Raw genomic sequence first — 72,089 nt, forward strand, 5'->3', positions numbered from 1 at the left:
TACAGGGTAAAATTGGATTTATAAATGTATAAAAGCAAGTACTGTATCATAAGTGTAAGAACATTAGAAGAATTACGCACCTTCTATTTAAATTACTAAAGGCCTGGCAAACTGGACAAATGTTACAGATTTCTAGAATGTTCAATAAACAAGTTAAATAGCACCAAATTTACTCTGGTGATATCTATAAAATCAATATATTGATATTTTGAATACTTTTGATTAGAAACAGAATACAACTGAAGTCCTCTATCTTCATAACACCAAAATCTATTACAGGTGAATTCCAAACCTAATTTTATATTATTTCATCTGAAAATTTATATACTTACATTAACAGGATAAAATGCCACATTAAGAAAAAAATAGATTAAAAAAAACAAGCCACCATTATTTATTCATGGTTAGTTAAAATATATATGACCAAATTAGATAAGGATAACTATGAAAAGCTATATGAAATGTATCACATGGAAACATTGAATTGAAGATTATCTTCCTTGATATTATTATATTTTTTCTTAATAAACTAACAAGCAAATGAAATATGTCATGTTTGAAAAACATATTAACATAATTTGTATACTTATATATGTGTTTATATGAAGAAAATATATTCATGATAAATATTTAATATTGAGAAGTCTCTAAAACATAGGATTAATATGTAAACACATACTTTGTTAGGGAACAACAAACAATATAAAAATAAAATAGAATGTGCACATTAGTATAAAAAATATCTGATGTTTAAAAATAAATATACTAAAATAATTTTAAAAGTATATAAAATTAACAGAAAAGATTCTGTAAAGAATGAAGAAATCACTAACATTCTAACTAGAGGAATATTTTATTGATAGGTAGAATATTTAATTTTAATTCACCTCAAGTTTAATTGTAAAAATACTGGAGTCATTTCATCACAAATACAACTAAATGTTTCTGTGTGCTTGTCTGTAGTACATATGACACAAATATATAAATTTATATAAGACAAGTATACAGTTTATGTTGACTTTCAAATTGCCAAGAATATGAAATACCAGCTTTATTAACAAAGATTTGGCTTACTATACAAGTTATTCAGAATGACTAAAATGTATACTAGTTAGGAGCTTATAAATGATAAAAGTAGAGATACAGACAAATTACCAGAAGACATGAATGAAGCTTGCAATAGATTCTGTTCCAGAGCCTAAAGAAGAATCCAACTCAACTATCATTTTCATTTTTATTTATTTTTTGATGTCTAACTTCTGGAACTCTGAGGGAAATACATCCATGTGGTTTCAGTCATCAATTTTATTTATTTATTTATTTTTGTCTTATTTTCTTTTTTGAGACAGGGTTTTTCTGTGTAACCTTGGATGTACTGAAACCGTGCTTTGTCTGTATACCAGAATGGCCTCAAGCTCACAAAAACCCGCCTGTCTCTGTCTCTCAAGTGCTAAAATTAAAGATGTGTTCCACCACTGCCTGGCTAGTCACCAAATGTTTGTTAATTTTTTTATGTAGGCAGAGGGAACTAATTTATAGGAAATAAATTAACACTATGAAATAAATAAACACTATGAGCTGAACAATTTATAGGAAATAAATAAACACTATGAGCTTAAGATCTACTGATCTACAACCTTGCCCTAATGGGATTACAGTTGGCTTGATAAACTCTTTTCTGTAGTCTGTAGAGGACTGGTTTGTGAGTCAACATTTAGGATCATCTTCTGAAATGATCTCCTGACCCCTGCATTTAAAGGGACTCAAGGTGCCCCCCCCATTATCTTTATGAAGTCCATATTCCTCTCCACTGTCCAGTTGAGTTTTCTTGTCTCAATATCATAGTGGCAAGCAGGACCCAGACCCCACTGTCTGGCTCCTGTCACCTCAGTCTATGCTAGTACAATCTGCAGGAGTTCCAAGATCCTCTGTCCCTACATTCCCCACACCAATACATAAGCTTCTTCTGTGTATATTTCATTTTGTTTTTATGGTTTTGGGAACAATTTAAACTCTCAGTTTATTATCACAAAAGAAAATAAAATTACAGTTGAAGTATCAACAACAAAAACAAAACAAAAGAAAAGCTTTTAGGATCCTGTTGACTATTAGCAGTTTTCAATACTTCTAACCACATTGCTCTGAAGTTGAAACCTCTAACCAAAGTTTTCAACTTCTTGGACTTTGAGAGAGAAAATGAAGTGGGAGGACCTTTAAACACCATCCCTGGTATATGGTATGCAATAGCAACACCTCCGTGGATGCTTTAAGAACTATCTCTTGTCATATGGCACTTGGTCCCAACAGTTCTGTAGGGGCTTTGCTGTCTGGGCCTAGTTTTGGATCTTCAGTCTGCACTACATGACTTCACCTTGGGCCCATGTAATTTCCCATGCCTTTGTTGAGCAGTGACTGCATATTTGCTGGTTATCATTTTTATTTATTTTATTGAAATTAGATTCATTTTAATTCAATATTTCATGATTACAGTTTTTTCTCTGTACTCGTTCCAATTCTTTCCCACCTCCCCTCCCCTTCCCTCTAGATCCACTCACTTTTTGTCTATCATTAGAAAAGTGCGGGTCTCTAAGAAACAGCAACCAAACATATCAAAATAAAATATAGTAAGATGAAACAAAAACAATCATATCAAAGTTTTACAGGACATCCCAACAGAAGAATAAGAGTCCCCAGAGAAGGCATAAGAGTCAGAGACCCACTTGATCTCATACTCAGGAGTCCCAAAAAACCACTAAGCTAACAGCTAGAATAATATATATGCAGAGGACCTAGTACAGGCCCATGTAGGCCATGTGTTGGCTGCTTTAGTCTCATATGCACTTTGCTTAATTCTTTCGGGGGGGGGGGCTTATTCTTCTAGTGTCCTCCATCCCTTGTGGTCTTTACATACTTCTGTTCTTCTTTCCTGGTATTCCCTGAGCTCTGAGGGAAGGTATTTAATGGGTACCTTCCATTTAGATTCTTGCTGCATAATGTACAGTTAGGAGATGACTTTCTGAACTGCAGGCACTAAGATCAGCAATTAATAAACACTATTCATAAAACTGCAAAGCTTCTGTAAGGCAAAGGACATCATCCAGGCAAAGTGGCAGTCTACAGATTGGGGAAAGACTTTTTACTAACTCCATACCTACTAAACATCTATTATCCAAAGTATATTTAAAAAAATAAAACCTCAGAAAATTACATAGCAAAACACTAAATAATCCAGTTAAAAATTGGGTATAGAAGTATACAGAGAATTTACCATAGAGGAATCTCAAGTGGCTGAGAAACATTTAAAGAAATGTTCAACATCCTTAGCCATTAGGGAAATGCCAATCAAAACTACTTTGAGATTTCATCTTAAACACATTTCAGAATGGCAAAAATCAATAAGAAGTGACAGCTCACAGTGGTGAGGATGTGGATCAAAGGGAACATTTCTCCATTGCTAGTGGGATCACATACGTGTATAACTACTATGGAAATGAATGTAGTGGTTCCTCAGAATGTTGTTAATTGATCTACCTCAAGCCACAGCTATAGTAGTCTTGGGCATAAACCAAATGCATCCAACCACAGGGAGTCTTGCTCAACTATGTTCACTGTGGGTTCATTCATAATACTCAGAAACTGGAAAGAACCCAGATGTCCCAAAACATAAGAATGAATAAAGGAAAATTACATAATACTTTATTGTGTAAATTAACTCCATAGGAGCAGATGCAGAGTCCCACAGCCAAGTACTAAGTGGAGCTCAGGGAGTCATATGGAGAAGGGAGAGGAGGGATTAGAGAAGCCAGACAGGTCAAGAGCACCACAAAAACACGATGCACCCAATCAACTGACTGAGACAAAAGCAAGCTCACTGAGATCAGAGAACCTGTATGGGTCTGATCAAAGCTGTCTGCATATATTGTTATTGTTGTGCAGGTTGGTGTTCTTAGGAGATTTATAACAGTAGGAGAAAGGGGCTGTCTCTGACTCTTTTGCTTGCCTTCAGAATGCCTTTCCTCCTACATGGTTGGCTTGTTCAGCTTTGATACTGGAATATGTGCCTGGTCTTACTGCAGCTTGTTATGCTGTATTTAGTTGATGCTCCTGGAGTTCTGCTTGCCTTTTGTGGGAAATTTGGAGGGGACATGGATCAGGGAGAATTAGAGGAAGGAGGGAGAGACTGGGGAGAGGGGAGGGAGGGGATATTGTAGTCTGGATGTAATATAGGAGAGAATAAAAAAGGGAAAAAGAAAGCAAAATAAAGCAAACAAAAATGTGGTTAAATTTATACAATGAAGCATTTATTACTTAGCAGTTAAAAAATGACATCAGGTAACCAAGTGAGTGAGGTAACTAAGATCCAGAAAGATAAATATGGTATGTATCCACATATAAGTGTATATTAGCAGTTAAGCAAATAATAACCAACCTACAGTGGGTAGAACCAGGTAAGGAGAAAGGGTCTGGGGGAGACACATGGATCTCCCTGGGAGGGGGAAATAAAATAGATTTTACTTGCAGACTTGGGGTAGGTAGGGATAGGAATGGGAGGATCATGTGGGGAGGGATTGGGAAGATAGGGTAGTAGAAGAGAATTTGGATGAAGAACTGGAATTAAGGAACATTTGAAAGATGATATGAGAAGCTACTGCAATGAAAAACTTTTCAAAATTTATGAAGATGATTTTAATGGGGTCTTTTAATAATGGAGGCTACAAAGTCACAGGCCATCTCTTGTCACCAAATGAGGCTTCCACTAATAGGACTGTGTTAAATTCAATTGATTTGTTCAGTACAGGATCCTGTGGATATCCCCAGACAACCAGGCTGTTGCTCAGACAAAGAGTTGCTCTCTGAAACCTGACAATGGGGCCCCATTTTGGAGGACAATGCCCACACAACTCATAAAACATGGAGAAGTTGACCTGGTATGTACATGGAGCCTTCACCCTTACATTCTAGTCTCTTTAGTGTAGGAAGGTACTTTGCAGGCTACCAAAAGAGAAACATAAACATCAACCCAGCACAAAGCCTTTGATTTATAATTTGTATTACCTGCAAAATATGCTAGGATAGAACTTGTGAGAGTAGCCAAAACATCTAGTTTGACATAAGGCCCACTCTTCAAGAAGGAACCCATTCTAGACACTACTTGGGTAGCCAAGAACCAGAGACTAGATAGCCAAGGAACCTAGGGTAAAAGCAAACAAACACTACTGATCTAAAAAAGTAATGATAGAATTATTCCTCGGGCAGTAGTGGCGCACGCCTTTAATCCCAGCACTTGGGAGGCAGAGGCAGGCGGATTTCTGAGTTCGAGGCCAGCCTGGTCTACAGAGTGAGTTCCAGGACAGCCCGGGCTACACAGAGAATTATTCCTAATGATATTCTACTATACTCATAGATCAGTGCCAGTTATCCTCAGAGTAGCTTTCCTTGGCAACAGATGAGAACAGATGCTGGTCACCTTTTAAGATATGATACAAAGAAACAAAAAGGCTTCTCAAACACTTTACTAGAGTCACACTTTGTTGTCACTACTCAAAACTGGGACATTCATTGCCTTTCACTCAAAGTTTCTGCTTGACACTGTTTTTTTTCTCCTTCTCTTGGCCAGTGGCCTAACCCCTCATATTGAGTAAGGCCCATACCTCTCTGACAAAGCCTTGTATCTTTTGGGACAAAGTGATATATTTGTCTCATCTGGTGCTATTTCTCCCTGGTTTCCAATACTCATAAGGGTAAATCTGTCAAATTACCATATCTTTTCTTCTGTTCTAAGATAGAAAAAAAATGTAAGGAGCTTAAGGTCTTACCTGTTTGATGACCGACTGTAAGGGAAATTATCTTTCTCCACCAACCTCAAGGAATTTAGTTCAGCAAACAATCTAGAAGAGTTGGAAAGCAAATTCTTATTCATATGATTCACTATGATGTGCAACAGTCCTGCTACCACCATTTAAATATGCAGAGATTCCTGTACAACACCTGACTTCTGTATACTGCAAAATAATAACATATTTAAGTTTCTAATATTTATGATGATTTTTATAGCACCAACAAAATGGAAATATGCTATTTCAATGAAAAAATGCTTAGTTATATTAACACCAGACAATCTACATAGCCAGATGTGTGTCAATAAATATAAATAAAGAAGTATGTGATGATGAAATGATTACTTCATAAAGTATATAATGACAATCTTTTAGTTGTGCATGTTGGTACATACCTGGGATTGTAACACATAAAGACAAAAGAATGATGATCCCAAATTCGATTACAGCCTGCACTACATGGTGAAATTCAAGCCTGATTTCATTGACTTTCTTCTACTTATCTAATACTTTATTCTTCTTGCCCCATTTGTCCACTCCCACCCTCACAGCAGTCTCTCTCCAGTTCTCATGTACATGTATTCAATTTTATTCCCCCTTCTCCTTCAATATTTCTTCTCACCACACTCACATTCATCCCTTTAACATTCCCACAGATATATACATAGATAAATAGACAGACAGGCAGATGGTTTTGATACACATTGAAATCTAGGGTCTGCCAGAGAGAGATAGAGGAATGGTGGAAGAAGGGTTGGAGGGGGAGGGAGAAAGTGAACATGAAGAGAGATAATGGAAACTAAACAGACACAAACATGAATATAAAAAAATAAGACACCATAGATATGCCTCTATAAAATATGGATAAGAATATTTGAGAAACATATTACAGGATAGGAGGAAAGCTGTAAAATGTTATTTTGACATGACCTGCCTTTTGCACACACACACCTTCTCACAGAAGCTTTGATTACTTTCACAAGACTTACAAAATATTAACCCATAAAGATTCCAGCATGGACACATGGATAGTGGAAGGCCTCCTGTCACTCCACCCTAGCTAGGAAGCTTGAAATTGATGGATTCAAAGGAAGGAAAGTCTCCTTTTTTTCAGACATGGCCATTGATAGATTCCCCATACGCCAGTATATGACCTCACACCCATATAAACAATACTACTTGGAGTCAGTGGGATGAAAAGTAGATATTTTTTAAAAGGAGGGAATGCAGTTGGAAGGGAGATATTATGGGGGTTTCCTGGTAGAAGTTGAAGATGGAGAATGGAAGGTGGGAATGGTCAATAGTTATGTTCATGTATGAAATTTTCAAAGAATAAATAAAGGAAAATTATAATAAAGTACTAACAAAATCATTAAAAAAGTAAGAAATCAAAGCATTATCAGTTGAGAGAGGTGGATTTTTACAACAAATCAGTACTGAAATTCATTAGAGGAAAAAAACTGAATTGTAACTTAACCCTCACTTCTTTTATATAATTAAATTCAAACAGAGTAGATTTCCATGTAAAATATCAAATTACAAAGCTTTTCCAACAAAATGTAGGACAATACTTGGAGGATTTTTGATTTGACAAAGAGTTATTAGACATATACCATAAACATAACTCATACAATTGTTTAAAAAGACTTTGTTAAAATTAGAAACAAATTTTTACTTAGTCTTGTCAACAGAAAATAAAATCAACTGGTTGTGAAAAAATGTTTCTAAACCATGTTTAGAAAAATCCTTAAAATGGAAGAGGTAAACCAGCAAATTATAGTGGAAGTGTAGCTCACTGGCTGAGTGAGTGCTTAGCAAAAGTTATTGTATACATTCTAGGCCAAGCTTCACTACCACTTCCACCTCATGGCAAAATAGGCAAAAGCTAACAGTGACATTTCACTGAAGAAGCTATATAGCCAACAAATAAATAGACACATAGAAAGAAATTCAACTTCATTAAATACCAGGCAATTGATAATTAAAAACAATTATGAAATGCCACAGAATAACATTAAATATAAAATAAATAATAAAGTTATAATGCCAAATAGTCAATAACTGTACGAAGAAATTAGATTACTGATAAATGTTGTCAGAAATATAAAATAGTTCAGTAACTACCAAATAGTTGGAAATTTTAAAATGACTAAACAAAATTCAAACTTCAACTCACCAAGGAGCATAGCAGATGCAGTTCTGTATACTTAGCCCAGAAAATGAGACCTTATATCAACAACAACAACAAAAAATCCTCTACGTAACTGTTCATGGAAACTGTTTGTAGAAGTCCCAATGTAGAAACTAGCAAGATATTTCAACAATGGGCAAATGTTTTAGCAAACTGTACGACATTCATGCCATGAGATAATAAGAGACAAAATTTTGGTACATGCAGACAAATGTTTCAGTAAAATCTGGAATGTTCATACCACGGGATAAGAAGAAACAAACTCTTGATTCACAACCAACTTCTATGGAGCTCAAGGCCATCCTTTTGAGTACAAACAAACTTGTTTTCAAAAGTTCCTACACTCTTATGATTCCATGTTTTACAACAGTCTCAAGAGGATAGAATGATAGAACTATAGAACATAATTGATCTTTGTTATATAATAAGCATTGGTGGAAAGAAGAGAGGAAGTATCTCTGTTAGAGGGGTAGTATTTGGGACTTGTTGAAAAATTTTAATGTAATGGTGGTCATATAGATAAACACATGAGAAAAATCCCTTGATCTCAGCAAACACATTTTAGTAATGCTATTTATTTTGTTATTTTAATTGCTTGAGACAGGGTCTCTGGCATCAAACTAGTAGCAGTCTCTTTCAGCTACCCACACCTCACAGGCATGAGTTACTATGGCCACCAGTTTCCAGGGTTTGATTTTATATTCTAGTTAGGAATTATGCTCTAGTCAGGCTTAGTTGGCAACCTAACATCTTGTGGGACCTGAAAAAACCTCAACACTCTCATGCTGTAATTTAGACTTACAGATCTGTGAAATAATGCATGAGATTTGTCATAAGTCATTAAGTATATGCTATTTTGTTATAAGAAATTGAAAATTATACACAAAGAAAAATTACTTCGTGTTCTGATATCATTGAACATGAAACATAAAAATTAATTAAATAAAAAATTATTTCTGCTTAATGTAAATTCCTGCTAGGAAATTTGATGATCCAAAAATTATATTAACTGGGAAAACATGGTCAGAATATTTTATACATTTGTATGAAAAAATTTTACAAGCCCAGTAAAATGCAAAGTGAATATATACCAAGAATAATCATAATAATTGACCACTTGTTTATTAACTAATAATTACTAGATAAAATTAAATATGTGATTCATAACATTATCATCATCATCATTATAGAATGAAAAATACTATTTTGGCAATGATTGCAGAAGGTGAAAAGGAAAGACAAAGGTAATATTAGTAAACTTTTTATGGTCGAGTTTACTCCAGCTACTATTCTCCATCTTCCACATGCTTGTGGGTACATCTACCCTTACTCAGAAAACATTAGTTAGAACACTAGAGCTGCTTAAAGTTTAATGTGACTGGTAATTTATGATTTCATAGATAGGCCCATAGTCAGTGCCTATATAGTGTGATATTATGCAATTATTGCTCACTTGCCTAGAAAAACAAAACAAAACAACAAACAAACAAACAAACCCATCTTTATGGTATAATTTAACTTCCAGTGAATCCTATAAAATCAGGTTTAGACCAAGAAATTGACTGAAATGTCACCTTTATTTCTTGTAACTGGTTGGTACATTGCTTACCCCAATACACCCCCACCCACATTTTATAAATTTATGAGTCTTTTAAAAGATAAAATTTATAAATCAAAATTCTCATTTTTATGTTATAGTAGGGACAATGCTTAATTGTTACTTATGACAGCTAGCAAATGATTTTGCCAATATCAAGTGGTTGTTAAAAGAACAAAGAAAACTAAAAATTCAAGTAATATTTTATTTTATATATTGAAATATAATTAAAATAGCCAAATATTTTTAACAAAAATTACAACTCGGTTATTGGAGATAGCATTTGATTTCATATGTTCCTCAGAATAAAAAAATAAACAATGCATACAAACTTTACTTGATCACATTCTTCTATAGAGCACAAAACCAAGGGTAGCATATTTAAGAGTTAAGGTGACTTGTTTTTCTCAAATAGAGGACACAAAAGGGTCAAAAGCCACAATGCCAATACTGTTAAAATGATGATGGAGCCTTTTTTCATATATGACAAATGATAAAGTCCCCTGGTATTTAATTGTCTTAGATTGAGAAGAAGCTGAATCTTCAAGCTTTTTGTTGTTACTGTTGCTTTTTGTGTGTTTGTTTGATTTTTTCTACAAAGGAGCATTTTGACCATCAGGAAACATAGCTATCAAGATACAACTGAATTGTTCCTGGTCACATAACATCTTATTCTCTGCATCTATGGTATCAAAATATGGAGGACTGTGTGATAGGGACTCTAAAAATTGTAATGGCTCTGGATTAACCATTGCACTATCTCATTTTATTAAATCAAGTTCAATCTTTCTAAAACAAAGCTATGGTTTTAGTTATTGTGTGAGAATTATTCACTTACGGTTTTGTTGTAGTACTCTGACATTTTGGAGAGCAGTTTCGAACTATATAGTCAATAACTAATATTAGATTTCTCATGCACTGTAATATTTTGAGTTTATTGTTATTATATAAATAATAAGGAGCTAATTAAAGAATGATAGTTCAGAACTTATTGAAGATAACTTATATGAGTTAATGAATCAAAATTAAGACAAATAATTAGCAGGTCAAATGCAAAGATGGAAATTTATTCACCTATTTTATTTATAAAATTTTAAATTATTTATTTAAAACATTTTCCCATATCACTTTTAAATTTTACCCAAATCTGTTGTTTGGACTTTTCTTTGGGAGATATAAAGGAAGTCTACTCACCCCAGGTGCAACACTCACAACAGACCAAAGAAAGTGCTGATTTTAAACCCAAATTGGTTACGGTGAATGAATCAGGTTAAGTGTTACTGGAGCTTATGAGACCCCGGAGCAGGCACCATGAAAATGTTCCACCCTAGCAGGGGCAGCAACTTTCTCACACTGCAGAGAGTCCTGGTTCAGTAATCCTTCCACACTTTATGTACTCAGCTAGCATCTCTTGAAATCACATGCAGCTGAGGCAGAATTACATACAGCTGTCATGGTGATGCAGCAATTGGGTAGCAGAAATCTCAGGTGAAGAGCTAATGACTCTCTCCACCCATTCTTTATAAGATGGAATGTCAACAGATCCAATCCTGAGGGCTTCTTATAAGATCTTGCAAGTAGTCACTAATGAAGATAATAATGTTTGTTATGCTTTAAGGACAATATTTGCAAGAGCAGCTTTAGAGAACATTTTATTTAAATGATTCTGTGAGTATGATTGTAGATACATATTTTAATTATCTCATTTTAAAACATCTCTCACTATTTTTGATCACATAAATATTAAGTTTTCGCTAAAAATAAGGTCCTACATTTTGGAAATACTTATTTTAATGCACAAAAACATAAGTGAAAGTTTCCCAATAATGGTATAACTCTTACTTTTTTATTTTTAATTTTTATTATTTTACTTATTATTTTATTTTTATTGTTTTATTTATTTATATTTCAAATGTTGACTCCCTTCCCAGTCTCCCCTCCATGAAACCCCCACCCCATTCCCCTTCTCCTTTGCCTCTAAGAGGGTGCTCCCCCACCCACTTCATCCTTCTAACATCCCCCTTCTCTGGGGCATCAAGCCTACACAGGACCAAGCACATCCCCTCCCACTGATGCCAGATAAGGCAGTCCTCTACTACATATGTATCAGGAGCCACAAACCAGCTCCTGTATGCTCTTTGGTTGGTGGATTAATCTCTGGGAGCTTTGAGGGGTCTAGTTAGTTGATACTGTTGTTCTTCCTATGGGTTTGCAGTCCCTTTCAGCTCCTTTAGTCCTTCCCCTAACTCTTCCATTGTGGTCCCTGGGCGCAGTCCAAGGGTGGGTTGTGAGTATCTGCATTTATCTTGGTCAGGTGCTAGGAGAGCCTATCAGAATTATGAATTGGGTTATTTGGTTTTCTGGAGTCTAACTCCTTGAGTTCTTTTTATATTTTGGATACTAGCCCTCTATCAAATGTAGGGTTAGTAAAGATCTTATTCCAATCTGTAGGTTGATATTTCCTCCTATTGACAGTATCCTTTGCCTTAAAATAGCTTTTGAGTTTCATGAGGTCCCATTTGTCATTTATTGATCTTAGAGCCTGAGTCATTGATGATATGCACAGGAGATTTTCCCCTGTGCCAATGTGTTCCAAGCTATGTCCCACTTTCTCTATTAGATTTAGTGTATCTTTGTTTATGTTGGATCTTTGATCCACTTGGACTTGAACTTTGTACAATGAGATAAAAATGGATGATTTGATATTTTTCTACATGCATACTTCCAGTTAGACCAGCACCATTTGTTGAAAATGCTTTATTTTATCCACCTTTTTGGCTTCTTTATCAAAGATCAAGTTAACATAGGTGGGTAGGTTTATTTCTGGGTATTCAATTATATTCCATTCACATATCTGTCTGTCTCTGTATCAATACCATGCAGTTATTATCACTATTGCTCTGTAGGACAGCTTTTAGTCAGGGATGGTAATTTCCCCAGAAGTTCTTTTATTGTTGAGAATTGTTTTTGCTATCCTGGGATTTTTTTTTTTTTTTTTTTTGTCATTCCATATGAAGTTGAGAATTGCTCTTTCTATCTCTGTTAAGAATTGAGTTGGAATTTTGATGGGGATTGCATTGAATCTGTAGAATGCTTGTGGTAAGATGGCCATTTTTACTATGTTAATCCTACTCACCTGTGAACATGGGCGATCTTTCCATCTTCTGAGTTCTCCTTTGATTTCTTTCTTTAAAGATTTGAAGTTCTTGTCATACAGATATTCCATCTGCTTGGTTAGATTCACATCAAGGTATTTTATATTATTTGTAAATACTCTGAAGGACATTGTTTCCCTAATTTCTTTCTCAGCCCGTTTATCCTTTGTGTAGAGGAAGGCTACTGATTTGTTTGGGTTAATTTTATATGTAGCCACTTTGCTGAAGTCGTTTATCAGGTGTAGCAGTTCTCTGGTAGAATTTTTGTGGTCGCTTATATATATTATCATATCATCCCCAAATAGTGATGACTTGACTTCTTCCTTTCTAATTTGTATCCCTTTGACCTCCTATTGTTGTCTAATTGCTCTAGCTAGAACTTTAAGTCTTACATTGAATAGATACAGAGAGAGTGGATGCCTTACTTTGTCCCTGATTTTAGTGAGCTTGCTCCAAGTTTCTCTCCATTTAATTTGATGATGGTTGTTGGTTTGATGTATATTGCTTTTATTATGTTTAGGTATATGCTTTGGATTCCTTATCTTTTTTCAAGAATTTTAACATAAACAGGTGTTGTATTTTTCAAAGGATTTTCAGTGTTTAATGAGATAAACATGTTATTTTTTTCCTTTGAGTCTGTTTATATAGTGGATTATGTTGATGGATTTATGTATATTGAACCATCCCCAAATCTGTAGGATGAAGCCTACTTTATTGTGGTGGATAATCATTTTGATGTGTTCTTAGAGTCAGTTTGTGATAATTTTATTGAGTATTTTTGCATTGATATTCATAAATCAGATTCATCTGAAGTTCTCTTTCTTTGTTCATTGTTTATATGGTTTAGGTATCAGACTGTCGCTTCATAGAATGAATTAGGCATTGTTACTTCCGTTCTTATTGTATGGAATAGTTTGAGTAGTATTGGTAAAAGATCTTCTTTAAAGTTACGATAGAATTCTGCACTAAATCCATCTGGCCCTGGGCTTTTTTTTGGTTGGGAGACTTTTAATGACTGCTTGCATTTCCTTAGGGGTTATGGGACTGTATAGATAGTTTATCTGGTCCTGATTTAACATTGGTACCTGGTATCTGTCTAGAAAATCATTGATTTCATCTAGATTTTGCAGTTTTGTTGAGTATATGTTTTTGTAATAGGATCTGATGATTTCTTTTATCTTTAAAAATGGTTCTCAACCTTTGGGTAACAACCTTGTGAGTAGTAGTAAGATCAGTGGAGGGTTGATATTCTTTATGTCTTTATACACAAAAAGCAGTCTTCTAATAGTTAACCTAAACAGGCAAATACCTTTAACTGTCATTTTAAGGATGCCAGTGCATGGTCTCATAATTATTACAATGAAAGCAGACTGTAAATACTGTGGAATTCTGAATAACTTCAGTCAAGTAGTATATCAAACAACTACAACAGCAACAACCACCAGAGGCCAAAAATACACTTATGCATTGCCTCTAGTAAATGGTTTGAGGTTAAAACATTTTTGGTTTTTCAAAAATGTAAATCTATGGCTTTCCAGCTTGAGGTGTTATCAATTAACATTGATAATTGAGCACATTGATTTTGTTGGTTTATGCAAGATGGAGTGAAAGATCACTTATAATCCATAAAACATGCATACCACTTCAAGTTCAATGTAGAGTTTTGAACGTCCTTTTACATTTCAGCAGAGGGAGAATGGATAAATTGTAGAAGCTTCTTTAGTAAAGTTTTCTAGTAGTAGAAAGAAAGCATCATAATGCTTAGCAAGGTACTGGAAAAGGATAGATTTGAATGTTTATAAAATCCAGCTGGAGACAGAGTCTCACAGTTGCTGGAGGTATGTTATTGAGATTATTGCTGCTAGACTTGGAATTTGGACAATGAGCCCTTAAATATGATAAGCCATTAAATAAAAATAAATGTTGATCATGAGATTGAGTAGATGTAGCGGGTAAAGATGTGATAGAGAATATGAAATAATAATTTTCACGGTTATCTCAATAAATTTGTATGATTATGTAACTTCAGGAACCACTTCGGTAGTTATATTTGGAAAAGTGGGACTTATGGTATCTTATTACAAACAAGATAAAAGAAATAGCACATTAACCATAACATCAACATAAAAACTCCATATTATTTGGAATCACAGAGTAAAGATAGAACTTATCTTTCATTGTGAAGGGCTAAAGTATTTCTTTAAAGAGACTAAAACCTTTCGATTGTGTTGAGCAAGCTACAGAGGGTGATTTATGAATGAACAGGACCCTATTTACCTGCATCGATTATGATTTTCTGTTGCTTCTACATTCAAAACATTATAGGTGTTCCACATTACCATTACTCACCACGTTCCATTATTATTTTCCATAAAAAACTCTTTATCAATTCCTTTTTATTTCTAATTGCTGCAGTTATTGTCTTGTGCCTGTGCTAGCTGATAGTGTGTTTCCTGATCTTTTATAGCAATTTATTCTTTCATAGTAATTTTGCCTAGCCTGGTCTATCTGGAAGTTTTTTAGAAGTGAAGATATACAACGCAGAGAAGATGAAAGGTATTTGGAAGTTGTGTACATAGAATCAGAGGAGGGAAGGCAAATGGAGACAGTTTGAAGTTCTCATTCAAAAAGTATCTAAATAATGAGAAAACATTGCTTTACAGGCCTCCATAAGGTACATCAAAAAGGAGCTTTTCAATCCTGAGTGGTTATTATGGTTGGTCTTAATCCCTAGATCCTGGAACAGAGACACATGGCCAAAGGGTGTTAAGGCTGCAGGTGGAATACGGTTGCTAATTAGGAACCCTTAATCACATGAGATCTTAGTTCAGGCAGAAGAAGAGAGTCAGAAGGAACCTAAGGACCCACACTTGTTGCCCGAGAAGATGGAAGTAATGGGTTGTCCAAACAAATAACAAACAAATAAACCAAAACCAACCTATCCAAAAAGCCCACGGGTGCAGATTCTAGAATCACAGAACTGCAAGATATATGTGATTCCTTATACAGGCCCCAGAAAGGATCACAGCTTTGCAATACAAGCTTTAATCTCAGCACAGTAAGCCCTAGAACTCCACAGAGTTGAGATGAAACAGTCTGTTGTCTAGAGATATGGCATCTATGGAGTTCTGTTAGGGCAGCCACAGGGCACTAATCCAGGACCCTATAGCTGGCTTCAGCTATGGAAGAGGAATGGGTACAAGGAAGGGAAACCATCCTACAGTAAATCTTTGCTTTGACAGTGGTAATGCCCTTTTGTTTTTAATGAAGGGAGAGGAAAAAGCTAGAATCAGTATTTTAACAAGAATTCCAGATAGTAAAAGTTTGAAAAACACTCGATTATATTTATTAGACATTATCTTAAAACATGGATAACTATATGATGCTTCATGCTGTGATGACTCCCTACCCATAAAATTATTTTATGCTACTTCATAACTATAACTTTGCTACTGTCATGAATCTTAATGAAAATATCTGATATGTAATATATCTGACATGTGACCCTTGTTGTCAAAGCCCAGAAGTTGAGAACAAACGAACACACCAAGAAGACTAGGCTGTGGTGCCTTACCAAGGCTCAAATGACAAAACACATTTCTATAGTGCTATTCGGAAAACCCTGCAGGAACTACATCAGTCTGGGCCTGCAGAGGATTCTCCTCTTTTGAAAGTTCCAAGGAGTTATAAGAATATAAATATCAAATCTGTTACCTTTGAAAACTCATTACAATTCATTGACTAATATTCATGGAGCTTCACCCACGTAATATATTTTCTTTAATTTTATACAAAGAGAGTAATGTTCCACATATCACAACATACATTAAAATGTTTTTAAGCACTAATCAGTATGAAATGAAAGTAAGTTTATTGACAAGTTAACAATGACTACATGTATTATCCCTATGAGTCCTGTTGATAATGTCAGCTGTAACAATGTTTGAAGGGGAATATGGGCACTTTAAACTACATTTTACCTAGTGTGTCTTTCTCCACCAACTCCTGTGTACAGTAAAAGATGCACACAAAAAGACTGTAAAGGCATTATGTTAGGGCATACCTCTATCAATGACCCAGCACTGCAAACAACTCCCATCTGTTTACAAGTTTGAAATAACCAAGGAGGAAGTAAAACATTCTATGGAAGAAAAAATGTTAACATACACTTTTATCCAGAGGAAGAAAACACACAAAGATGGCAACAAGAATAAGAAAATGAGTGCAATCAAAGCAGATACACAATATTTATGATAAGTCAATGTACCTCATTCAGCAAATCTAACACTGTGAGAGGAGTAGGTAGATACATGATCCAGAGTCCTGCTTGTCAGTTCTCATCCAGGGATCATTGGGTCTACACTGACATTACAACGGATGTTCCACAACAATACAAAAGTCAAATCATTGTGGTAGGTGGTTTTCTTTTCCCCTTAAAGTGCACAATTTAAGAAAACTTCACCAGAGGGTGCACATTGGAAAGATATGGTCAGAGCATACCGTGTAGACAAGACAGGCACCTCCATAGTAATCTGTCTTAATAACTAAAACTTCGTTAGGAAACACAGAAGATAAGCAGCACCTGAAGCCTTGACATCGTAACTAAACACTTGTACCCAATGGTCTAGCCAGTTAAGTGTTATTACTAATAGCTGTAAAGAAGGAGCTGCTGTTGACTTAACATATTAGTTCTAGTAGAGACAAGGGCTTGTCTGGCTTACAGTCCCGTCGCCTTTGAAAGGAAGGAGGATCCTGATCCTTCATGTCTCCTGTACTTTGGAAAGCAGACCAGACTTCAGGACACACGCCTTAATTAGGTTCTGGATTTCCTTGAATTTTGGGTGGTCTTTGTCAGCCACCAGCTGTAGGAGGACAGCCTCATTAGTGGTCACAATGATCACAGTTTGAGCAAGACGCTCAAGAGCAAACATCCTGTCCATCATGCTTCTCGAGGAGGTGGCATCAGCAACAATGTGAGACTCGATGCCTCAGCTGACCAGCTCCAGGGCAGTTGGCTGGATACATAAGTGCGTTTCTACTCCAAACAACACAACACTCCGGATGCCAGGAATCTCAGCTAACACTGCTTCGACTTCAGGTAACACCATAGAAAACTTGGTTTTTGGAAGAACTAGTTTTACACCTCTTAAAGTCAATTTCTTGAAAGGTACTGCCAAGTCCTTTTTGGGTATTGTTCTGTTATGATACCTAGAATCCCCAATATCCGAGATCCTTGCAGCGGTTTCTGTCCCACACTAATGTTTCCATAGTAGCTGGTGGCTGGACAGAATCTCCTGTTTGTCACAGCAGAAAAACACAGAGCTCAGAGGCGTGAGGTTTCCCAGGGTTGTAAGCTGGATCTGCAGCAGCACCAGGCGCAGCGTGCAGTGCTCCCTCACCAGGAAGCCCTTGGGCAGGTCCTCATACTGGCCCCACTCAGTGAAGAGCTGCACCACGAATTTGCAGTGCATGTTGAGCTGGTCGCTGTAGAGGCTCAGGAACTTGTAGATGAGCACATCATAGCCCACGCAGTTTTGCACCAACTTGGGCTGTGTGAACACCGAAGCACAAGAGCACCAGCACAACTGCCTGATTGCGCCCTCCCTCCCCCTGCACCCACACTGACCCTGCTGGCCAGCGTGGCCAATGAGGGCTTCACGTCGGAACAATCTTTCATATGTGACAGTTATTTGAGGCAGTTATTACAACCTAAGTCGAACTCAATAATTTAAAATGATTGTATTGCTTCAGACGTATGGCATTTCACACAGTCTCAGTGTCAGAGCTCATGGAGGCGTAAGTTTATGTGGCTTACACAACACATCACAAGACTCAGAAATGAGTCTGAGAAGAGTCTGAGACTGATTAGAATTTCAAAATGTCCATTTCATATTCAAAGAGAAAGTCCAATCTCAGTAGTTTCCAGGCACTTTCTTCTGAACTTATCTCTTGCATATTCAAATGCCATCTTCTACACTGGCTTGGGACACATGCTGTGAACTTGGTCTCTGGTATTTCCCACCTCAGTTTCAAGGTTGGTGCTAAATCACTGTTGTTGTTCAAAGTAAAGTTGAATCAATTTTGAGATATGGAAAATGAGAAAATGTTCTCTTAGCAATCAGTTTTAGGATGTTTTGTTACACAGAGTTAGAAGAGGTGTGTTCTGTATCTCAGTGAGACAATGCTTAAATGTGCTCTTTTAAAAATATAGGACACATCTTTAAAGCTAACATATATATTTTGTAAATGGGTAGATTTTCTTTTTTCAACCATTTAGTCAGCTTGTGTATTTTGAAATTGAAGTCATTAAGTTTTGAAATTATTATTGAAATGTGTGTGTTAATGGCAGATTGTTGTCGAGCCTGGCTTTCCTAGTCTTTTAAGACTTGGAAGGCATTACTCCAGGCCCTTATGGCTTCCAAGGTATCCATTGAGCAATCAGCAGTTATTCTTATGGATTGTCCTTTATATTTGAATTGTGGTTCTCTTGCAGCTTTTAAAATACTTTATTTGTTTTTAGTATACTTTGTGTTTTAATTATGTGTTATGGGGATTTTCTTTTCTGATCTAGCCTTTTTGTGATCTGGGTGCTTTTGTTTTTTTTTTTTTGTTTGTTTGTTTTTTTTCAAGTTTTGAAAGTATTTATTTTTGGGAACAGTATTTACTGTTTATGATATTATTTTGCAAGCTTTTTAATATGATTCTCCACTGTAGTTTTATTTTTTCCCATTTTTTGTTGGATATTTTATTTACAATTCAGATGCCATCCCCTTTCTCCATTCCCCCCTTAGAAAACCCCTATCCCATGCCCCCTTTTCCTCTTTGAACTTATACATTTTTTAAAAATGTTAATCAAAGGCTTTATAAGTTTGGTATTGCTCAATCAGAGGTGTAACCCACTACCCAACCTAGATATATCAACTATCTTTGACTGGTGAAGATACATGAACATCTGCCTCCCTGTCTCCCCCCTCTTTCTCTCTTTCATCACCTAGCTTCTCCTCTCCTTCTTCTCCATCCTCTTTTTACTCCTTTTCTTCCTCTCAGTACTCCTCCCACCTTAGCTTCTCCTACATATCACCCTTCCTGTTAAAATGAAACTTTTCTCTCAAAATACAATTAGAGCATAATTATGCCAATCTGTATAATTAGTATCAAGATGAAGATATACATTCTTAAATGGCACCAATTTACTTTGATTACAAATTTTAAGGTTTTCATTGGTATGAGCTTCTTATTGATATAAAAGTGAGATGAATATTGTTACTCTCATAGGCATTGTGCCTGTATAACACACTTAGGAATACAAGGCTTAGACGCAGTCCTTCTTTAACTTTTTTAACTGATTTGAGATGGTCAGCCTGTGAGTTAAGGGACTACAGCAAATTCATGGGTTGGAGTTTATTGTTAGGGTGTTTTCTATGTTTTATTTAGAAATAGCTGAGTGGAGGTAACAGGCAACAGTCCAGATTATCTTACGTGGATAGTTGGTTTTCAAAACATCAGAAATCCACAGAATTGACATGACAAACATTTCTGTATTAATGTTCATTTTGATTAGAGACCTGTCTGCTCCTGACAGCTTCCCATATTGAATTCTAAGAAGAAATTGAGCATCTTTGGAGTTACTCCAGTTGTGGTGAGACAGCCACTAGACAAGAAGTGCTTCTTTCCTTCTACAGACAAATTACTGTCCAGAAAAGGACACACTTGCAGAATAGTCGACTGATTATATCTGCCTAGACAGAGTAATCAGCCCTTACTAATTCTGCAGCACTAAGGTCTGTCAGATGATCCTGGGCCAGAAGGCAGAAGAACAGCTGCTCCAACGTTTTGAAGTAGAGCGAGTGTCCAGGTGTTCAGAGGTCTCTATAAATTGGCTAAGTTTTAGAAACTATGATTTGTGCTTCCCACAATTATAGTTAACTCAGTCATTCTGGATTTCTGATGGGGTTGAAAACATATAGCTATTGACCTTAAGAGAAAAGATTTGAGTGGATGGTCGTCAACTGACATTCATCCTACAACCAGGTTCAGAACTAAATGTTTTAGTTAGAATAGATGACAGAGGAGCTGGTCAGTCAACAAAATGATGGACTGGGTATTAGGACTACTGGGTGCTTTTGTATACTTATTTTGGAGAAGTTTTTTTTCGATGATTTTTTTGAAGAACCTGGTCTGTGCCATTAACTTGGATTTTTGTCCCTCATCTGTGCCTATAATTCAAAGATTTCATCTGTTCATGCTGTTCCAAATTCCCTGTATATTCCTTTCTTGTGTGTTTCTTTACCCACTCACATTTTGAGCTTATTTAGTCTAAATCCTTTACTATATCTTTGGGTCCTGATAGTCTCTCTTCTGCCCTATTCATTCTATCTGTACGGCTTTTCTCTTTTTCTAGTTTTGTTATTGGTTTTTCAATTATATCTTTATCTGAGTTTGAGTTTTCTTCAGTGTTTGTCTTTATTGGATTCCATTTACAAGTCCTGGATTGTCTTGATCATTCCTATAAGCCTTATGCTTATGTTTTCTTGAACATCACTCAGGCATTTATTTTCCTTTAGTTCTTTTTCCTTAATTGAGATGTTAGTTTGTATATTCTTTAACCTCCTTGAATTCTGTGAAAAGAAATTATGATTTTCCTTTAACTATTGGTTCCTGAGTTCATTTAGGTAATTCTCATTGGCAAACATTTCTATATGAGTGGTAGGTTTTAAATGAAGCTACCAGCTTGTTCATGTTGTTTGTATTTTCACAATAGATGTGGGCATGTGGACTTCATTATTTTTACATCTGATGCAGGCAGAACATATTGAAGCATAAAAGAGGATGTGCAGGTGGATTGGATTTAGGGGATTTAAATGTCTTAAGAAGAATGAAGTTAGTTAGAAAGAGGATATTGGGCTTCTGTGCAGGATATCCATCCTGGTTCAAGCCTGGATTTTAGAGGTAATGTGCTTGAGTGGAGAAGTCCAAAATACCTTAAGAGTGTTCTGTGGGTTAAGGAGCTGGCAGTGTAGGTCATGGCAGAAACCTATAGGTTGGTTGCAGTGTAGGCAAGTATGGCCAGACTAAGCCAGAGCACTGGATATGGGACCTAGACAAGATCGATTCAGTTGGGGAGGGTATGTAGAGGTGAAGGTCAGGAAGATTCTATACTAAATCCTATATCTGAGGACAATATGTACTTCAGATAGAAACCACCAAGGACTCTGAGCTGAGGACCAGCTTTCATGGTATCAAAAGGTACTATGCATGTTTCCAAAGACAGAAGAAACCAACAGTCATTCCCAGCTATGATGCCTATGAATCACAATAATAACCAGAATGGCATAATAATCATAATTGTGCACTAGTGACATACATGGCAGTAAACCATAGCTCTCTAATTGGATTCAATAACCAGTCAATGGGACAAAAGATGTTCCTAGCACTGAAAATGTAGACAATTATGCAGGGATAGTGCAGTCCTTAGAGACTATTATAAACCATTACTTTACTTTCTAAATGTTTGTCTTTATAGATCTTATAATATAGTCTTAATCCCTCATCAAGGAAATTTCTCTGTGCAATATACAGAAATCACTATTGAAAACCAGAGTCAATCAAAATGCATATATGTGATGCCCAGTCCCAATGGATAGCTCTCTATATAAATCTCACTCCTCAGGCACTCAGATAATTGCAGAAGAGAGGGAGGAAGATTACAAGAGCCAAAAGTAACAGGGGATTTGCTGTGAAACTGTATTTCTCATTAGTTTCACAACTTATATCCATAAAGTCTCACCAACATGACTGCCTTAACATGACCTGAACATGGACAACAACAATAGGCATGCCAAAGTGGATAGAGAAAAGCCCATGAGTCCTCAACCATATCCAAAGAGTACTATAGGCAACTACAGAGTGCTGAAAGCAGACATAGTCTTGTCCAGGGAAGTGCACACCAAATGGTTATCTAATACCCAATGGTTATGCCTGAAACCGCACATACTGTAATAGCATACAGATTGAGCAGGTTATATTTATATATTTAGGAAAGTAATATATATGATATAAATATAAACTATGTAAATATGTATGGAACAATAATTAATAAAAATGAGGCCATGAGAAAAAGAGCAATGGGGTGGTATATGGATATGAGGAGGATGGTTTGAATGGATGGAGGAATGGGACTAAGAAAGCAATGCAATTCTTTTATAATCTCAAGAAATAATTTAAAAATACACCATATAATGTGTCTTCTACTCAGAACAAACAATTGCTGAATAAGGCTCAGCTGTTTTTATGAATGATCCCATGCCTCATATGCAGAAAATTCTTCAGATAAAATGGGACCTTGTTTTCTGAAATTATTACTTAAAGCCATAGATGAACAATGAGAAATTGTTTATTGTTCCCCAAAGTAGAATTTTGAAAATAGCATGGTAAATATCATTTTAGTGCTTATATATTTATTTATCAAATGCATATATGGTTGCACAAATTTTTGTAACAACTTCTAATAACAGATAGAGGACTCTCACACTTAGAAACACCTCCTTAGACATAATATAATTTCTTTCTCTCAACATTACGTGTGTGTGCATGTGTGTGTTGTGTCACAGTGGAGGAGTTGCGCCACTGTGTTTTATTGTGAACTCTGTCCTCTCTGTTTCTATTCCACTTAATCTACTTTATCTCAGGAAAATTCCCATTAATATCCAGTATGTATCTGGGAAACCCGAGAGGATACAGTATGTAAAACAGGCGGTTCGTATGGGTGCCATGAAAAAAATTCTGTGACATTCTAAGTGAAATGTCACCAGGATTTATGTGGTGTAATGTGCACCACAACATCCCTGATCCCTGCTCATACACCAATTTGTCAGTATTATGTAGACTCCTAGTGTACAGTCCTTCCTATTTCTCTACTGTTCTTAGGCAGAAATGTTATTTTACATATCTATTGATGTCATCATTCCAAGTCCTATTACTTTAACAATTAGATGTTTTCATTGTCTTTAACAGCTGAGGAAGAAATGGCAATTGATGTCTGCTTTGGGAGTCAGAGTCAGTTTTCCTCAGGAATGAGGCCCCTGTGAGTAGAACCATGCTTTAGTGGATGGTTTTACACCTACACTTATAAGTAGCAATAAGTGGCCTCAGTGGGTTTAGAATAACAGAGAGAAGACATGCATGTATGAACATATCAATAAAACAAACAAAAAATTGGCACTCCACTACTTTCAGGATTATTTAAAGAAACTAAAATAAAAAGAATGCTAATTTTGAATGAGCAACTATTATCTTTACATTGTTTAAATATTTTATTTAATAATGCTGGTGTGTCAATAAACATATTAAATCTGGCTTATAACTTCTTTCTAATAATGATAATGAGAACAATGAAACAACAGGGGCTCTAGAATAAGCACCACACCAATAAAAACCCAGGTCAAGATCAAAGAGAAACTTCTCCAAAGCCATGCTATTCTCTGATAGCATCTAAGTGACAATAGCCAAAATGAGGTCTGAAGAGAACAATGTTAATTAAAACTTCATATTTAGGGGAGAAATTCACCAAGAGATTGGATTTGTTTGTTTTGTCAGCAAGTTGTTTTATTTAACTAGTCGAAGTGAACACTTAGATGCTTCATAGCACCCATGAGGTCATAATTTATTGAGAGAGGAACAAGATACCATGATCTATTGCTTCATTGTTGGGGAAACAATTACCTTGTGGGAAATATATTGTTGATGAATCATATTGATATACTTTTCCGATGCTGCTTCACATCTAACTATCATACTAACTATCATATAGCATGAGAATGTGTCTGTTTATCTGCTTCTCTCTCTCTCTCTCTTTCTGCATGCGCGCGTGCGCACGTGTGTGTGTGTGTGTGTGTGTGTGTGTGTGTGTGTGTGTGTGTGTAGAGGAAGTCGAGAGAGGAAAGGATTGTGAGTTAATGAAAATTATCTATAGAGAATGAACTTCCTTCTGTTTATAATGATTTCCTAAAATTATACACTATAGATAACTGGGGAACGCATGTGAAATAACATGTCTTGTTCAAACATCTGTTAAATCTAATGAAGTGATGAAAGAGCAAATATCATTTACAAAATACCAACAAATAAACAAAAATACACTAAAATTTCTTTAGCTTTCTGGGAATTCATACTGTGATACAGATGTCAGCAAACAAAATCTAATATACAACATAGTTTACCAAATGCAACTAATGCAATAATTAACACATTAGTTTTCTTGGAATACAGATATTGAAATGAGAGTAAAATATTGAAAATGTCTTAGACATTAGATAGCATTTAAAAATAAATCATTCTTAAATCAATTTTATTGTATTATATTTAATTTTGTATCTTGGCATAGTATATACATACCATTCTCTTGTGTGAATACAGTGAATTTAGAGCTTTTATTTAAAATATATTTACTTACTTATTTCATCATATTGGTAATTACAAAATAATGCTTTGAAATGAAGGTATCAGAAGCAGCCTCTAAACCAGTTTTACCTACCTTCTATCTCCCAGCCCCTGATTCTCCATTAAGGAAAACTATTAAACCAGGATACTATCCCCATGGCAGGAATCAGAATCCTATCCACCTGACAATACCTACGAGTAAAGCCAATTTTTCCCCTCAATAACGTCCATAAAAACCTAACATAATTTCGTGATATCTTTTACATTTTAATGTAATACTGTACCTTAAAGAACTCTTCTTACATAGCTCATTTGATTGTGTACCATGAAACCTCTAATAAAAAAGGTAAGCCTCATATTGGAAGATAAGAATAAGGCATAGAGAGGCCATGAAAAGTCTGAACTTAAGGGCCTTGAGGAATCTAGGCCTCAGTTTTCTACTATGAGATCAAGTATTTTTGTTTAAGTTTTTCAAAACATGATGAACAATAACTGAAGAAACCTAATCAAATAATAGGTACTTTTCTCTTTGTCTTTAAATTTTCATTCTGAATGCTGTAGAATCATATAAAATTATGCTTATATAAAATGCCCTTTTCTGTTAATATTTCTTTTCAATATTTATTTATTTATTTATTTATTTATTTATTTATTTATTTGTATCTATGTTCATCTGTGTGCATTCCATAATGCATGAATGGAGGTCAGAGGACAACTTACTGTAGTAGGTAACCTTCTACCCTGTATGGGTTCCAGAGATTAAATTGAGATAGTTAAGCCTGACAGGAAGCACCTTTACTCACACTGAAACATTTCATCAGTATCTATCTTGTGTCTTTTTTATAAGTATTGTAGTTTATGATGCTTTTGGAAGGATAGGAGAAAAAACACTCCTTCTTCATAGTTAAAATATAACATAAATGGAAATGAATTTTATTTTAATAAGATCAAAGAAATAATTTAGATGTAATGCAATTCTTCTACTACCCTATTTTTTTCTTGGAATGAAATCATGCTAGAAAAATAACTCAAATGCAGTAAAATTCTGTTCGCAAGTACAGGAAAAGACCCTTAGATTACATGTCTATCCTTGAAACCAGAGAAGTGGCATTCTCTGAAATATAGCACAGATGTATCATTGAGATCTCTCTTTACAGTTCCCTGAACAAGATCCTTTTTACATTTGTTTCATATTCAGGGGCACATGCTGAATTGTAAATATTAATGTACTTTTCAGAAACACCATGCAAAATACCAAAGTTGTTTCATTAATCGTATGTATTTAGTTAATTTCCGTTTGAAAAAGCAAGGATTCATGTAACTTTGCCAGAAAATATATTATTAAATGCTTAGAAGGGGTGAATACAAATACTTAATTGGAAAGAACATTCTATCAACTTTTTTGTACTAATTACCTGTGTAACCTTGGTGTGTTATGTTATTCTCTACATATAAATGACTTCAATCTTAATATATTGACATAGGGAACTTTCATGTTGTATTGTTTATCTCAAGTTTTATTTATTCTCTTATCTTTAATCTCAGCATTTTGGCAGCATTTTGGAAGCAGAAGCAAGAGGCTAGCCTGTTATATATAGTGAGTTCCAGGATGGCCTGAACTACATAGAGAAACCATGTTTAAAAAATAATGAAACTATGACGATTGACTGCATATCAACATATTTACCTCAAATCTTGGGCAAAGTAGAATTAAGAATATTCAAGAACATCTTCATTGAACTGCATGTTAGACATAATCATACTAATAACTTTCCAAATGGAAAATATTTGTAATGTGTAGAAAGAGTGGTATTATTTAAAATAATAATTGAAAAACTCTAGTGATAATTGTGAGTGGCTTGACTTGCAATATTTAAGGATTTTATGTATGTTTATGTGCATATGTATATGCTTCTGCATGAAGGTGACCAGAGAAACCTGAAGAGAATGTTGGAATTTGTTGAAATTTGAATAACAAGCAGTTGTGAATATGCAGATGTGAATTCTGGAAACTAAATCTTGGTACTTATGAGAGTAAAAAGTAACCAGGACTGTTAAGCTGTATCTATAGTACCCTGCAATAATATGCTTTAAAAGTTTCCAAGGAAATGGGACATCACATGGAAAGTTATCAGCCACAGTTTCTGAATAACTTTGTTATAAAAGAACAACAAATCTTATAATTCCATAAAATAACATTCTTCTCATTAGTTAACAATTTTTCTTTCACATTGCATGATATTTGTGGAATTTAAGTAGCTTTATGAAAATCATCCCATTTGTTTTATATTCAATTTCAGACACAAAGTCTTTTCATTTGGTTTATAGTTTAGTACAGTTTAATAATTATGAAATGCCTCAATATAAATTAGTAATATTTTTTTCATTTAAAATTATTTCTATGACTGATTATATAAGACCAACTTTAGTAATACTCATCACAGTTAAGTGTATGTTATAATTTACAGAGAAATGTTTTCTTAATTAAGAATTACTTTTGTGACTTTTATTATGGCTTATAAAGATATAGGAAGAATTTTTTTCCATATCACCCACAATTTACTTTATTGATTCCAAGGCAATACCTTCCTTACATAGGACATGGGAGGTCTTTGTAAAATAAAAAATAAAAATAAGCATTAAAACTTTAGAATTATGAGTAACTCTGTGCTGTTCAAGACTTAATTCTCATTTTGATATGTATTAATGAAACGTATATACTGTGTAGTATTCAATGGAACAAATAATTTTGAAGTATTGAATTTTCTTTTTATTGTCACATGGTATTAGTTCAGATATGTTAAAAATATTTATTTATATTTAGCATGCTAGGACAGTCTAGATGTTAATCTTTTAATAATACTTTTGTTGAACTGCAAATAGGTACTGAGTCACAAATTATCTATAGATAATAGGATTGAATATAATATTTTCTATATATGTATGTGTGTTTTGACACTGCTGTAAATGATAAAGCCAATTCACTGAGAAATCATTATGCCATAAAACATTAATCATCCATGAAGATTGAGTATTTTGTTAATATCAGGATTCGTAGAATTAATATAGTGAACTTTAATATATTTTCAAGTAAATGTATAGATGTCTTCGTAGTAATAGTATATTTAATTTTATTTAGATATTAAGCTATAATTCTTTATGGGCTTCATATCCACTTCACAATAACAATCTATAATGTGGTGTTTCCTAAGGTAAACATTAAAACTACTTTTTAGACCAGGGTTTCACTGTATATCACTGGCTTCTCTAGAAATTGCTTCATAGGCCAGATTGCTCTCAAACTCAAAAGATGTACCTGTTTCTGCCTCCTAAATACTGGGATAAAAGATGTGCACTACCACACCTGGCCTTAACGATAGTAATTTTGTTGACATATGTTTTAACTTTAATATCTTGAATAATAATTCAATGCATTAGTAGTAAATGTATTAGCTTTCTTGTTGGTACACAAAAATAGAAAAGGAAAAAAAGTATAATGAATAGCCTTAACAGCAAATAAACAGAAGAGTTGGTTTGGCCATACAATTCTAGGCTAAAGTTCATCATGGTAGGGATGTCAGAGGCAAGGATAGTAGATTGATCACATCATAACTACAGTAAAAAGTAGAGATGAATACTGACCCTCATGTCTCATTTCCTTTCCTATTCATTCTAGGACCCCCATCCATAGAATGGTGCCATTTACATTTAGGATGGGTCTTCCCCATATCAATTGAACAAATCTAGACAATCCTTCATAAGTCTTTCTACATGCATGATTTTATAATGCTTTTAAATCCCAGCCAGTTGAAAATAAAGATTAAGTATTATATTTGATTTTGATATCTGCTTGATTTATTCATGAGTTCATTTCTCAAATTGTCTTATTTAATAGACTCATGTGTCACTTGATATAAACTTATAAATTAACTTTAAAGCACATCATTAAAATTTATGACTTTAATCTAATCACAATCTCCTTTCTTTCTGGCTATAAGTATAAATTATTCCTGTATAATCCCCCAAATTGAAAGTGCTTAGGTTTTACTATACATAACACTATGAAAGGCCTACTTTTTGACTAAAATACGTTTGACTTAGGCACTGAGATTAGATTTTTGATATATTTTCCATATACCAAAATAATAATCAGTTGTCCTTATAACTCTGTTAAAATGTAATTACACTTAAAAAATGATGCTACTTTCAATCCACAGTAGAAGTAAATGACATGCTTTACACTTAATAGTTGTTTGTATTGAGCTATGATTCTGTTACTCATAAATTTTTGTGGTTTGTGGTTGTGAAAAATGAGAGATTCTATCTTTCCAATCTATGTAAGTTTCATTTCATACATGACAGGAGAGAATTGGTACATTAAAGGGAATCTAGGGGTAGAAATGTGTTCATTTTTCTGACATTTACCATAGATAGATGGAAATACTTATTTCCAAATGAAAAAGTAGTGAACGCTGCCAATATTCCTGCTTGAAATATATAGTTGTCCCTTGGCATAGCCATTTATAAATCAGATATAAATTCTATGGAAATGCCACTGACTTTAACTTTATACTAAGTTTACTGACATAATATGAATATGTAAAATCCAACCCAAGAATCACCTTATATCATATACTTGTGTAGATATTCATCTCCAATAAAAAGATGTTAGAACATACTCATGATTCTCGGTGTTAGTTTGATATGGGAAATATCATATTATATAAACAGCATGTTGACATGCATGCTTCATTGAAGATAGAAATCTCACTAGAGTTAAGGCTAGACAGTTTTAAAAAGAGGATATAAACTGCAGAAATGGAATTCACTTCTTCATTCATCTAAAATAATACACTGGATCAAACATGTTGAAGATCGAACATGAGCTCTGTGGCTACCATTTATAAATAAATTAAATTAACTATTTACTTAGCTATATGGTAAGCTTGACAAAAAGGAAAAAAGCAACAGTTGGTCTCTAATTTTACAAAGACTATGAAATCATGGGGAGAAGGTATTCTATGCTGTAGATAAGCTCTATTTTCTTATATTTAGATTTATTTATCTGTCATGTTATTGAGATAGTACCAGCTAAAGACCAAGCAGAAAAACAATACATACTTACAGTTTAACATTGACTTAGAACACTCACAGTGCTCCTAGCTTGTCTGAACTGTCATCCCTTATCAGTGAGTACACACTATCTCAACATCCTGGAAGAAAGGTTGCCTTTTTCAAGGAAAGAAATGCAGAGCTGTGATACTGAGCCAGCTGCCAGCTTTAGGACATTTGCAATGGTATTGGAGTCCTAGAGTAGTTAAGTCCCATAATTCATCTTTAATGTAACTGGGTAACATAACACAAGTACTTATGTACTGCCTGAGGGTACTAAGGAGGGTTCCAAGAAAGACTGGGAGCATCTTGTATTGTATTTGCGTTTTCATCTAATAAACTTGCCCATTGTGATGGTCAATCTACTTGGTCATTAGTGATTACTTATTAAATCTATTCATGCAATTTACCCAGAAACATGTACTGAATTCCTTATTTTTCCCTTCCTGAGACAGATTTCATATGACACGGAATTCTGACTTCAGAATCCTGCAATAGTGTCTTTGGATTTAAGTGTTCACCAATTACTTTTATAGGCTCTTGGCAAAGTAGTTCACACTTGCAGAAGTTATCTTCTTTTCCTTATTCCAAACACTACGCTGCTCAAATGAAAGAGCAATATTGTGCTGACCTCAGAATATTAAAGCCTACCCAGAAATACTCTGTTATCATTGAGGACATCACTGTAGCTTTATTTGAATAAGCTTGTAATATGAATTGCTGTTCACATTACTTATATAACAAGGCAACACAAACTGTTTAATTGTGACAGAACATTTTCTTATCCTTTGTTGGAGTAAAATTTTAAATATTTCAGAAAAATCTCAATAATTTTGATAAGATAGCATTATTACTTTGTGGGAGTAACATGAAAATGTATGAATGTAAACATTGAAAATATTTGTAAAAATAGAAAGTTTTCCTATTTGCTTTAAGTTAATTTTGAACTTAATGATTTTTTCCTTTCAGAGATAATACTTATACACCCTATAATTTATTTCTAAAGTATTAATTTTTTAATAAATTGAAAGCAAATTTAGTTGTCAATTAATAGAAAAATGGTTAAATTATTTTTTGGCAAATGCAATAAATGTATGAAAACTATTATTCATAAATTTAGATACTGATATTTAATTAAATGTTTTATTAAAATTAATATTTTGAGTAATTCCCCCCAAATGACAAATATTCAAGTAACTTTTATAGAACAGATGAAATAGTGGGTTTTGTTTGTGTGTTTTTTCCATTTCTGGTATTATTTTGAGACAAGATCGTACTTTTATAGCTTGTTACTCATTAATGTATTTCATGCTAGACTGGAACTTGGAAATCCACTTGCTTCTATCTCTGTTTCCAAAATTCTGGGATTAAAGGCATGTAACACCAAGCCCAGTTATATGCTGCTTAATTCCTTCAATCTATATCCCAATCCTCTGTTCAGCAGATTTGTATTGGCTCCCTGAGAAAGAGAAAGAAGAATTTATTAAATATTTAGCAAACATGGGAGAACCTGTAGAGTATGGCATTGATCTTGCCTTGTCTGTGGCAGTATTGGCAGCCTACCTGTGAATCAGGCTTGGTTCTTCTCATTAGAAGTGTCCTTATATTGAGATGAAAAATAAGAAGGAATGAACACACTAATCTTAGTCTAAAGCTCTATCATGGAAATTCTGCCATCATCTTTCTGGTTTATCTTAGGTACTTTGATGCCATGGGAGTCCAGGTTGTACAGCATCACTGATGGGTATCTGTTAACACTCCAAGTCCTTAACTATCACCAAGTGTTTGGTGATGAACCTTCTTAGACTCTGACCAACAAGTGATTCTTCTATAGTACATGTATAATAATAATTCAGTATATCCATAACATCCTTCTCAGTAACACATTGGACCTTCATGAAGATCACTTACAAATTAAAAATTCAGCAGTCTGGTCTTAGGCATGCCTTTACTGTCCTTTACCATCACCTTGTCATAGGTAAAACTGAGATTATTGACAGCAGCATAAAAGTGGTTGGTAGATTATACTTTCTTCAAAGTTAAATTCAGTTCTATATGGTCACGGACTCTCTTGAGGAGAATAGAAGACCAGACATGTCCCCTTTGATCTGCAATGATGTTTATTTAGCTCATCTGCTTTTCTGATAGTTCATTCATGTGAAACATGAACACAGCAAATTAAAAGACTAACCTTTCAGTTAATCCAGAAGATCTGTGGGAAAATTCTCAGTATCTAGTAGAGAATGCAAAAATGCTTAGATACTTTGATCTCTTTCTGGCTTTTTAAGACCTTATCTTGTTTGTTGAAGAATATAGCTCTTCAGGTAGTGGATTAGAATCATGAATACTGAGGCACAGGAAGACTAAAATCACAGAGGTGTGTAACTTGTAGAAACTGTAAATGAGGCTTCTTTATGTTTCTTCTTACATTATGGGAGAATATTCTATTTTACCAATGTCTAGTATTTTTCAGGGTGTTCAGAATATGTACTCCTGGGATTTGATAAGAAAGATATTGGTCAAGCTACATCCAATCCTCTAAGTTACTGGGCTTGGCTAGCTTTTTATGGTGTTCTAGGATATGCATACAGGTCTCTCTTTATGCCTTTTGTGTAGATCTTCAATTATGGTTTATTCCAAGTAATTTTTCTTTTAAAATATTTTATTATAATTTTCATAATTATCTCAAATTTATTAATCCTTGAGAGAGTCCCATGGTATATTTTTATCATATTCACCACCCCCTTCTAATTCCTTTTAGGCATATCTTCCATTCGTTACCTACCCAACTTTCTATCTTTATATTTTTGAAAATCTTGAGTCCAATTCATGCTGCTCTTGACCTTGAACAAATAAGATCCACATTTAGGTGTGGATCTATCCACTGGAGCATAGTCTACTTAACAGGGTCCAAACACTTATATAAAATTGCATCCTTTTCAAGAAACTATCAAATGACATTTCTTAAGCTATGGTAAGGCTTATGGAGGTCTATTGGATGCCCTCAACTAATAATTTTAACCTATTTCTTTCACTAGCCTTTTTGTTAGTGTATTGAATCTTACTAGGGATTTTGTCACCATGTTACAGAGTAACTCCATTTAATTTTTTAAATAAATGTATGGGTATATATCTTAGAAATCTTCTAGAATAATAAGTTTCCATATGACTTTTTCTAAAGGTATTCAAAGTTAGTTATTCTTCCCCTTCCCTCTGCACCCTGTTCTCCCATTCCCACTCCATTTAACCCTTCCTGTTCCATTATTTCCCTTTCACCTTTATACCACTGTGTTCTGTCTATACTTCCTTAAACATTCTACCCTTGAACGTTACTAGTTTCCTGACTCATACATATTCCAAAAGAAAGATGCATATATAAAGATCCAAAGTTAGCATTTATAAATGTTAGAGCACTTGAGATGTTTCTCTTTCTGGGATTGAGTGACCTTAGAATGATTATTTCCATCTTCATTAATTTACCTGTGAATTTAATAATTTCATTTTTCAAACAACTGAAAACTATTGTGTTGTTTTAATGTACCAATTTTCATTGTCCATTCACTAGTTGATGGATAATTAGGTTATTTCTGTTTTCTGACTATTTTAAGTAAAGTACCAGTACGCATGGATGAGACAGTAGCTCTAGAGTAAGATAAATTAAGATTTTAATGATATTTCTTTTAGGATGATAGAAAACAATTGGAAATTTCAGATAATATTATAATTTAGAACCCTTCTTTCATGTCATTTAATACTTAAATTCTAGTCTTTTACACAACCAGCATGCCAGACACATAAACACAAAATGAGAACACTGTTTGATAATTCTATTAGTGAGGATTTAGAGAAGTAGAGAAAAATAACAAAAAGAAATCTTTGATTGCTTTCAGAGAAACAAAGAAGTGTTCATAGACCATGATAGTGGTGAACAGTATGCTTACAGAAAAAAAAGAGATTTTCATCTAACTAAATTCTGTAGCATTGATATGTATAGTGTTAGAAAGGAGTTCTTTTTTTGAAGGTCTTTATTTTTAATTGACATATAACTGCATATTCTTACTGTTCAGTGGAAAGTTTTGTTCAGTATATATACACTATGGAAGATCTCCATCAGATAATTAATATTGCTATTACATCTCTAAGTTACTATTTTTTATTTTAGAGTGTTTTAAAGTTCCTTCTTTTAGCAATTCTGAAACATAAAATAGATTATACTTAGCTGTGGTCACTGGTCAGTACAGTTAATTATTGAAAGGTTTTCTCCCACTCTCACTGAATCACTTAGTTTTTGATCAACACCTCTTCATGATTAGAAAATAGTTCTTAAATTGATTATTTTTCTCAAACAAGTAAATACTTTCATATTCTTTCACTTTTAGAAAAAGTAAAATCTTAGAAAATATTTAGTTTGTTCTTATAAGAAAATACACAACTCTGAAATATATCTCATTCATATGTTAAGTATTTTTTTATAAATTTATAACAGTGATTGCCTTAAATTCTGTTCCAAGCATAATTTATAACAGCTCATTCTGCCAGATGTGAATTCACATTCTAAAATACAGTATTTATATAGAAATAATTAAATAGCTGCTCTAAAATAGGAAAACAAATTGTATGTCCTGATTTAGTGCTGAAGTTTCATAGTCACACAGCTACTGTAATAAAAGTAAGTTAGTTTAGTTATAGTAAATCATCCTGTTTCTTTTATTTTCTTAGTCATATTAGCTATGGAGGCCTTGCCTTTCATATGCTACATACATTATTCTCTGTTTTTATGAAGCCATGTGGAGTACATTATGAATTACACATATCTGAGAAGAAATATCTCAGTTTTAAGTAAAAGACATATAATTGAAGTGAAAATAAAATAGAAAGGAAGGAAATTAAGCTGAAGTTTAAAGAAAAAAACTCCCAGAGGCCTGTGAAACTTAGTGGACTCTATGTATGGTTTGATGCTAGACTTCCAGGAAGGAATAATAGTCATTTGGTGATTTGTTGTAACTACACAAGTTTTTGAAAAGTATTGCTATCATCATTCCTTAGAATGACATTCTGAAGAAGGTCACCATTGTTTTTTCTTCCAAATGTCTTAAGTATAAGCATAAAAAGTATTGTTTTTCAAAAAAAGTGCAGACTGAAAATATTCTAATGTCTTAATTGAAATCCATATGAAACTGTTTACAAAAGTAGAAAAGTCCTTCCTGAAATTCATGTGGAATCACCAAACACCCACAATATCTATCTAAAGAGAGATTTAAAAATAACAAGTAGTACAGAGAAATTATGTTATCTTACTTGAAAGGACACTGATATACTCTAATCACCAACATCATATGATATTAGCGTGACAGAGTCAAAAGAACCCAAGATAGTAAGTACAATGCAAAATGCAGAAGAATGATTTTCTAAATATTAGTGGTAAAGCTAAGAATAAGTAATGTTCTTGACAAAGACCATAATTCACTTCCCAATATCCAAATAGGCCATCTCACCAACATCTGTTAACTACAATTCCAGGGGATCAATTTTCTGTTTGGCCTCTACAGGCAACACCACTAGTGTGTATATACCCCACACAGACATGTATCTACACACATATTTAAAACTAAAAGCACAGTAGTGAAGAAAATGGATATCCATATAGAAAATAATGATATTAAGTCTAAAGGTGTAGTCCTTTGATGCCATTGGTAAAGTGAATGGTTAATATGTGTGATGCTTGGATACGGTTTCTACACTGAATTTTTTATTAGACAAAGAACAATATTAAAACACTGAAAAATTTATTTAAAATCTCAGATTAAAGAATTAACAAAATGAACTTTCCTGTTTTGCAGGATTTTTTTTCAAATCTTTTACGATGTATTCATTATATGTTTGTCAGTATAGCTAATTAGTGTAATTATCATTATATTACATAATTATGTTTGCCAGTATAACTGTGTAAACCTTATATATATATTTTACAGTATAAGTAATTAATTGTAATTATTTTGTTATTTTCCAGTATAGCTAATTAAGCCAAATACATAAAGTTTACAAGAAAATATATAAATATATCAATAACACAGCCATGAGTAACTTGTAACATATTTATGTTATTGCTTCTCATTACTTTTGTTAATTTTCTTCTTTTATTTCACATAATAGACTAAGGGCACTAAAGTCAATATGTTGGTTGGAGAAAACTGTCCTTTCACCTTACTGTGAAATGGTCCCTTTTGCCAGAGTGACCATGTCAAGAAAAGAGTTATTTTCACAGATGCATAACTTGCCTTTAGGTTTTTCTTTTTTACTTTATTCTTCTCGAATATTTTACATCCTAACTGCACTTTTCCTCCCTATGCTCCTCCCAGACCCCTTCCCAACCTCCCTTTTAAGGAGTCTTAGGCATAATGTCAATCTGGTATATTTTTAAAACTATTTCTCACCTAGATTAAGAGCTTCTACATATATTCTTGAGGTTCACATTTTCCTTACAATTTTCTCATGAGTCTGTATTGAAATATTTGTTTCAAACATTTTTTTTCTAGAGCCTGTTCCACAAAAATTGCTTCAGACTTTCCAGATGAGCTTGGCAATATGTGATTCAAATTCTGATACAAGCATTTTGTTTTTAGGTACAGAATGAGATTTATTTTATACTGTAATTTGTTCAAATATAATTGAGGTACAATTTCTGTCCATATGCTCTTTGATCTAGTATAATTATAAATAATTGCTTATTTCAGTATGATTGTATAGAATACTGAACATTTATATTGCCACCATGAAATTAATGATAATTGGCACTTAATATGTACATGAACTGTTGCCAAATTTGTAGTTTATAAACTCTTAATTAGATATGATTTATACTGTATGCATTTACTCTAAATTTACATACTGGTTTTAGTTTATTTAGCTGATAATTTGTATTATTCATATTTTTATTAAACACATTTGGTTATATGTTATTAGGTTCATATGTATGAAACTTGAATAAGTTTGCACCTAATGGTATTAAAATTTAAGTGTATTTATCGCATTTTAAAATCAATGCTTATTACTTTAAAAGAATATATGAATTTTGAATATAGGAGCAAAGATTTTAAAGCCTAAATTACTTTATAATTCTAATGCATTTTAAAGTATAGAAATATAAAACAAATGTATTTTAATTTCCTGAAGAAAATTATACTCAATCCAATATTTTTAGGAATTCATACACTGTATATATGTTATACAATGTTTGATATCTATGGCAGTTGTTGGAGTAGGTATGAAAACAGACTCATTTTTTTACCTTTTATTTACTTTATTAAGTGTTCATATTATGCAGGGCTAGGGAATTTAATACCTTGGTTTCTCAATTGCCTTTAAATAATGTCAGTTTCTGTTTTATCTTTTGTCCCTGCATATTTGTGCAGGACACATTTTGGGTCGACAGTATTCTGGGTTGGTTGGTTGGTGTCCTTATCCCTCCACTAAGACTATTCCCTGGCTACAGGAAGTGGCCAATTCAGGATCTATATCCCATACTTCTAGGAGTCTCAGCTAGAGTCTCACATAGACACTTTGGGGCCTCCCCACTTTCCAGGCCTCTGGCATGTCCTAGAAGTTTCCCCCCATCACCCATTGTCCTTCTCTTTCCCCCTTTCTCCTTACATATGTTCCACCCCCTTGCCATGTTCCCCTCCCATCCCTTCTTCCACCAAGTTCCTTCAAATTCATAGATCTCCAAAATCTATTTTGTTTCCCCTTCTGAGAAAGATTCCACCATCCTCACATGATCCCTCCTTGTAATTTGGTTTCCTTAACCATTATAGCATGGTTATCCTATACTTGATGGCTAATAGACACTTTATAAGTGAGTACATAACATGCTTGTACTTTTGTGTCTGGGTTATGTCCCTCAACCAATGACTGCCCCAAATTGAATCCCATGGGCAAGACCCAGTCCCTGACACTATTAATGACACTCTGTTATGCTTACAAAAAGGAAAGTAGTATAACTGTCTTCTGAGAGGCCCCACCTAGCAGCTATTGGAAAGAGATGCAAAGTCACGCCCAATTATTAGATGGAGTTTGGGAAGCATTATGGAAGAGTTGGGAGAAGGATTAAGGGACCCGAAAAGGACAGTGACTCCACAGGAAGACCAACAGAGTCAGCCAACCTGGACCTTTGGAGTCACCCAGAAATTAAATCTCCAAATAAAGAGCCAGTACTAACTGGACCTAAGTCCCCTGCACATGTGTAGAAGATGAACAATTTGGTCTTCATGTAGGTCTTCCTATCAACTGGAGCAGAGGCTGTCTGTCCTTGAGCCTGTTGCCTGTATGCCTGTAGATTCTGCACCTCCAAATGGACCTCCTTGTCTGTCTTCAGTGGACAAGGATTTGCCTAGTCCTGCATTGACTTAATCACAGTGGTTGGAGGGGATTATTAGTGGGGAGTGAAACCCAGAGGGGTCTTCCCATTCTCAAAAGAGAAGAAGAAGTTGGAATGAGGGAGGATTTGCATGTAGGAGTGCTAGGAGGAAGAGGAGAAGGGCTGATATTGGGTTGTAAAGAGAATAAATAAATTTTTAGAAAAGCAATCCCTAAAAAAAAAAATCTTAAATTCATACATTGACGAATTGTGACATTATATGCACCAGAAACATAAGAGATTCTTGATAGCTTTGTTACCTATTTGAAGCAATCAAATCGTATGACCATCAACAGACTCTTTGGTAAAGTGATCTAGAAATTTAACTCTTCGATTCTTTACTTTTTCTTGATAAACTTTTGTCTTGCAACATTTTAATTTTCAGTTTGTTTTTAATAATGTACAGTATTAAACTTTATTAAACTTCAAAACTAAATATATTTCCATGCTTTGAAATACAATTCAGGAATTATGTCTTATAGATATTTGATAGGTTTTCCACAATTCCAAAATTATTGAAGTCATAAATTTTGCATATAAAAAATAAAATCCATAAGTATAAAAGCAGTTCTAATTTAGTTTTTACTAGGAAAAGAAAGGACTAAAGTACTCATTTAAAATAATTACAAACTCAGCATAATGTACAACTTAAGAACTATGTGTACTTAAGAAGTAATAGATATTCTTTTTCATGGAGTGTCTTCCAGTTCCATATCTAGTACTAAACTTTTTCAGTCAGTTCTCTCCTGCTTTCCACAGATAAAGGCAAAATAAAGATTCAGAGACATTGAGTATAGAAAGAGGGAGAACATGTTCAAATGTAAGGCAACCAGGCTTCTGCAGATTAACTATCAAAGAATAACCCAGAGCCAGTCATTTAAAGCATTGAAGAGTCACTGTTGTACTTTTGTGAAGACAGTCTCCCAGATCAAAAGCAAGGATTATACTTTAAAAGGCAAAAGCCAAAAAGGAAAAAAGGCTGGTAATTTATATAAACCATTGGCATGTATCAAACTTTTACTGCTGAGCTGCAAATCTGTGTGTTGAATGGAGATGAGATAGTCACTGGCTAATAGAAAACACTGCTTTAAACGTATTTCCTCTATCTCCTGAGGTATTGAATGTTTGCTTTATTAAACTTCTACTTTTTGGGGCATGTAGTGGAAAAATACCTATGTCTTTGTTCAAAGCTCAGAGACTTAAAGAAGGCAATCCATTATTGTCAATTTTCAGAGAAAATGGGCATGCCCAGAGCTGTTTTTCTTCTTTTGAAAAATCTTTCCAGAAATGCTGACCTTCTGCATATAGCCCAATGGGTGCTTCCTAAGTAGATCACTAACCCTGGATGGAAATAAAACTGAAATATTGCTTCATTCATTTAGAAAGAATAAATGTAATCAAGGTTTTATGAATGAAGAAGGAGGGCTAAATCATTGGGCAAGGTGTGAAAAAGGTCTTTTCCATGAGTTTACATAAAAACAACTTTACCTCCAATCACAGTTAATCTAACATTTCATTCATGTGGCATTGTAGAATGAGGCTGTTTGATCTGTAAGTGTCTCTCATAAGATAACATTTAGTAATTGTATATAATCATGTTTAATACAAAAGTGTTTAATATCTGTTTTTGAAGAACATTCTAGAATCATACTAATGTAAGAAAGGCAAATTTTAAATCATGCCTAGAATAGAACTACTGCTTATATTGGTATATCATTGGAAACCTGCTTTTCCATCAACCAAGTAATGCTACTAATTAAGAAAATGTTTAAAAGTCTGTACCTGAATTCAGGTGTGTGGGTTATGCCTATGCTCTGTGTACTTGAGAAGCTAAAGCAGGAAGATGGCTAATTGTTAGTTGAAGGTCAGACTGAGCTATAGGACTTTCAAACTGTCCTAGGATACAGGACAAGGCAGTGTCTCAACAAAACAACAAAACCAAAAAATTACAAACAAAAGTCTATATGTGATTGCATTGTTTTGTTACACTTTACTAATATTCATGTTCCTTTTTCAGGCACATGGTGATGTTGTAGCAGGTTTGTGTAAATATATAACTTATTCAGCAAAAATCATGGGAGAGGCAGTGTTGCTGAGCAATAGTATCAGTCTGTTCTCACAGTTACAAAGACAACAGATGAGAAGCTAAGTATATTTCAGAATAAGTCTTTAAGTGCATACTCTCTATGTTGAACATACAGTGTAATCAGTAAGTAAATTATACTATGATACTGTTTTGCTAATTTTGAATTTTGGCCTTGATTACATTACCATGCCTTTATTTTTTCGTCAGAGTAAACTGGGTTAATGCATCCCAAACTGTTCTATTTTTTCTTCTCAAGGGAATCTTATGATACATAAATTAGTTTGGACGTGTTATTAAAATATGATAGGAACTATCATTCTAAATCCTCCTGTGTATAAATTATAAAATAGGTGACCAGATTTGTATTTATCACACATTTGAATAGGTGGAAACATAAAGCAGTTGTATAAGCAAGAACAGTTAAGTTTTTATTCTACCCAGTCCCATAGGAATTAACTAGCTAAGATCAGCATAGAGCTAGGCTTTAATCAAAATTAAAGATCAATCAGTACATCAGTTATGCCAAAAAGGAACTTCCTGAAAACTTTTCAAGCATTATTTGCTTATTTTATCAGTGGTATTTAGTAATGTGATCATTCAGTGCATACATGTGTGGTGCTATATAAACCACAATTATTACAGGAAAATGTAATGTAACTATGGATAGGCTTAGTCACAGAACTGCCTTTGCATACCCCATCACCAAGTAGAAGAAAAACTAAGCTGTGTTATGTTTGCCATTGTACAAACAGGCATGGATTTGATGGATTACCCTATATGGCAAAGTATTTGGTGAGTTAATTGGAGATCTGCTATTAAGTAAACAGAATTTAATAAAAGAGACAATTGTTGAGTAAGATGGTCATGTGCTGTATTCTTTTTGCTCATATGGTACTCTGGTGGTTTACTTATTACATGAAAATTGGGATTTAAAATTTTATGTGAACTTGATTATCATCATGTTAAGGGAGAGGAAGACAGTTTCCTATTAAGAGAGGAAACATGGGAAAGGGAGAACAGCAGATGAAATAGAAGTATAGGAAGTATGAAGCATGCATGCTGTCCTAGTTTGTTTTTTCCTTGCTGTGACAGCTAAAAAGCAACTTGAGAAGGAAAGGATTTATTTAAACTTCAGGTAATAGTTCATCAGGGTGAAGACTCAAGCAGAAAGGGAAGCAGAAACCATAGTGGAACACTGCTTACTTGATAGCCCTCTTTCTCTCTGATGTATCCTCTGCTTTCATATATGCCAGAGCCCACTTGTATAGGGATGATGATACCCAGTGTTCTGGTCACTCCCACATTAATCATCAATCAAAGCAACTTGTTAGAGATGAGGTCATGGACCATTGTGATCAAGACCATTCTTCAGTTGAGGTTCATCTTCCTAGGTAGCTGTGGCTTGTATTAACAATGAAAACTAACCAAAGTGCATGCAGAATATAGATTAAGAGGACCACATAAGATAATGAAGTATGAATACATAAGGAATATAGGGAAACTAATAATGAATGAAGTAAATGAAGGCTGCAACACAGGTAAAGTGTTTCTCGTTCTTCTTTTTAATTATTTCTTACAGATCTACACTTTACATTAGAAAGGATACTTGGAGGCTTCATAATTGATTATTGTATCTGAGTCAATTGATAAAGAGCCCAATGAAAATACTTCTATAAGTGCTGATTCCTACTAAAATATTACTGATATGATTTGATTATTGTTTGAGTGTCCTTGCCAAAATTCATATATTGGAACATTGATTCTTATGGTAACAATTCCGGGGGGGGGGGGGCAGTATATCACTTAGGAAATTTGGTGCTGAGGAAAGATGTATTTGGTGTTACTGCCCTCAGATTTGATATAGAATGCTTTTGTTAAATTAACTTAAATTTTCTTTTGAGAGGGAGTTGCTATAAAAGAGAAAGACTGATCCCTTAATTTTTCTCTGACACCTATCTCACTATTTGTAATTGTCTACTAGTATTCCTGCCATTAGTCATAAGGACTTATGTAGAGAATAAGCAAATGGGACTGCATGGTCTCAAATTTTAAAACTCCAGAAAGGTTAGTAAAACAAATAGCTTCTTGTGGTTTATTTATTTCCTAGACTCAAATATTTTAGAAGACCAAAACGAAAATTGAATACATGTAAAAACATGGAGTCTAGCAAAATCTTCTATCTACTATGTAGAATAGTTGATGTCTGTTGGAATTAGGTGAACTGCAGAAAATTACAAGTGAGGTTTGTATGCTATTTGTATGCTTTACCTACTTGTTATATGTTAGGATCTCTTAATATTATAGGAGTATCACCAACTTCATTTTCAGTTTCAGGAATTTTATATCTTCTTAATACATAAAATGATACATAAGGAATATAGGGAAACTAATAATAAAATATGTTAAAATTTATACTTAATTAGGAAAATTGATAAGGTGATCTAGTGTGAGGCCTACAGATTAATAAAGTTTTACACTAATGGTGCATATGAATATTGTTGCAAGGAATCTTCAACAAATAAATTTTGATATATATTTGATGTAAACAAAAATTAGATATAAATATTCTTTGGTGACAAAGTTAACCATACTGATTAGGAAATACTGTGTTGGCATCAAAGTTCAACGAAAATAAATTGGCCCCATTCAAACTCACAGGTTTATTCTGTTCTTATGCTGCAGATTAAATAAAAAGGTCTTGTATTATTCAACTTTTCAGAGGAATCATAGTGTGGAATTCAGCACAAATATTATTATTATTTGGGATGTGGTTATAATCTATTAATGCCCAGATTCCTAAAAAATGAAAAATGGTATGATTTATAATTTTTGTCTTCTTATACTACTTCAAATGAAATTTGTTAATTTTCTTGTATATCAACAAACCATTTGGGATAGTACTTTTTATTAACAACATGAGTTCATTGCTTAATTTATAGACTTAAGAAAATCAATCGGGAAAATAATTTTTTTTTTTTGGTTTTTTTTGAGACAGGGTTTCTCTGTGTAGCCATGGCTGTCCTGGAACTCATTCTGTAGACCAGGCTGGCCTTGAACTCAGAAATCCGCCTGCCTCTGCCTCCCAAGTGCTGGGATTAAAGGCGTGCGACACCACTGCCCAGCAAGAAGATGATTTTTTGAAGATTATTTTCCAAAAATTTTTTGTGACTATTAAATAATCCTTATAGTAATAGCAATGATTGGTATTACAAACATAAATGCAGAATCCTAAATTCTCAGGGGTTTCCTTACTTTGTTTTTAGAAAATAGAAGTCAGTATTAATTCAGTTTCTTGGTTTCCAAGGTTGTCTGGGGTGGGCAAAGTTGGTTTTTAAAATAGACCTTTTAGAATACGTTAAGGTTAACAGAAAAACTGAGAAGAAAGTACAGATTTCCCATGGATTCCTTGTGCTCAAAAAAGCATAGCCTGTACTGGTATAAGCAACCTGTACCTCCATAGTGATACATTTATCACTACTGATAAAACTACAGAGACACATCTTTATCATCTGAAGACAATAGTTTACTTTAAGAGTTGCTCTTGTAAATTCATTCCATTTGTGTTTAGATAGATTCATGATGATAGGTGTCAAGTGTTAAAATGGTTGTGCTCTCTTTATTCTCTTTGTAGGTTTGAATTTCCAAAATGTCTCAGAGATGGAGTCATGTACTGGGTAGTATTTTCAGTTTGACTTCGTTCAATTAGTCCTGTGCATTTAAGATTCTCATATGGATGTCTGTCATAGTTAGGTTTTACTGCTGTAAACAGACACCATGACCAAGGCAAGTCTTATAAAGGAGAACATTTAATTGGGCTTACTTACAGATTCAGAGGTTCAGTTCATTATCATCAAGGGGGGAAGCAAGGAAGCATCAAGGCAGGCATGATGCATGAGTATTCTACATTTTCTTCTGAAGGCTGCTGGTGGAAGATTGACTTCTAGGCAGCTAGAGTGAGGGTCTTAATCCCACTCCCACAGTGACACACCTACTCCAACAAGACCTCGACTCCTAATAGTGCCACTCCCTGGGTCAAGCATTTACAAACTATCACATTCCACTCCCTGGCCCACATAGGCCTGTTCAAAAGTATGAGTCTATGGGGGACATATGTAAACTTAGTATAATAGAAAATACATTTAGTCCCCATAGTCTATAGCAGTCTCAACAATGTTAAAATTCCAAAGTACAAGGTCTCCTTTTAGATTCATTTAGTCACTTAACTGTAATCCTCAAAGCAAAACAGGAAACCAGCTGGGCAAACTCCAAATTCTGCATCTCCGTTTCTGATGTCAAAGTGGTCTTCAGATCTCCTATTTCTTGTCATCTTTGTTGACGGCAATAAACTTCTTTCTACTGAGCTGGTTCCACTCCCTGTTAGCAACTTTCCTCAGCAGATAGCTCATGGCTGAGGCATCTCTAACATCTGAGGGTCTCTGAGGCAACTTGAATGTCACAGATTCTTGTTTCGATTTCTGAAATCCATACATGATCACCTGGCCTCATCCAAAGGACTGGCTTCACTTCTCCAGCTCTGCCTTTTATAGCACTCTAAGCTCAGGTTGATCCACTCCACTGTTGATATTGTTCTGGTTATCATCCCATGGTACTGGCATCTCCAATACATTGGGGTCTTCCACTGCAACTAGGCCTCACCAATAACCTCTTCTAGGCTCTCTCCATAGTGCCAAGCCTCAACTTCTTTGCATGACCCCTTCAGTTCTGGGCTGTCAACTGCAACTGAGGTTGCAACTTCACCAATGGCCTTCCATGGCTTCTGACAGTGCCAAGCCTCAGGTTCTCTTCATGTTTCAAAACCAGTACCACCTGGTTTTGAAAACCAGTCTGGGTGACTCTTACACTTTACCGAGTACAGCTGCTGCAGGAGGTACAACCTTGGCAATCTCTGGAACACAGCTTCTTTGTGCTCTCAGAAACTACTTCCCAGATTTCACCTCAGCGATGCTGGTCTCTTCTTAATCCCTGCTAATTTCTTAGCTCCAGCTAACCAGCATCAATCATCCCAGTAGTCACTTTTATTTTTTTGACTCTAAAGCTATAGCCACATGGGTGAGGCTGCCTAGTTCTGCTGCTTGCAGGAGCTGGAACATGGTCCCACTTGTTCTATCACCACCTTTCTGTTTTCCAACTCCTTCACTGCCTAAGCTTGGCTGTCCTGGATCTTGCTCTGTAGATTGATTGACCTTGAACTCAGAGATCTGCTTGGCTTTTTCTCCTAGAATTAAAGGTGTGTACCACCATGCCTGGATCTAAACTTAGCTGGGTAGGGTCTTGCCCCAAAGTCTCTCTCCCTTCATCTGTTATCTCCTAGAACACAGGATTCAGCTCCATTTCACTTCCTGTTACCCCTTTAAAACTCAAACTATGTATTTTATATTTTTCCTTTCTAAGCTTGCTACACTTATTTAAAATGCTCTTTGTGAGATTTAACCAGAGAACAGTCTCTATTGGGCTATTTAAAGACTTCCTTTGTCAATGAAATTAATATAAATCTCTTTATCTTAGCCTCAGGTAGACTCTTCTGACAAGGACAAAAAGCAGCCACATTCGTCACCAAAAAACATGAAACTGTCTCTCCACCACATATTAAAATTCTTTTCCTTTAAAACCTCTAGAACCAGCCTTACACAGATTAAATCACCCCCAGCAACAAAGATTTTCATATTCATACTAGGATAGCCATTAAGCCCCCATTTAAAGCATCCCACAGATTTCCAAATCCAATGTCCCTAAATCCACATTCATCCAAACAAATCATGGCCAGGCCTATCACAGCAATACCCCAATCCCTGATACCAATTTTTGTCTTAGGGTTATACTGCTGTGAAAAGACACCATGACCAAAGCAAGTCTAAAAAAAGGACAACATTTAATTGGGCTGACTTACAGATTCAGAGGTTCAGTCCATTATCATCAAGGCAGAAGTATGGCAGCATCCAGGCAGGCATGGTACAGGCAGAGCTGAGTTCTGCATCTGCATCTGAAGGTTCCTAGTAGAAGACTGACTTCCAGGCAGCTAGCTAGGGTGATGGTCTTAAGCTCACACCCACAGTGACACACCTACTCCAACAAGGCCACACCTCCTAATAGTGCCACTCCCTGGGCCAAGCATATATAAACTATCACAATGTCTTTCTATGATTTGATAGCCTTTTGTTAGAAATCATAGCTATATTAAGAAACTATTGCTGAAGGTTCGTACACATTTTAGCCACAGGATATAGAGATGTGAATAACAAACTGACTGAGGCACTCCCCCACTGCTGGCTACCTCTCATAATACAGGCTGCCAGAACAGAAAAGACACCATTGGTCTTAACCAGAACTGGACCCTGGATGTTACAATATTGACCTACCAGGCAAAGTACTTATTTTGGTATGATAGTAGCATGGGCTAGCTAACAACATAGTGTTTGTATTGGAGATGTACTTCACTAGAGACAATTTAATGCTTGGCAATGTAATTCTGGTCAAAAGTCCATGGCTGGGAACATTATAGGCCCTATGATAGAACTTACTATTGTCTTTCGATCATGCTGTCAAGTGGCATTCTAAATACTTATGTCTTTATGTTTGTACCCATATACCTGGTCTTTTTTCATGGGTATCAACCAGCATTGGCATATCAAGTTGCAGGAGGAGTAGGTGTATCTTCTTCTATTGAGGCTAGAGGAGACAGCCCAATAGGAGGAAAGGGTCCCAAATGCAAGCAACAGAGTCAGAGCAGGCCCCTGATCCTGCCATTAGGAGTACCACATGAAGACCAAGCTATACAACCATTACATATGTACAGAGGGCCTAGGGAAGTCTAATGCTTGATCCTTGGTTGAGCAGTTCAGTCTCTGCTGCCCACTATGGCCTACTTGAATCTTTAGGTTTTCTTGTGGGTTCTTTTTGGCCTCTCTGGCCCCTACGTTCCTACTTCCTTCTCTTCTGCAGGACTCCCAAGATCAGCATAGTGTTTCACTATGTGTCTCTGCTACTCTATTTTCTGTCTGCAAGTATATCAGAATATCATTAGCAGTGTCAATGATGATCTCCCTCTCACAGTATGCATCTCAAGCTAGACAAGTCATTGTCTGGCTATTCTCTAAATTTCTGTTCCAGATTTTTCCCTGCACATCTTGTAGGCAGTACAAATTGTAGGTCAAAGGTTTAGTAGCTAGGTTCTTGAATGGCTGAGAAGTACCTAAAGAAATGTTAAACATCCTTAGTCATCAGGAAAATGCAAATATAAACAACCCTGAGATTCCACCTCATACCAGTCAGAATGACTAAGATCAAAATCTTAGGTGACAGCAGATGCTGTTGAGGATGTGGAGAAAGAGGAACACTCCTCCATTGTTGGTGGGATTGCAAGCTGATAAAACCACTCTGGAAATCAGTCTGGCAGTTCCTCAGAAAACTGGACATAGTATTACCTGAGGAATTAGGTATACCACTCCTGGGCATATACTCAGAAGATTCTCCAACATATAACAAGGACACATGATCCACTATGTTCATAGCACCCTTATTTATAATAGCCAGAAGCTGGAAAGAACCCAAATGTCCTTCAACAGAAGAATGGATACAGAAAATGTGGTACATTTACACAGTGGAGTACTACTCAGCAATTAAAAACAATGACTTCATGAAATTCGCAGGCGAATAGATGGAAAAAGAAAATAACATCCTGAGTGAGGTAACTGTGTCACCAAATAACAAACATGATATGTACTCAACTGATAAGTAGATATTAGCTCAAAAGCTCATAATAACCAAGATACAATTCACAGACCATATGAAGCTCAAGAAGAAGAAAGACCAAAGTATGGATGCTTCAGTCCTTCTTAGAGGAGGGACTTGGGGGAAAGATAGGAGGGAGAGAGGAATAAAAGGTAGACAGGATCAGGTGTGGGAGGTGACAGGGATGATATACAGAGGGTCAGGACATTGAACAGGGTTGTGTAGCAATGGGGGATGGGGAACTGTGTATAACCATTAGAAAGTCCCAGATGCCAGGAAAGCAAGAGACTTCCAGGATCCAACAGGGATGACATTAGCTGAAATATCCAACAAGGGGAGGGAGAACCTGTAGAGACCATATCCAGAATTTAGGCAAGGCCCTCAGTTTAGGGATGGGGCCTTGTACTCATCTCCAAAATTTTAACCCAGAATGCTCCTGTCTAAATGAAACATGAGGACAAAGAGTGGAGCAGAGACTGAAAGAATGGCCACCCTGAGACTGCTCCATCTGAGTATCCATCCCATATGCAGCTACCAAAACCAGACACTATTGCTGATTTCAAGAAGTGCTTGCTGGCAGGAGCCTGATATAGCTATCTCTTGAGAGTCTCTGCCAGAGCCTGGCAAATACAGAGGTGGGTGCTCACAGCCCACTATTGGCCTGAGCTCGGGGACCATAATGGAGATGTTAGGGCAAGGACTGGAGGAGCTGAAGGGGTCTGCAACCCCATAGGAAGAACAACAATATCAACCAACCAGACCCCCAGAGCTCCCAGGGACTATACTACCAACCAAAGAGGACCAACTCGTTACATACTCTGCAACATATGTAGCAGAGGATGGCCTTGTCAGGCATCAGTGGGAGGGGAGGCCCTATGAAGGCTTGATGCCCCAGTGTAGGGGAATGCTAGGGTGGTGAGGTGGGAGTGCATGGGTATGTGGGGCAGCACCCTCATATAAGCAGGGGGTGGGAGGATAGGATAGGAGGTTTCCAGAAGGGAAACCAGGAAAGGGGATAACATTTGAAATGTAAATAAATAAAATATCCAATAAAAATAATCTCTATGCAATTCAAGATAAGCATGTGTTAAATGTTCTATCTTCAAAAATAAACCTTGTTAATGATTCCTAAAGGTATTGATCATGTTCTGATGAATTAAATGGACTCCCCCCAAAAATTGTAGGTCAAAGGTTTTGTGGCTAGGTTGGTGTCCCCGTCTGTCTATTTGGAAGTTTTTTTTTTGTTTTTTTTTCCGAGACAGGGTTTCTCTGTGTAGTCCTGGCTGTCCTGGAACTCACTCTGTAGACCAGGCTGGCCTGGCCTGGAACTCAGAAATCCACCTGCCTCTGCCTCCCAAGTGCTGGGATTAAAGGCGTGCACCAGGAAGTCTTGCATGTTTAAAGGCTCCGTATCTCCTATTTCTAGGAATCTCCTGGAACTTTTCATTGTCCTAGGATTCTAGCTCATCGAAATGATACCCCTGTCCCCCAATTCTAATTGTCTCTCCCAGTACTCTTTCCCTCTTTCCTCCAGGCGCCTGACCCGTCCTGGTCCCATTCTCAACGCTACCTCCATTCAGCCCCACCCCACTTCCAACCACAATGTCTATTCTATTTCCAGTTCTCAGTGAGATACAAGTGTCTACTTTTGAGCGTTCTTTGTTATTTAGTTTCCCTTAGTATGCGGATGGTATCACGATTATCCTTACTTTTTGTTCAATATCCCCTTATAAATGAGATCATACCGTATTTGTCTTTCCGAGGCTGTACTGGCTCCGGCTCCGGCTCCTTCCTTGCTCAAACCAGAGGTCTTGATCTCGCTAGTCGCCGGCCTGGGTCTGCTTTTCCCTCAGGGTACTCAGGCACTTTTGTACACTGGGCTGGACTAGAAGGAATGAAGCTTAGCCGGGTGGGTGGGTTAGACCGGATCTTGATCTGTGTGACTTCAGGATAAACAGCCTTCTATGGAGATGGTACAGTTCTCTTTCCTGGGGGGTCAACAAGGGCAATATTACCCTTGGGAATCAAGTAGGGCTTTGGGGATGAGTGTATATAATTGGCTGAAGCTGAGGTGCTAGGAATTCTTCATTTGCATGAAGAGGAATTCCTGGTGCTTGCTGGGTGTGTCCTTATAAGAACAAAGGAAGTTTAACCTGAAACCAGGCCACCAGGCTATGTGACTGCCTAAGGGTGGCTGAGGTGGGGGTTGTAAGGCTTACTGTGCTGAGACAGGCAGTCTCCGGAGCAAGGAGGAAACAGTCCTAACTCTTGTTGGTCTCAGGACAAGGTTTTCAGAATTTGAACATGTTTTGAGCTCACTTTCGCTCCAGACTCGCTTCCCTAGTTGCATGGCTTTCTGGCCCCACAGGTCTAGGTTACCTCACTTAGAATTATCTTGTCTAGTTCCATCCATTTGCCTGCAAATTCCATGATGTCATTTTTAATAGCTGAATAATACTCCATTATGTAAATAAATGTACCATATTTGTTTTATCCATTCTTTGCTGAAAGTACATTTACCTTGTTTCCAGTTTCTGGCTATTATGAATAAAGCTGCTAGGAACATAGTTGAGCCAGTGTCTTTATGGTGTGGTGGAGCATTGTTTGGGTACATGCCCATAAGTTGTATAGCTGGGGACACACATTTATATTAATTCCCTATTCACCGAGGTGTAGGGAATACAAGGAAAGTGGATGTGGAAAGAATGAGACAGAGTGGGAAGAATTGCTATGAAATTCTATCTTATGGATATCACCATCATGATTTATGGTTGTCGGCACAAGAACCTACACAAGATCAAGCCTAGGTGGGGGTAGATGATCTCCAGGCCTGATCCTTTACTGATGGGATTTTGGTAGTCTATAGTTACTAGGGGAGGAAAAATAATTTTTTATTGGGTATATGCCACCTGAGAAGTTTCTCATGCTACAGTGGAGACCTCATATCTATGCACATATGCACAGTACTAATTAAACTTAGTGGATAATTAAAAAAAGAAATAAATTTGAGAAGGGTATGACAGTGACATATGGGAGGGATGAGAAGGGGGAAATTGGGGGTACACATTGCCTTTCATTGTATAGATGTACAAAATCCTCAAAAATAAGAGTTAGCATCTACATTCTTTTCCAATAGATAATAAAGCATAGGCTTCAAAAAAATAAGTATTATTTATTTATTGGGTGAAGATACATGCATGTGTCATGGTATGCATGTGGAGGTCAAAAGAAAACTTTCAGAAGTGAGTTTTTTTTCCACCATGTAGTTCTCAGATGTCCAACTGACTATCAGGCGTAATAGCAAGTGCCCTTATTGACTAAACCTTTTTGAGAATCTTAATTGCTGGTTAATTAGAATAGCATGCTACTCCAGAGCATCAAAAGATGGCAATGGAGAGATATATAAATAAATTTTATATTAAATATGTTTCTCATTGCAATGACAAAATACCAGACAGAAATCATTTATGAAAGAAAAATCTGTATGGCTCACAGTTTCAAATGATTTTAGTTCCTTAGGCTTCAGGGTGTGGCAGAGCCACACACGAGGCAATGATCAGAAAGAATACAAGAACTACAGTGTGTAACTCACCAAAGCAAAACCTTCAAAGGACTTTAAAGGTCCCTACTAATCTATTTCTACCAGCCAGGCCTTACTACCTGAAGAATCTACATCCTTCAAAATAGTCCCACAAGCTGGGTAGTATTTAAAACAGGAACATGAGTAGAATATTTCAGTTCAAAGTATAACAATTCTAATTTTTCTATCTCCTGTAAGTTTTACCTCCTCGACAAATATTGAAATGTCATATTATCTTCTCTATGACATTACGTTAAGATGTACATAAAACCTAAAAATAAATGTCAAAGTGTGTTTTATATTATAGAAAATGTCATCCATACTGACAACCAGAATATGAATAGCCTATGAATAGAAGTACTGAATAATCAACATGGAAGCATATATTACCTTCTAAATAAGATATGCTGTCCATGAAAATCATAAAGAAAATGAAATTTTTGTGAGAAAAGTTTCCTTTACTTGAGAATAAACAACACTGCAGTAAGGTAAAACTAATATATCTCTAATAAAATAGTATTTGGGTTTTTTTCAAAATTATATCACATAAACAGTACCTCAAAGACCAACTATCGATTGAGAGCTTGTTGTGCAAACTGATGAGCAGTTCTCAGGGAAGAATAATTTGTCTAATTGATTAGTTCTGAATAGAATATCACCTTTCAAATACGTAGATGTTCTTTTTTTTTCAATATGTAACCAATATAGCTATGAAAGTCTCATTTTAAGTTTTCAAGAAAAAAATACGAAACCTATGGAAGAGTAGTTTTCAAAAGCTAAAATTCTAGAAATATTGTTAGGAGGAATACTTATTCTGTTCTAAATAAAGGCATTTGATTTTGAGTCTGTGGATTGGGGTTATAATTGCTAGGACATTTGGATTTCTACACATTCTTTAAAAGTACAGTCATGAAATTTACAGGCAAATGGATGGAACTATAAAATATCCTGAGTGAGGTAACACAGACCCAGAAATACACCCAAGGCATGTATTCACTTACAAGTGGATATTAGCCATAAAGTATAAGATAACCATGCTACAATCCACAGAGCTAAAGAAGCTAAATTACAAAGAGGGCCCAAGGGAGGATGTTTGAATCTCACTTAGGAGGAAAAAAAGACATCAGAGTACACATGGAGGGACCCATGCCTCCAACCACATATGTAGCAGAGGATGGCCTTGTTGGGCATCAATGGGAGGAGAGGCCCTTAGTCCTGTGAAAGCTAGATGCCCCAGTGTAGCGAATGCCAGAATGGGGAAGCAGGAATGGGTGGGGGCACCCTCATGGAAGCAGGGGAAGGGGTGGGATAGGAGGGTTCCACAGGGAAAACTAGGAAAGGTGATAATATTTGAAATGTAAATTAAGAAAATATCCAGCAAAAAAATAAAAAGTAGACATCAGAAATGGATGGAGGGAGGGAATTGAATGGGATGGGGTAGGGAGGGAAATGAGGTAGGGTCAGATGTGGAAAGAGTGAAGGGGAAGATGGCTAGGAAAAAGAGTGGAAATCAGCCAGAGAACTTGGATGGGGGAGACACCAGGGAGTCTATGGGGGTGACCATTGCTGAGACTCCTAACAGCAGGAAATATGGAGCTTGAAATGACTACCTCCTGTAGCCAAGCAGGACTTACAGTGGATAAAGGGGGACACCAAATCACTCATAAAACCTTTGCCTACAAGATGTACATGGAGAAAAATGGAGCAGAAATTGAGAGACTGGCCAACCAATGACTTGTCCACCTCCAGACCCATCCCAAGGGAAAGATACTTGCAGACAGAAAAGCCTAGCATAACTGTCTCCTAAGAGGCTTCGTTGAGCAGCAGATGGAAACAGATGCAGAGACCAACAGCCAAACAGTTGGTGGAGCACAGGGAGTCTTGTGGAAGAGTAGGGGGAAGGACTCAAGGAGCTGGAAGGGTCAAGGACACCACAAGAAGACCTATAAAGACAACTAACCTGGGACTATTGGGGCTCACAGAGACTGAAACACCAACCAAAGAGCATGCATGATCTGGAGCCCTACACATATGTAACAGATGTGCAGTTGGTCTTTACCTGAGTCTTCCCAAGAATTGGGGCAGGAGCTTTCTGACTCTGTTCCCTGCCTATGGATCCCTTTTCCCTAGCTGGGCTGCCTTGCCTCACCTCAGTGGGAGAGGATGTGCTTAGTTGTCAACCTTGCTTCAAATATATATGCCTGGTTGGATTCTCTGATAAGAAGGAGAGGAAGGAATAGGAGGAGGCAGGTGTGAGGGGCAGGACTGGAGGAAAGAAGGGAGCAACTTTGTGATCAGGATGTAAAATGAATGAAAAATTATTGATTTTTCTAAAAGTTAAAGTTGGTGATTGGGTAGGGGAGCACCATCATAGAAGCAGGGTGGTTACAAAGGGGAAATTGGGAATGGTGATGTGATGGTTTGTATATTCTGGGACCAGGGACTGTCACTTTTAGAAGGTGTGGCCCTGTTGGAGTAGGTGTGTCACTGTGGTTGTGGACTATAAGGCCCTTCACCCTGGAATTCAGTCTTCCACTAGCAGCCTTCAGATGAAGATGTAGAACTCTCAGCTCCTCCTGCACCATGCCTTCCTAGATGCTGCCATACTACCACCTTGAAGATAATGGACTGACTTTCTGAACCTGTAAGCCAGCACCAATTAAATGTTGTTCTTGTAAATCTTGCCTTGGTCATGGTGTCTGTTCACAAGAGTAAAACCCTAAGACGGGATAACATGTGAAATGTAAATAAATAAAACAACCAATTTTAGAAAAAAGTAGAATACCTGAGAATTTGGTGTGATCATGCCACTAGCAATTTTCTTGTTGAAGACTGTTTTTGTCATTGCTTTACTTTTGTATTTCCATATAATTATTTTGTTTTTAAAAATTAATTATTTTAATTACTTACTTTCCAAATGTTGTCACCCTACCTGTTTCCCCCTCTAGGAGTTATTTTCCACATCCCCCCTCTCCTTTGCTTTTGAGAGGGTGCTCCCCCACCCACCTACCCACACACTCCAACCTCACACAGCTAGCATACCCCTTCCCTGGGACAACCAGTTTTTACAGGATTAAAAGCATCCTTTCCCACTGAGACCAGAAAAGGCAGTCCTCTGCTACATATGTAGCAGGGGCCACAGACCAGCTCATGCATGCTCTTTGGTAGGTGGCTTAGTCTCTGGGAGCTATGAGGAGTCTTGAGAAACTCTCAGGAGTTAGTCAATACTGTTGTTCTTCCCATGGGGAAGCAATCTACTTCAGTCCTTCCCCTAACTCTTCCACAGGGGTCTCCAACCTCAGTCCAAGGGTTGGCTGTAAGTGTCTGCATCTGTCTCAGTCAGCTGTGCATAGATCCTGTCAGAGGATAGATATGCTAATCTCCTATCTGCAAGCACAACAGGGCATCAGTAATAGTGTCTAAGTTTAGTGTCTGTAGATAAGATGGATCCCAAGTTGGGCCCATCTTTGGGTGGTCTTTCCTTCAGTAGCTGCTCCATTTTTCTCCCTGCATTTCCTTTAGACAGGAACAATTCTGAGTCAAAAATTTTCAAGATGGGTGGGTGGCTTCATGCCTCAAACAGAGGCCATGTCTATCTACTGGAGGTGGTCTCCTTAGGGTCCATCTCCCCACTGTTGGACATTTGGGCTAAGGCCATCCCCATTGGGTCTTGGGAGCCTCTTATATTCCAGGTGTCTGGGACTTTCTAGAGGTTTCCTCCAGCCCCTCCCACCTCATACTGCTGCACATTTCTATTATTTTCCTAGCCCTCTGGGCTTCTCTCCTATTTCCCTTCATACCTGATCCTTCTCCTTTTTCCTCTCCCCCTTCCCTTTCCCACTCAGGTTCCTTCCTCTCTCTACCTCCTATTGATTATTATGTTCCCCCTTCTAATTAGGATTGGAACATCCACATTTGGCCTTCCTTCTTGTTGAGCTTCATATGGTCTGTGAGTTGTATTGTAGGACTTCTGAACTTATTGGCTAATATCCACTTATCAGTGAGTACATACCATGGGTATCCTTCTGTGTCTGGGTTACCTCACTCAGGATAATATTTTCAAGTTCCATCCATTTGCCTGTGAATTTCATGAAGTCATTGTTTTTAATAGCTGAGTAGTACTCCATTGTGTAAATGCGCCACATTTTTTTTATCCATTCTTCTATAGAGGGACATCTGAGTTATTTCCAGCTTCTAGCTATTCCAAATAAGGCTGCTATGAACATAGTGGAGCTTATGTCGCTGTGATATGATGGAGCAGTTTTTGAGTCTATGCCCAGGAGTGGTATAGCTGGCTATTCAGGTAGAACTATTCCAATCTTCTGAAGAACCACCAAATTGATTTCCAGAGTGGCTGTACCAGTTTTCAATCCCAGCAGCAATGGAGGAGTGTTCCTCTTTCTCCACATGTGCTGTCACTTGAGTTTTTGATCTTAGCCATTCTGATTGGTGTAATCTACACAAAATTTATTGTTGCTTTTTCAGTTTCTATGAAGAATTTTATTGTGGTTTTGATGGAGATTACTTTGAAGCTGTAGACTGCTTTTGTTTGGATGGATGTTTTTACAATATCATACTATTCCATGATCATGTAAGATATTTACATTTTCTGGTATCATCTTTAATGTCTTTTTTAGTCTTAAAGCTAAAGAATTCTTAGTTAAAGAATCAACTAAGTAGGGCTCCTAGGAGCTCATAGAGACTTAAGTGGCAATTATTGAGCCTGCATGGACCTGTGCTAAATCCTCTGCACATATGTTAAAGTTGTTAGTTGTGTGTATTTGTGGGACTCTTAACAATGGGAGTAGATGTCTCTGACTCTTTTGCCTGCTCTTGGGACCCTTTTTCCTTCTACCAGGTTGCCTTGTTCAGCCTTGATATGAGGGTTTATGCCTAGTCTTCTTGCATCTTACTATGTCCTGTTCTATTGATTATCTTGGGTAGCCTATTCTGTTTCCTGGGAAATAGAACAATGAATCTTGTGAAGAGGATAATTGAGTGAAATTTCACATACGAATGTTTCACTTCCTTGTTTAGATTTATTCAAAGATATTTTAATTCTTTGAGGCTATTTTGAATGAGTATTAGTGTCAGGAGCCATAATGGGACTATCTAATAACTAGTAAGTGATCGTCCTGGAATGGTCTGCTTTCAATTATTTTATAATCTGCGATAGATGCATCCTTATTAAGCAAGGCTGTAAGGGATTCATTTTAGGAAAGATTGCTGCTATTAATATGCTTTTCCTGTTATTATTAAACATATATAACAATCACTATGTAATAGCACAACCCTTTGAAGCAGATCTCTGCAGATCCATGAAGATGTACTGTCTTGTAGTGATGCCATATAGACAAATAGATGACTTCTTAAGTCTTAATGATGAACCTATAAGAATTCCTAAAATTATATCTGTGGTTATTAAGTTCTTTTATAATGGGACTGCTATTAGGTCCTTTTCTGGTTGTCAAAATTGCAATAAGAAATCTGCCTGTCTCCCAAGTGTCACCAGTTAATTGCTCTTAGATAGTAACCAGACTTCCTCCTACTCAGAGCACATTCCAAGAGGTTGTAAAACAATTAACCAAAGGTCATAAAAAAGGGAATACAGAAGATAAAATATGGATTGGGTTTTTTCTATACAAAACTTCACTAATAACTTAGTTATGGTTTTAAACCTTCAGTGAACCTGTAGAGCTAGACAGGTGATGGATGTTTAGCCAGATAATTACTCCTAATGGATATGCATGTAAACATTCTCTGTTGTAAACTTCTATTTCAATTTATGATTTGATTTTTGCTGTGAAATTGTGATGAACTTTGTAACATGTGAGCATGTATTCTTAAAGATGTATAAGTATTATAAGTACTGAAGACAAAGAGAAAAAGAGAATCCTTTTCTTTTCCCCCATATAGGAGAATATTTTCCTTTAGAAGAATTTTCCCCTTACTAGAATTTTTCCTTTTCCCCACTTAGGATCTTTTTGATCTTCCCCTTAGATAGCTTTCATGGGAAACTTTTTACAACTTAATAATAAACTCTATAATCACTTTTCTAAGTGTCTTTTTCTTCCTGAGACTTCCAACTAGCAGGCTGAAAGAGCTGCACAGTTCTTGCTGAGATAAACAAAGGCCACATTGCTTAATCTTCTACTGTTAGGCTACAGGTGATAATCACCTAAACCAGCAGTCTTTTATCCTCAGAGAGAGCAAGAATGTTTTTAGGAGTTTTTACAAATTATCATCAGCATTTCTGTACAGGTCAGAGAGCTAGGAAGCCTTGAGACCCTCAGACTTTAAAGCCATCTCCAGAGTCCTACTCTGTGCCCCTGCCACTACTCTCTCTGGGCTGGGAGGCTCCCTGCAACCGCTTCCCTGATTTCTTTTTTTTTTTTTTTTTAAACATTTTATTGTAGTTTTGAGTTTGTTTTTTTTTTAAATTTATTTATTTATTTTATGTAAGTACACTGTAGCTGTCTTCAGTCACCCATATGAGGGCATCAGATCTCATGGATGGTTGTGAGCCACCATGTGGTTGCTGGGATTTGAACTCATGACCTCTGGAAGAGCAGTCAGTGCTCTTAACCACTGAGCCATCTCACCAGCCCCGCTTCCCTGATTTTTTAATAATAATATTAGTCATTTGTATATATGAAAGCTACTGATCTGTGCATGTTAACATTGTTTCCTGTTACTTTCCTCAATGTACTTATCAGGTATATGAACCTTTTAATGAAATCTTTAGTCTGTTTTCACTTGTTCATTTGTGTTTTCTTTTTTGTGTTTCATTTACTCTTCCTCATATAATGCATCTTAAATTTCCCAGTACCCTCCCTCAAATACCCTCTTCCCCAGATCCATGTACCTACATCCCATAATATAGGGACTTAATGTTATGAATTTCCTTTTATCACAGCTTTCATTGTGTCCCATATATGTGTGTATGCTGTGCACTCATTATTATTGAATTCTAGGAAGTCTTTAATTTGTGTATTTCTGTCTCTACTAAGTGGTCATTCTGTAGAGAGTTATTCAGGTTTTATGAGTTTGTAGGCTTTCCATTGTTGAAATCCACCTGTAACCTATAGTGGTCTGATATGATGCAGGGTGGGATGATATTTCAATTTTCTTGTACATATTTATAATTGATTTGTGACTGACTATGTGGTCAATTTTGGAGAAAGTTCTATGATGTGCTTATGAGAAAGTATAGTCTTTTATATTTGAGAGAAATTTTCTGTAGTTATCTGTTAGGTCCATTTGGTTCATAATATCTATTAACTCTAGTATATCTCTATTTAGTTTTTGTTTGGATGACCTTTCCATTGGTGAAAGTCAAGTAATGAAGTGCCCCACTCTTGATTCACCAATATGTATTCTAAGCTATAGTAATGTTTCTTTTACAAACATGGGTGAACTTGTGCTTGGTGCATAGATAATAAGAACTGAAATGTCATCTTGGTGAATATTTTCTTTAGTAATATGAAATGTCCTCCCCTGTCTCTTTTGATTAATTTTGGTTTGAAATCTATTTTTATTAGATATTAGAATTGCTACACCAGCTTAGCTTGTTTCTTAGATCCATTTTCTTGAGAAATATTTTAACAGCACTTTACTCTGAGCTAAAATCTTTGACATTATGGAGTGCTCCTATGCAGCAGGAGAGTAGTTCCTGTATTCACATCCTTTGCATTAGTCCATGTTCTTATTGCTGGGTTGGAAACAATTGGTATTGAGAGATACCAATGACCAGTGATTGTTACTTCCTGTTTTGATGTTGTTGTTGTTGCTGTTGTTGTGGTCTTGTTTTTTGAGATAATGGTGTGATTATTGAGGTGTGGGTGGTGTTGGCATGTGTGCATGTGTGTATGCATGTTTATGTGTGTATCTTTCCCGTGTTTTGATTTTATTAATGTGACATTATTATTATTTGTCTTGTATTTTTATGGATGGAGTTAACTTCCTTGAATTGTAGTGTTCATTCTAGTAACATTTGTTGGGATGGATTTTTGGATAGATATTCTTTAAATTTTACTTTATCTTGGAATGTATTACTTTCTCCATCCTTGGTGATTGAAAGTTTCACATGCCTGTAATCTGTACACCCTCACAGTAACACATTTCTACAGGCCCTTCTGGATTTTCGAGTCTCCTTTGAGTAGTAAGGTGTAATTCTACCAGGTTGGCTATCTTAGTTATGATTTTACTGCTATGAACAGACAACATAAGCAAGGAAATTCTTATAAAGGACAACATTTAATTGGGGCTGGCTTACAGGTTCAGAGGTTCAGTCTAGTATCAAGGTGGGAGTAGTATGGCAGCATCCAGGCAGGCATGGTATAAGAGGAGCTGAGAATTCTACATCTTCATCTGAAGGCTCCTAGCAGAATACTGGCTTCCAGGCAGCTAGGATGAGGGTCTTCAAGCTCACACTCACAATGACACACATAGTTCAACAGGGCCGAAACTCCTAATAGTGCCACTCCCTGGGCTGAGTATATACAAATCATCACATTCCACTCCCTGGCCTCTATAGGCTTGTTCAAACATATGAGTCTATGGGAGTCATACCTAAACATAACATAATAAAAAACATTTAATACAACTTCCAAAGCCACATAGTCTATATCAGTCTCAACAATGTTAAAAGTCCAAAGTTCAAAGCCTCTTCTAAGATTCATCCAGTCTCTTAACTGGAATCCCCAGAGCAAGACAGGAAACCAGCTGGACAAATTCCAAACTCTGCATCTCCATGTCTGATGTCAAAGCAGTTTTTTTTTTTTTTTTTATATCTCCAACTCCTTTTTCATCTTTGTGGACTGCAACAAACTTCTCTCTTTCTGTCTGCCTTTCTTTCTTTCTTTCTTTCTTTCTTTCTTTCTTTCTTTCTAATCTATTTATTCATTGAGAAATGTATACATGTATATGACATATTTTGATCACATCTACACACTATTTCCCCTGTCAGTTCCCCAGATACTATCCAAAACACATTTCTACCAACTTCATGTTCTCTTTATATTTAAACATTTTTGAGAATTTCATATGTGAGTATTTCCATTGCTCCTCCTCCACATTCAACACCTCTCATGTCCTCCCCCATTCACTCTCAATGTCATTATCTCTTCTTTAATTATTCTTACACACAAATGATTTGTTTGTGTGTAAGTACAACTCACTGAGTCCATTTAATATGGCTCTTGGTGTGTGTGTGTGTGAGCACTTGGAATGATGAACATGGCAATGGGGTCATTAAAACACTAATTCTTCCTCTCTCAGCAACCATTAGTTGCCTATAGTTCTCTTTATATGGGTGTGAGTCATGTTAAATTATGGCCCCTTAAGCATACAGGAGTACAATACATAAGGCAGGGATCAGTGTGGAGCCATTTACTAGAGTGTGAACAAACGATCAACAGATAAACACATAAGGATATGTATAGTCTATTCAGAAATAGGGCCTAGCATGTACAGTCACAGTGTAAGATCAATGATGACAACCTTTGTTGTCTGGGAGGAGTCAGGAATTTTACTGAACTCATAAGGAGGTATCTAATGCCAGGCACTCATTATTCTGGGGAAGAATTGTCTACCCATTCATGGTACTTATGTTCAAACTCATTTTTAATTCTTTTCTTTTTTGGTTTATAAAGACAGGATTATTTTGTGCATCCCTGGCTGTCCTGGAATTGTTGTAGCCAGGCTGTCTTTTCCTGGGCTGGTTTTACTCCACGTTAGCAACTTTCTTTAGCAGATAGCCCACAGCTCTGGCATCTCGAACATCTTGGGTGTCTCCAAAGCAAATTCAATGAAACAGCTTGTTTCAGTGTCTGGGATCCACTCATGATCTTCTGGGCTTCTCCGAATCGCTTGATTCACTTCTCCAGCTCTGACGTTTGTAGCACTCTAAGCTTAGGCTGATCCACTCCACTGCTCCTGCTGTTATTGGTCATCATTCCACTGCACTGGCATCTCCAAAACACTGGGGTCTTCCACTGCAACTAGGCCTCTCCAATAACCTCTCATAGGTTCTCTTCATGGTACCAAGCCTGAACTCCTTTGCATAACCCCTTCAGTCCTGAGCTGTCAACTGCAACTGAGGCGGCACCTTCACCAATGGCCTTCCATGTCCTCTCACAGTGCCAAGCCTCGGCTGTTCTTCATGACCCCTTCATGCTTCAAAACCAGTACCACCTGGGTGACTCTTAAAATTTACCAAGTACAGCTGCTGCAGGAGCTACAACCTTGCCTATCTCTGGAACACAGCTTATTTGTGCTCTCAGAAAACACTTCCCAGAAGATTTCACCTCAGAGATGCTTGCTGGTCTCTTCTTAATCACCACTAATTGCTTAGCTCTGGCTAACCAGCATTAATTGCCCAAGTAGTGTCCTTCTTTTGACTATACAGCCAGAGGCACATGGCTGAAGCTGCTGGGTTCTGCTGCTTGCAGGAGCTGGAACATGCCCCACCCCTTGTTGTATTTCATTATCACCACCTTTCTCTTTTCCAACTCCTTTACTGCCTAAGCTTGGCTGTCCTGGATCTTGTTTTGTAGATTGACTTTGAAATCAGAGATCTGTATGCCTAGCTCCTGTGATTAAAGTTGTGTACAGCCACACCTGGATTTAAGCTTTTGGTCATCTAGTACTTGCGTTGTCTCAGGCTGGCCTTGAACTCAGAGGCTTGGCTTGGCTTTATCTCCTGGGATTAAAGGTGTGTAGCACCATGGCTGAATCTCGACCCTTATATCTTATATTTTTACTTTCTCAGTTTGTTATTCTTGTTTACACTGTGCTTCATGAGATTTAACCAGAGAACAAAGTCTATGAGGGGCATTTCTGACTTAATTGTGAAAGCAATTAATTTGAATCTCTTCAAATTAGCCTCAGGCAGACTCTTCAGACAAAGGCAAAAAGTAGTCATATTCTTCATCAAAATACCACAAAACAGTCTCTAGTCCACATATTCAAATTCTCCACTGAAACCTCTTGGACAATTCAAATCACTTGCAGTAACAAAGTTTCCATATTCCCACTAGGATGACCCATTAAGCCCCATTTAAAGCATTCCACAGATTTCCAAATCCATTGTCCCCAAATCCATATTCTTCCAAACAAAAGCATGGTCAGACACATCACAGCAATACCCCAGTCTCTGGTACAACTTCTGTCTTAATTAGGGTTTTCCTGTTGTTAATAGACACCATGACATTATAAGGACAATATTTAACTGGGGCTGGCTTACAGCTTCAGAGGTTCAGTCCATTATCATCAAGGTGGGAACATGGTAGCATCTAGGCAGGCATGGTAAAGGCAGAGCTTAGAGTTCTATATCTTCATCTGAAGGCTGCTAGTGGAAGACTTGATTTCCAGGCAGCTAGGATGAGGATCTTAAAGCGCACACTCACAATGACACACCTACTTCAACATGGCCACACCCTCTAATAGTGCCACTCCCTGGGCTGAGCATATACAAACCATCACATCTGCCTTTATATGTTACTAGGTCGTTTTTTTCCTTGCAGCTTGTACTGGCTGATTTTGTGTCAACTTGACACAAGCTGGAGTTATCACAAAGAAAGGAACATCAGTTGAGAAAATGCCCCCTATGAGATCCAGCTGTAAGGCATTTTCTCAATTAGCGACCAAGTGGGGAGGGCCCTTTGTGGGTGGTACCATCCCTGGGCTGCTAGTCTTGGGTTTTATAAGAAAACAAGCTGAGCAAGCCAGTAAGCAGCGCCCTCCATGGCCCCTACATCAGCTTCTACTTCCTGACCTGCTTGAGTTCTAGCCCTGACTTCCTTTGGTGATCAACAGCAATATGGGAAGTGTAAGCTGAATAAACCCTTTCCTCCCCAGCTTGCTTCTTGATCATGATGTTTGTGCAGGAATAGAAACCCTGACTAAGACACAGCTTTTAATATTCTTTTTTTGTTTTGTATGTTTACTGTTTTAATTATGATGTGGCAAGTGAACTTTCTTTCCTGGTCCAGTGTATTTGCTGTTCTGTAAGCTTTTTGTACCTTTTATAGGCTTTCCTTCTTTAGGTTAGTATACTTTCTTCTATGATTTTTTTACAAATATTTTCTGTGATTTTGAACTGGGTTTCTTCTAATTCCACTAGTCTTAATATTCTTCAGTTTGCCCTTTCATAGTGTTCCAGATTTCCTGGATATTTTATACCAGAAAAATTTTGGATATAATATTTTCTTTGTATCTGCTTCTTCTATCTTTCAATACCTGAGATTCTGTCTTACATCTCTTGTATTCTATTGGTGATGTTTGATGTTGGTCCTGTTCACTTTCCTAGATTTTCCATTTCCAGAATTTCCACCTTTACTGTTTTCTTTGTTTCTTCTATTTCTATTTTCTGGTCTTGGAAGAGTTTTGTTCATTTCCTTCAATTGTGTATTTTTCTTTGCTTTTTTTTTTAAAAAGAGATTTAATAATTTCATCAAATTTTTGTTGATCTTTTCCTTGATATTATTCAGGAATGTGTTCATTTCTTCTTTAAGGACCTCACTCAGGTCCATAAAATTTATTTTTATGGTCATTTTCTTGTTCTTCACCTTTGCTGTAATAGAATATGTTGTGTAACTCGGTATGTGGTGTGTGGTACCAAAAGAGCGAGTAGATCCACAGGTAGGCAGTCTATTTGAAGTTTTTGTGGTCAGTGTGAGTGTGGCCTCTTCATCATTAGGATATCTTTGCTGTAGTTGGGGGATAGGACTTGGCAACAAATAAGAGAGGTTGGGCATGAGATAGGTTGGCTGGACACCTTGTGAGTGGGGGAAGTCTACAGGTTACGGTAGGCCTATCTAGAGTTCTGAAGCCAAAGTGGCCTCTCATCAAGCAGGATTTCTCTTCCAGAGCTGGGACTCAAAAATGTCACTAAGTAGGGGAGGGAGGATTAGGGGTAGGGTGGGCAGGCAGCAAAAATGTTGGGAAGGAGTCTGCAAGGAGCTGGCCAACCTGGAGTTCCAGAGGCTGCAGTGGCCTCTGGGCAAGTTAGGAGACCACTGTCTCAATAGGGGTTTAGAATATGGTAATGAGAAGGAAATATGAGATTTGGGGCTTGGTATACAGGAACTGAGAGAGGTGGAGGTAGTGGTCAAAGAGTGGGCAGCCTACCTGGAGTTCTGGTGGCCAGCATGGTGGCCTCTGCTTGAGGATGGGGCCTTCATCTGATTCTGAGTAGGGTCTTTTATTTACATCTTGAATATTATCATCTGCACCTAAGGATTATTTGACTTTTTTTCTTTCCAATTTTCTCCTTGATCTACTTCAGTTGTCTGTTTTGTTAAATAAATGTGGAGAAAGCAGATATTCTTGTTTTGTTTTTTATGTTTGTAAAAATGCTTTGAATTTCTCTCCTTTGAGATTCTGTTTTCTGTGGGATTGCTGTAAACTGCCTTTATTTTGTTGAGGTATACCCTGATCTGTAGTATCTCTAGAATTTTTATCATGAAGACATGTTAGATTTTCTCAAAGGTCTAGACTCCAGCCAATGACAAGATCATGTGGTTTCTGTTCTTTATTTATGTGGTGGATTAAATGTATTGATTTATGTCAGAACACAGTCAAGGGAATAATGCATGGTGAACAATGCCTCGGGGAACTGTGAGAGGGTCCAGAAAAAAAGGCAGAAGGCTTTTTAACCTCAGGTGCATTTTGTTTCCTAATTGTTCTTGGACATGATTTCATGCCTCCTATAATAGACATTACATTGAATTTATAAGATATGTTTATTCTTTTTTCTTTTATTGGATATTTTCTTTATTTACATATCAAGCATTATCCCCATTCCAGGTCTCCCTTCTGGAAACCCCCTATCCCAACCTCCCTCCCCCTGCCTCTATGAGGGCATTCCCTCACCCACCCACTCCTGACTTCCAGCCGTGACATCCCTCTACACTGGGGCATCAAACCTCCACAGGACCAAGGGCGGCTTCTCCAACTGATGCCCAACAAGGCCATTCTCTGCCACATAGGCAGCCAGAGCCATGGATCCCTTCTTGTGTACTTTTTGATTGGTGGTCCAGTCCATGGGTGATCCACGGTCTTGCCAGTTGACACTGTTGCTCCCCTACCACGTGGCTGCAACCCCCCTCAGCTCCTTCAGTCCCTTCCCCAATTCCTCCGTTGGGGAACACTCACTGAGTCCAATGGTTGGCTGCGAGCATCTAACTCTGTATTTGTCAGGCTCTGGTAGAGCATCTCAGGAGACAGCTATACCAGGCTCCTATCAGCAAGCACTTCCTGGCATCTACAACAGTGTCTGGGTTTGGCGACTGTATATGGGATATGTTTATTCTTGTTGGGTATCAGAACATAGCTATAGAACCCAGTCCTGTCAGTATACCCCGAATCTAGATAAAGCCTTCTGTTTTGCTTTCATGATTTCCCAGATACAATCTATAGGATGTGCTAGGCAACTGTGTTTAAATTGGTCTGTCTTGAGAAAGTTCTGGAAAAGGGATGTTCTATTAATATTTAGTGTGTGCTTACTTGTGTCTATTTATATGATTTTATGATCTGAAATAATCTTCATTGGATCTTTGCTTTCCTTGTTACATTTGTGTATAAAAGTACACTAAAACTGAAGTAACATCATCTAAAGCATTAGGCTATAGCCCTCCCACTCTTTCAAGTCCTCAGATCCTAGGTCTAGCCAACAAGATCTGAATAGGAAATTGACAGATTTACATATTAAGTTAAAACATACCTGCCCTTTCTGGGCTCAGTGGGAGAGAATGTGCCTAGTTCTGCAGAGACTTGATGTGCCAGTATGGGGAGTATACCCAGGAGCTATCTACACTTTCTCAGAGGAGAAGGGGAGGGGGAATGGGGGAAGGACTGTGTGAGGATTGGGCTGAGAAGGGAAGGAGCAATCAGAATATAAAGTGAATCAACAAATAGAAAAATTAAAAAGGGGAGAATAAGGCAAAGAGCAACAGAGAAAAATGTCCACAGTTGATCTATCACGAGTCACATGCACACTGATGAACTCACACACATACTCCACACATATGAACCTCTCTGTGTGTTTCTCTCTGTCCCTGTTGCACACATGTACATGCACGCACACACACACAGAGGAACACACTTATTTTATTTTAGTACTTGTGATATAGCTCAGTGGTAGAGTGGTTGTTGAACATGCATGAGGCCCTTGTTTCAATCTACAATATTTGAAAAAGTGTCTTAAATTATGTTTTATTATAATAAATATGTTTCAGTATTTTATGATCCTTCTGTTATGTTGTGTGTCTTCAATTATTAACTAATTTCACTTTCTGACATGTATTATGCAGTTGCACTTAATTAACATATTAATCTGAAGAACTATTTCATTTAGTCCACTGAGATTGAAAACTCATTAAAAGAAGGCTATTTTTCAAATATATTTAAGACATACCACATTTATGCCACCAAAATTAAAAAAACAGAATGAAATACTGAAGTATAAACTGATGAGGTTCTTTGAGAATCCAACCTAGCACTCTTTTGGTGACATTTTATCTCAGGACCTTGCTACTGCTTTACTGTTACTATGGTTTAGTGGAAACCTAATTTTCCTACTCCAGCAGGTTATATCTGACAAGAAACACTTATTTATTGTTAACTAGCTGCTAAACATTGGAAGACTGTCTAAATAATTAATTAACTATTTTCAGTCTTCAAGTTGTTAACAAAGAATTCATTTTTAAGTATAAGCAAAGATATGTACTCATTTCTGGTAAATGCTGTAATGAATGCATAGGGAAATATGGGAGCAAAATGCAGACTTCCTGCCTTTGCTGTGACCTTCTATGTATTAGTTGTCAGTTTTACAGCTTGAAAAACACATATTGATTATTTCATTGTCTTTTTGAATTAGGACTCCAGGCGTGATTGAATGGATAGCGTGAAACTGCTTAAATTCCAACTTTACAGTTAAAAAGGAGAGGCACAGTCTCCATTCTTCTACATAGCTCAATTCAGGAAGAACTTTCTGCCAGGTTCCTCAGAGTGTTGAAAGAATGCATTAATGTGTGCTCATGGGATTCCAGGCTCCTTAATTTTTCTATATTTGGAAAAGAAGATAGAGTAACAGTAACTCCAGAGCAAACGCTATTGACCATTGCTTCTTTGCAAAATGTCACTCTTATGTATGCACCTGAACAAGGAATATCTAGTTCCTAGGATATAGCCTCAGATACATCAAATATACATTTACCATTTCAAATGTATATGAAATGAAGTAATGGTGACTTGAATTTATCTACAGTATTAAGGATAACTCATACATGAAAAATCATGTAGTTAGTATGCATGATCTTAATCTTATACTTAAATTAATACTTTAAAAATATTGTTTGGAATATTAACCATTATTTGTTCTCTGTTAAAGAAATGTTTTATTTATAGAAAATAGAAACAACAACGTGTATACTAATTTAGATGAAATCTTCTGCATCCCTTTGTTATATTATATTTATATCTTCTTAAATCCTAAGGTTAATCATCAATAACATATTAAAGAGGGCTATTTTGCTTCTTAATTTAACTACTGTAATATTAATGTGTGACATGATGTTTAACAAGAGTAATATATTCTGAGAACTGTGTCATTTGACAGTGTCTGGTGTGAACATTATAGAATGTACTTAGATGGTAGAGCCTGCTACACACTTAGGTTTTGTGGTATGACTCATTACTCCTAGACTGTAAATCTATAAAACAATGTGTTTAATACCAAATAGTAAAGGACAATAAACTATATTGACAGTTATTTTGCATTAAGTATATCCAAACATAGACAAGTTACATTAAAGTTAAAACATAAAGATTATAAACATCATCTCTGTTTATGACACTATGAATAGAGTCTATAAGAAGAAGTTGTCCTGTGTGAGTCTGTGAGTGGAGAATGAATATAGAGGCCAAGACATAACTCTGCAATGGACTTATAACTCTCAGGAGAACAGCACAGGAAAAACTATTTAAGAGCAGTGCAGGGAGAGAGAGTCAGTGAGTGAGTGCAATGTAGTGAGGAAATAAATTTTAAATAAAAAATTGGGAAATCAACAGTTATTGCTGGCAATTCACTACAATGGACCTAGGGTCTGTCAATCTTGTTTGTCTTCTTAAAGAACCAGCTCTTAAATTCATCTTGTTATCTTTGTTTCTATCTTCTTAATTTCTCCTCTGATTATTTTTTCTTTCTGTTGGTTGGGTTTGGATGTGGCTTGGAATTTGTTTTTACATTTGCTCATTGGAAAATGTTTTTGTTCAATTTTTTCTGATCTGAGTTTCCCCTCTCTTAACTCCTCCCAGATCCTACACATACCCACACACCAAACCCATGCTCTTTCAGTCTTTCTCTTTAGAAAGCAGGACCAAACAAAACAGTAACAAAACTTGAATTAAAAAGAGAAAGCAAAACACACACACACACACACACACACACACACACACACTCCAATTAAAAAACAAAATCAGAATGCATAATATACAATCAAAACACAAGAAGATAAAAATAAAAAAAAGACCAAGCAAAGCAATATGAGATAATAAGTTACAAAAATACCACCGAGTTCCTTATGTGCTCACAATCTATTTCTGGGCATGAGGACTACATTTAAGTGTCCTTTGTATACCTAGTGAGACTGCACTGGAGAAAACTAGTAGTTTTCTTTGTAAGTGATTTTTAATTGGAGATATCTTTTTAGTCTACTTCCCCTTCTTAGAATTTGAATCTCATCTTGCTTGAACCTATATAGGCTCTATGCATGCTGCTACAGTCTCTGTCAGTTCATACATGTGTCAGCCCTGTTGTATCTAGAAGACCTTGCTTTATCCATGTCTTCCATCCCCATTGGTTCTTACGATATTTCTGCCTCCTTTTTCAAAGAGTTCCCTCATCTCTGAAGTGAAGGATTTGGTGGAAACATCTCATTTAGGACTGAGTAACCTAATATCTTTCCTGCTCTGTACATTGTCCAGTTGTGACTATCTGTGTTAATTCATATCTATTGCAAGAAGAATCTTTTCTGGTGATGGCTGAGTGAGGCACTCATCTATGGGTATAGCAGAATGTCTCTCATTAGAGTTACTTTATTGCTATATCAGTACAATGGTATTTGGGTTTCCCCTAAGCCTGTGGCCTAGCTAATTTCAGGTTCATGGCCACCACAGCAGTGCCAGGCATGTCTTCCATGTCATGAAGTGGACCTCAGATCCAATCAGAGTGTTGGGTTACTCCCACAATTTGTGTGACCATTGATTGCACTAGCATGTCATAGAGGCAGTCAACTGTTTTAGATACACAGTTTGGAGCTGGGTTACCTGTATCTTCTGGTAGTACACAGCGTACTTTTCAGTACCATGAACAATAAAGAGTAATGGTGAAATGTGACACTATAGCTTGGAAATTTACAGCTTAAGTGCCTAAATCTTAAAAAATTGGAAAGAACACTAGTAAATGAGTTAATGATGTAACTCAAAAAAATGTAAAATGAAGAATAATCAGTTTCACACCCAGTAATTTTACATTTAGACAGACAATTTTAATTTTATAAAAGGACTAACTCTTACTAGGTGGTGGTTTTTCTTTTGTCACATCATTTGCTGTGATAGCTTTAGTCCATCTAACTTTGGATTTCAGTTGAATGTGTTACTATGGCTTTATTTTTGAATATTATTATTATTGTTATGGTAGTATCATGGGTAACAAAGAAATGATGGAAGATCAAAATTCAGCAACTTGCATTAATCTTATGATGATCACTGGTAAAATGGATAGGTTTTATGAAACCTGATATCCATAAATATTGATAAGATTACAAATATATTCTACTTCCTACATATTACAGAATGTTCTTCAATTTCAATCATTCTCTGCACTACTCAAATTACTTTTTCTACTTTCTTCTAATATGCAGTTTAGCTTTTACACAAAATAATATGAGGAGAAATTTTATATGAGTGACAATTTTATAGCTTGATGGTACTTTATGTTTGGAGATCTTATCTTTGTTCTTTATTAAGGCACTACAATTCATCTCAAAAAATCCTCTTCCTTAGTGAGTGTCAACATTTTAGTAACAAGGATATTATCAGAAATGCCACCTAGTAAATGAATTAGCAGGAACTTATTTCCCATAGCCAATGTTAACTATATGTACTCAAGGAAAACTATGAAAACCCATTCGCATATTCACATGCACAACATGGATAAGTATAGAGGAGATTCTGCTAGGTGAAATGAGCTAGTAACAAAAAGACATAAGCATCAACACTTCACTTATAAAAGTTATCAAAACTAGTAAAACTAATGAATATAGAAAGTAGACTTCTGTTAACTGAAAAGGAAATGAGTATGAAGTTCTAGTTATATACTATGAAAAACTAGAAAATTGATGTACAAAATTATGTTAATACTATACAAGACAGTTAAACTTTTAAGAATCTATCTCATATGGTTTCTGTTCCCCACTTAAAAATTGCATTCTCAACATGGTAAAATGATTTCATTTGATTCAGTCTTTCAAAACAGTTTAATGCTTACATCAAAGAATTTGCATTTCAAGTTCACATGAAACAAATTTTTGAATGTGAATTAGGCATCATCTCCACGTGAATGAGAGTAATGACTTACTGATCATATAACAAAATCGTAAGGATTAGAATAACATTTCTCATCTTTTAGTGGATGTAGTGTTTGCTAGGTAAATATTATTCCCTAACAAAATGTTCATTTGCAAAGCACTTGTAATTTGCTGGTGTACCTTGTGGCCTGAAACATATTTATCAATTTCTGTGACATGGACAAATTCTGAAAATGAAGGTACAATTTAACTTTTTTGTAGGAGAAACAAAGATTATTGCTTAATAAATTGATCAAGGATAAGTAGACATTTGTTAGTAATCAAGCTTGGGAGACAGAT

At 36.2% G+C, this 72,089-nt stretch overlaps 1 pseudogene; it reads right to left on the reverse strand.

Moving 5' to 3' along the window:
- Window positions 1–17,540: 17,540 nt before the first annotated feature.
- Window positions 17,541–45,319, reverse strand: LOC117694903 (isochorismatase domain-containing protein 1 pseudogene; annotated as a pseudogene).
- Window positions 45,320–72,089: the final 26,770 nt, after the last annotated feature.

This window comes from Arvicanthis niloticus, chromosome X, assembly GCF_011762505.2.
Source record: "Arvicanthis niloticus isolate mArvNil1 chromosome X, mArvNil1.pat.X, whole genome shotgun sequence".
NCBI classification, from domain to species: Eukaryota; Metazoa; Chordata; class Mammalia; order Rodentia; family Muridae; genus Arvicanthis; species Arvicanthis niloticus.